The sequence below is a fragment of the Phaseolus vulgaris genome, chromosome 8 (genome assembly GCF_000499845.2).
Source record: "Phaseolus vulgaris cultivar G19833 chromosome 8, P. vulgaris v2.0, whole genome shotgun sequence".
Lineage (NCBI taxonomy): Eukaryota > Viridiplantae > Streptophyta > Magnoliopsida > Fabales > Fabaceae > Phaseolus > Phaseolus vulgaris.
Window position 1 is genome coordinate 13189097 of NC_023752.2, and position 59523 is coordinate 13248619.

Here is a 59523-nt window from a genome sequence, read left to right on the forward strand (position 1 = left end):
ACAAGTACTTGAAGAGATCCATTGTCTAAGTTATGTGGATGGATATATCACCTTAATTTTATTTGCAATTGTTGAATGTCATCAATAGAAAAATTACCATTTAGTTTATTTCATGAAGTCATTGTCCAAAACTTTGAATAACCTATACAAAATTAACATTTTGAGACAAAATGACATTAAGTGGATAACAAACACATACAATATAAATCAAATGTTAGAAGAATCGGTGTGAACTAATAATAACTAATCATCAAATGTAAAAATAATTAAAATAATAATATTAGAAATTGTGGAACGGATATAAAAAAAAGTAGATGGTATGGTTCATTTTGTATTTACACATAAACCGTATGAAACGCACATGACATTGGTTGTCTCAAGTGTACATGATGTGCTGGTAAATTTAAATTTAGTTATTGCATATCCTAGAATATTAAGTACAGATAATTTCTTTAGCAGGGAATTTCCATAATGAAGTAGGGAGTTACTTAAATAAAAACATATTAAGTAATTAAATTGAGTTAATATATAATTAATACTTAATTATGTGATTATTATTTAACGTAAGTTATTTTAAGGACCGAAGTATAAAAATGTGGAGAAGATCCCGGTGTACGAAGATAAGAACCGTGATGATGATTCGGTGGCCTAACTGATGTAACCATTATTTTACAGGTCAAACCTCGTTGCCTTAATAGTGTTGTTTTCACACGTCATTTCGGCTTCTTTCTTTCCTTTCTCATTGTCAAAATGTGCTATGCCTCCGTGACCATCCATATCAGACACCATCCACCATATCTTTTTTTATAACCATTCACAAATTCACAAAATCTTAAGCACAATTATCAACATTTCGGTTATAAATCATTCAAATTCTTTTTTATTTTTTAAGTTAAAATACAAAAAAAAAAGATAAGTACGTGTCAATTCCATACTTCATTCCTGCAATTTAAAAACTTTGCTCATAAGCTTTCTGCACGTGAACATAATACCTTACTTCGTTGAGAGTTTATTTTTTTTAATTTTTAATTTTGACCAAAAGTTGAAAAAGATTTTTCCATTTTGTAGCCTTTCTTTATTTAACAACTATTTTTAATCAATTTCACACTAATCGTCTTGTCTTCTAAAAGTGAGTTGTGTTTTTACCGCTTTTAAAAATTTACCATGCTTTTATTATTTTATTGATTTTTAAAATTATGTATAATTAAAGTTTTAGTTGTAGAAATTTTTAAAAAACTCAATGCTTAAGCAAATTTATAAAAAAAATATAACGAATTATAAATATTCTTTAATTTTTTTTAAATATGTAGTTCATTGTATGTTGTTCTCAATAACTTGGTCATTGTATATTATTTAATTGTTAACTATTTATGATTTCTACCACTGTCTTAATTTATAATTTTTTTTACTCATAATCTTAGTTTATAAATGAAATATTTAAATCCTAGTTCTTATCCCACATAAACTTAACTTTAAAGATAATTTTTAAAATAAAAAAGTTTAATTTTACAGTTAATTTTCATATAATTATTATATTATACGGTTCGATAATATCTCGTTAAAAATTATATTTTTTATTAATTTATTTCAAGATCCATCATGATTAAATTTGAGTTTACGTTTAGTGTATTACTCAGTAACTGAGATGTTTATTTGATAATTGAGATAGTCTCATCTTTATATTTAGACAATTTTATTTAATTTGAAAACCAATTACTACTAATTAAGCAATCATCTTAATAGGTTATTAATAATGCTTATCAATCTTAAATTGTCTCAAAATTGTAATTAGCAAGCATTTAAGCTTTTTACAGTGAATCCTTATAGAAAAAGACCCACGAATATAATATAAATAAAGGGATTTCTCAAGGTAACATGTTAAATTTTATGATTTTTAAACATGTCACTTGATAAGATAAGAGACTGACTACAATTGAAGACTATGAACACGCTTTAGCGTATTTTTTATGGTATCTAACCCTTTCATGATCGACACTGACTACAAGTAAAGATTGTGAACAATAAGAGATCTAAGCACGACCATATAGAAAATTAAGAAGTTCAGGCCGCACAAAACTACACAAGAGAAGTATTTAGTCCTATAAGGTAGAGGTCGACATGTAAGAACATTTTTTGGCCCCCTAACTCTCAAAGGCGAAAGGCTTGAAGAGTTTATAAGGTTTTCACATTAGGCTCTGTGTGTTAGGGATGTGAAAGGTTGCTTGATCGTAGAGTTGAACCAATATAACAGTTAAGGGGTTGCGATGATTGACTTACCTCCCTCCCCCTCATGGTTTATAAATAGTGGGCTTGTAGGCCATTTCTGTCATTTTCTTTTTCTTTTTTTGATATTGTGCCAGTTTGGGATCTTGAGTGATTTCTTAATTTAAGGTGAACTTTCTCTTTTTTTCTTTCGACACTACTTCTTCTTTGTGGTTTTCGGTGAGTCTGAGGATGTTGAGAAGAAGGTGTTTTTAGGTGACGTGGAGTTAATTAGCCTTGTAGGTGAGAGCTTTGATAGCTCGAATGAATTCCCAGTGGTTAGTAGGGGTACATTCGATGATGGGGGAGGTCGGTTCTAAAAGGGTTGAGCCGCCATTGCAGGTTGTTGAGGAAGTTAAGGAGCCTGCTGAGAATGATCTCCCTTTTGAAAAGTAATGATGACTGGGTTGACCCTTGGTGTGTGTGTATTTTTTTAAGTACATGTGATAATATTTGCTTCGGTCTTTTGTCGATAATGTATATATTCTAGAGCTTTAGATTCTAGATGAAATAATAACTCTATATCGGTGCAAGTCAACCAATAATGTATGTCATAGGTGAAAAGAGTCGCCTTTACATTTTTTTTATTTTTATCCGTGCTTAATAATGAATATACATCTTCAGTTTCCCTTAAACGAGTTCACTATGAGTGTGCTCCACATCTTGAATGTCACGTTTACTTATTTACACTTAAATAATCACACATCATTTTAAGCATTTTGGACATTGTGCTTAGTGTTGTGTTTGAGGGCAACTTCTCATGTTCTTACATCCTTATAGTACTAGACCCGAAGATTGAACATGGTGGTTACTTTTAGTCAGTCAACTGGGCGATTCAAATTGTGCGGTTTGTCCTATTCAGATATTCACAACCAAGAAGTATTGAATTTTTTTACAGACATATATATTTTGAATTCACCGGACCCGAAAGTACACTATCCATTTTGGGAACGTCCGTTGCCAAAGTCATTGAAAGAAGGGTTGTCGTTATTTTTATAACGACGATGTTTTCAGGTTTTCATTTGACTGGACTAAGGACCTGTTCGATATTGTGTCTGACAGAGGTTGTTGACAACTAGTGAGGATATAGAAACATTGTCCATTTTGGACCAACTACCTCACAAAATATTTACTAAAAAACTCAACACTTATTTATCGCCTCGCGCAACCCCATCATGTTGACGATATGTTCTTTGTCATTGAGAGAATTGTTTATCACTAAATGAAGGAATACCCATCATTTAATCGATGAATCACAACTTAAGAGAATTCTCATATTGCATGAGTGATACTTGTTTTAGTGGAGAGACATTTGAGGAATATCTCTCTTATTTGAGCGTATACTCATTGCCTACTTGTCCAAAATTTTAGAGGAGAGAGAATTGATGACTTTTACGGCAAGTGCATCGCGTTGTCAAAAGTAATAATTTGTTCCTAAGGACGGATATCGATTCCACAAGGAACAATTGAATTATCAAGTACAATACTCGTTAAATATAAAATAGAACAATAAACAGTGTGTTGAAAGTGGTTGTGTTGGCGATGATTAATAAGAAAACAGACAAACAATTAGTTGGTTCAAGTTGGAAAAATAGGGATTCAGTTTCATCTTTCTCACTCTCATGTATTTTGATTAGCATGTTAACATTAAGTTCTTTGATTGAAATTGATGCCCGAATAAAGCTCATCTTTATCGATTTCTCTCATATAAAATTATTAAGAATGTTTCCTAAATATCGATTTCTCACATACTTATAAAAACAACTTAGAGTCACACTCAGACGTTAATAACAATTAACATTTCAAGTCTATTTCTAACACTCAAATATGTTAAGTATTCTTGTTTAGGTCATAACCCTAAACATACTTTTCAGTAGGATTTAAGATTCTAGATCAAGAGTTAGAAACAAAACAACAATACCAATAATTAATTGAGAATATAATATTATATCATATTCAAAGATCACCTCAATAAATAAGAGTTTGAATAGATTACTACCAATTCCAAAGGGTAGAATTAGCCACACATCTTCTAGCACCTTTTATTCTCCCGATTTGGGTTACAAGTCACTCAATAGTGTTCTCCTCTCAATCTGACACACTATGGTTGAGCCTCTAGCCCCCTATTTAACCTAATTTACTAGAGTTAGGTGACTTCCTGCATCACGCTAATGGGCTTAGTGATAAAAACATAAAATGACCCAATTTTTCTGACGCATTCTCGCTTAAGCGAGATATAGCTCTTTCAAGAAGAGAAAGGCGTTGATTTGCGAAAAATTCACTGGAGCATTCTCGCTCAAGCGAGAATGAGCTCGCTCAAACTCCGTTGCTAAGTTGGACTTTTTTTTGCTTTTTTTGTGCGTTTTGGACCTTCCAACTTTCTCCTTTTAGCTTATCTTATTTTCTTTAGCCCAATCATCTTCATTCTTCCCTAAAAACCTGAGATTAACACCAATTTTGAAAATAAAATGCTCTTATTCAAACAAAGATAATAAAATATGTAAAAAGGTATAAATTCATAAATGATATATTATTTTATATATATTTTAACAACTAATACTCATAAGTGTCTATATTTTAATATGAAATATTACTGAAATTAGGCATTTATCACTTTCTCCAACTTAGAATCTTGCTTGTCCTCAAGAAAAGTAAATGAATATATTTGAACTTAAATATCAAAAAAATTAATTCACTAAACAAAAGATCAAATTAAAAACTTATGATGCTTTCAAATTCAAATATAGAAAAATATAGACACAATCAACTTCCAGGATCAAATCAAAACAAATAAATGACAATTCATCAAGGAATTTATTCTCATATGCTCACAATTAAGTATTTCTCTCTATTTGAACTGAATCATAATTAATCATAGTTGCTTTTCATTTTATCTTCCTATCACAAATGTATTAGAAACATGAATTTTAAGGTCTCTTCTAGGGGTGTAAGGAGGTTGGGCTTCCAAAAAATATTGATTTTTTCAGATAACAAAATGCACATCTTAAAGAAAAAGAACATGTCTACAATCCAATTTTAGAAAACATATATGTTATCTAATCACGATTTTCTTTTGAATTCACACTTTCCTCATTTTATTTATTTATTTTCACTTATTCATGATTTTCAACATGATTTTTTATCTTTTTTTTTCATCAATGGAAATATATTCTTCCTAATTTCAAGCTTTTGAACTTTCACAATTATAACTAACCATGTATATTGCATCTATGTTATCCTTCCTTAAACATGATAAAGGGTAGGAAAATATACCATCAAGGTTAGGGTGCAATAATAACCAAAAAATAAATTGGCTCAAAAGGGATATATAAAAAAATGAATTTTAATAAGATAGAGTTTGGTTATTTGGCTATGGTTTCCTAATTAACACAATGCCTCAATCATTTCATGCTCTTTTATGATGTAACAAAAAATAAAAATTAAGCAACCACAATTGTCAATTCATCAGTAAAACTCTCAAAACCTTTTAAGGTTCACACACTCACCTAGTTTAATTGGTCTCATTCCTTTTTGTTTTATCATTCTCTATCCTAATCAATCAACGTGTTAATTTTTCATGTATCACAATTTTAATTACGTTTGAATAGGGATTCAATCATTTTTTCTTTTATAACCTGTGTCTAATTCATCTCATTATTTAATATTTAAACATAAATTCTTTTTTCCATAATTCAATATTAAAATTCTAGTTCTTTTTTATTTGAGAAAAATAAACTAGAAAACAAACAAATTAAAACTGAAATTTATTCTAGAAAAATAATTCAAGACATAAAACTAACAAAATAACAAAAAGAAAAAATTTATTCAAAATACAAAATAAGCAAATAAAACAAACTAAACAAATAAGAAAATAAACAGAAAACAAAATAACTGAAAAATACAACAAATTAAAAACATTAACAGAAAAATAAAACCAAATTCAAATAACTGAAAAGAAAAGAGAATTGGAAAGATAAAACCATATTTGTGCTCAATCTCTCTTCCTAAGAAGTCATCCAGCTCTTGGTTAAAATCTTCATCTATAGGCTTGCTTCATTTGTTGGATCTACCCCCTAAATAATAGAACCTATCCCCAAGCCGAAATACATAACCTGCAAACTGATTGGGAGGCATATAGGGAGCAGGTTGCCTTTGAAAAAGGAAAGCAATTTTTTTTTGGAAATCTTACTCGCTTGTTAAAAACTTCAATTTTTTAGACTTAAAACTTGTTTGAGCGAGATTCCCTGCAAAAAACTCAAAAATTACGTCGTCAAACTAGCTCAAGGGAGATGACTCCAGAGAGCACTTCTTTTTTCATCCAACTCGCCTAAGCGAGATTTGACTCGTTTGGGCGAGAATCCCTGCAAGAAAACATGATTTTTGAAAGGTAAAATCAAAATGAAGATAGTAAAACAACATAAAACTAAAATGTGGATTGGGTTGCCTTCTAGTAAGCGCTCGTTTAACGTCATCTAGCTTAACGACTGTTTATTTCAAGGTGGACAACTCCCTTTGTTACATCCTTTTGTACAAATTCTTCCCCTGCATTAAAATATTTTAGACCATCAAAAGGATTAAAAGTTACCTCCTCATCTTGAGCTCTAAGTTGAACTTCTCCTTTATCAACATCAACTATGATTCTATCAGTATGTCAAGTATCAAGGGAACCTTATCATCTTCTTTCATGTCTATTATAACAAATTCACAAGGAATGTGAACTTATCCACCTTCACAAGAACATCTTCAACCACACCATAAGGATTTGGTTACTGTATCAGCCAAATGTAAGGTCATCTTGGTAGGTTTAATCTTCAAATGTCCTATTTTCTTCAACATTGCCAAAGGAATTAGATTTATGCTTGCCCCCAAATCCAGTAAGGCATTGTCCACAGATAAAGCACCTATAGACACAGGAAGATTAAAATTTCCTGAGTCCTTGGATTTTTTAGGCAAGCCTTTTTTGAATAATGGCACTATATCTATCCTTCAACTCTATTTTTCTCTCTTCAATATAGCTCCTATTCTTTCGAAATCTTTCAAGTGTTGAATGGTGCTTCAGATTTCCCACAAAATAATTTATGGGGAGCAAATTGTCAACAAAAAAAAAAAAATCCTTCTTTTTTTTGAAGGAGCATAAGGATATGATAATTTTTTTTCAAGAACACCTCTCTCCTTATTTTCACATTTTTTTCTTTATTTTTTCCTCCTCACTTTTTTTCTTTTCTCTCTCTTTCTCATCTTTCTTCCCCTCCGTCTCATCTTTTTCTTCTTTTTCAGTCACTACATTATTGCAATGCTCTTTTGGATTGGTTTGGCTGTTGACTAAAAACTGGCCACTTTGTCTCTCTGCAATTTGTTTGGCCATTTGTCCCATCTGGATTTTTATATTCCTAATCGTTGCCATGCTATTTTCTTGTGTGACCACAAGCTTTGCTAGAGCGTCTTCAACTTTACTTATTCTTTCAAGCATGGATGGATCCTCAACTTCAGATGAATTATTCTGATAAGTACATTGACCATTAGGATGATTACCTCCACAAAAATCATAAATAATGTGACCATTAGGATAACTATCAAAGCTTCAACCTACACAATCAATAATTGTTTAGATTACCATAACACTCATATTTTTCGATTGAGTAAGGAAATTTCACTTGCCTTAATAATGTGTTTTAACCAACATAAATTAGATATACACATGATATTAAATAATTAAATTTAAATTTATTAATGTTTTTATTTGATAATTATTATAAGTATTTTCTATAAATTTAAAGGTATAATCACCTTAATCGTCCCTATATTTAAGATCGATATTCAATTTAGTACAATGTTTTAAAAAAAATTCAATTTGGTCCTTATGGTTTTTAAAAAGTACCCAAATTGGTCCTTTTTGTTAAATCCCACCTTATGGCGTCAATTGCTGCTTATGTGGCAAAGAGAAGTGAGATTAGGTGTTGTGTGAGGTGCCAAGTGAAGTGGATTGACAAATTAGTGAAAAATCAATTGGATTAGAGTTTTTTGAATTGCAATGAGTGAGTGGGCAATTGGGGTTAGGATTTGTTAATTGCAATAGTGTGGCTGCCCACGCTCAGCACAAATTGTCTCTGCAACTTCTGGCCCTCAAATGTCAGAAGTGCACCTCCATCATCATCAGAAACATAGCAAAAAAGTTTTTCAATTGGTTAGTCTGTGGCTAGGATAAATAAGATGGTGTTTGCAGTGACAAGAGGAGGTTTTTTCTTAGGATCAACGGTAGAGACAAAAACATTTATGCTTGGTAGATTATACTTTCCAGTAGGATTGTTGGAACTTCGCACTTCAAATTTTTCCTTCAGACCATTAAGATCTGTGGAACGATTTATTGGACATAGCTTGGGAAGTTGATCCAATAGCCATGAAAAGGCAAAACATATATCAGATACCACAGACATTGCCCACAACTAGATTGCATCGCTATTTTTGTGCTTCACCCTCCATGTCAGGAACAATTGCAGGAGAACCAACCAAATGAATATGATGAGGCTAAAAAATTAGATGCAACAAAAACAACGTACTTGTTAGAAGACATATGATTGGTGTAACACACTTGATTAGCTCACATCAATCCTAACCCCAATTGCCCACTCACTCATTGCAATTCATAAAATCCTAATCCCCAATTGATTTTTCAATAATGTGTCAATTCACTCCACTTGCCACCTCACACAACACTCAATCCCACTTCTCTTTATCGCATAAGCAACATTTGACGTTGTAAGGTGAGACTTAACATAAATGACTAATTTGAGTACTTTTTAAAAAACATAGGGACCAAAATAATTTTTTTAAAAACTCACTCTACTAAATTGAATATTAACCATAAATGTAGAGACCAATAAGGTAATTATACTAAATTTAAAATATTTTAATTTAATTATTTAAAAATTATTATGAATACTTCTTTGAAAGTTTAAATTTTTGAAATCTGCTATAAATGTTTTGTCAAATTAGGAATGTGTAGAATTTATAAATAGAAAAACATTTATAACACCATAAAGAAAAAAACCTTTGCTGATAAAAAAAAACATAAAGAAAAAAACACAACATAACTAATGTATGCTGGAAATGAATTAATCATTCAAGCAATAGACACCTCTGCGCTGTGGTGCTCTTTTACGGACCATAAAGATATATAGTATAAATGATTTTCTGAAAAGTTATTTTATTTTAAACATGAAATAACCCATTTTTTGGGTTTTCACTTTGAAAATTCAAGAGTCTTTTTCAATTTCTGTATATTTAAGTTTTAAGTAATGTACTCTCTAAACCCTGACACGAATTGTCATTAATTAATTAGCTTTATTGTTATTCTTTTTCCCATTAGAAATAGTTTAGGAAAAATAATTGATATATTTAAAATGATTTATTTCTATAGAAACTTCAACGTTTAACATTGGTTATTACAGACAAGAACTTCAACTTTCTTTTGCTATGTAGTCGAAACCTTTGACACCAAATGGGAGTGAGTGAAACGTTGTTTTCAGTCTCCCTTGACCATTGCATTATCATTTTCTCCTATTTTCCCATAATCTTGAAACCAAAACCAATATTCCATTTTTTTTATCTTTAGTAAATTGAAGGAAGTTCTTTCTTTGCGATTGCTAAAACTATTATGAGTAGTTATCTACTTTACGAGAGAGACAATTGTTGAAGGACCCATTTTTTCTGATAAAAAAAAATTGTTGAAGGACCCATGATATGTATTGATTGGATTTTGCTGAGTTCTCTTATGAAATAGTTCACCTCTTGCTTCCAATTTAGGCAAATAATTATTGACATGAACCGTTTGTTTTTTTGGACACTAATATATGGTCTCTCTCTGTACACTTGGGACACACTAGTGACCCCAAAAGCATAAAAAAGGTTACTCGTGTGTATGTGAATACTTGCCAAAACTTCAAGACTAAGCATGCTATCTTTTTCCATCCAATAAAACAAAACAAGGGAAAAAAAGTGGATCAAAATGGAAATTTTATTTGACACCCAACCTAAAATATCTAGTAGTTATGTAAAATTATAGCATAGAATAGACCATGGCTTTTGATTTTATTGTTCATTGTTTAATGAGCTGTAATAGGAAAATAGATTTGCTCATCTTAACACACACACACATATATATATATATATATATATTATATTTTAAAGTCTAATTGAATTAATAATTTTTTTTAAGATAAACATATTCTCATTCTCGTGTCTATAATATAGAAGTATAAGTGGTTGTATCTAATGAGTAGAATTCTTAGGCAAGACCCATGGACTTCATTCTTTTTCTTCTTCTAGTTTTTTGTTCTTCTACATGTGTTAGTTTTCTCCTTCTTCTTCACTCTCTCCGAACTTTTCATCTCAATTATTATATTTTTCAAAATAAGATCCTACCGTGCAGTAGTTGGCAAGCATATTATCATTTCTATCAAAACAAATTTCAATTTATAGTAAGTGTATTTTTGCATTAAAAATCTTTCAATTTTGTTTTTATGTCATTATTTGAACTCAATATTGACTAGGTTAGTTGAAAAAAAGTTATATTGTGAATATCTTAAAATTATTTCAAAGATTAAAATTTTTGTGAGGTTAGCAGGTTAATATAGAAAAATCATTAAGGGTTTTGTTAAGAGATTAACCTTTTAATATAACTGACTAAAAACGATAATCCTTTTGTCTAGACTAATTAAGTTTTGTCGAGTTAAAGATAAATTTTGATAATACACATTTTGTTGACTATTCTTATCCTAGTAAGCCTTTTGAAAGTAGTTGTGTATGTTTCTCATGAGTTGCAAGTTCGTGAAAGAAATTACCTAAATCATGACTTAGAGTTGGTAAAAATGGTCTTAACGTTTTGATGTGTTAAAGTGATCATAATATGTTAAGGTAGTTTTTTTTTTATAACAAAGGCCTTAACATGTGTCAAAGAAAGTAGATGAATTTTTTTAAAATTGTCTCTTTTAGTTGATGTACTATCTAAGAAAAATAATTGTTGTTGGGGATGTCTTAAGTAGAAACAGGATTTAAATATATTATCCCTGTTGTTGGGGTAAATTTATTTGATCTTTATATATTTCATTTTCTAAAACTCTAGTAATCTGGAAACTTTTTCATAGGTGACTTACTACAGATCAACATATTTAAAATAAAGGTTTGCATATATGTTATATGTGTACGCTTTGTGAAAAACACGAGGAATCTATTCAACATTTATTTTTTGAATGTTTTTTTTTCATATGTTCTAATGTTTTGCATATTTGAAGTTGGGTTCAACATATTTTTCTTACTTCTCATTTCTCTAATAAGGATGATCTTCTTTCTTTTATTAAGAGTGATGGTAGTCCTTTAGTTAAATTGATTAAGCTTGCTATGATAACTTTTTCTATTTGGATGATATGGCGTATGAGGAATTATGCTAAATTTCAATATAAGATTGATGTTTCTAGGGCTATTTCGGTAATTCAAGATTTGTCTAGTGGGAAATTCGTCTAAATAATGATATATTGGATTTCAACATGATTAAGTTTTTTGGTATTAATACTCGTACTGGTAAAGTTCTTCGTCCTTTTCTTATTAGATGAGAATTCCCTTCAATAGGCTGGGTTAAAATTAACACTGATGAGACTGCTAGGGGATATCCTAGTCTTGCTACTTATGGAGGTATTTTTCGTGGGATTATGAGGGAGTTTATTGGTGTTTTCTCTATGTTTCTTGAAGTTCAGACTGCTATGGTTGCTGAGTTTTATGGAATTATATATGCTATGCAGGAAGCTCAAAAGATGGGGCTTAGTAATGTATGGCTTGAATGTGATTCTGCCTTGGTTTGTGCTGCATTTATTGCTAGGACTAATGTTTCGTGAATGCTTCGTAATGATGGAATACTTGTCTTAATTACTGTGGGAAATCAAGTTTAAGGTTACTCATATTTTTCGTGAAGGGAATGTGTGTGTTGATAAGTTGCTAATTTAGGATTTATTCATAGAGAATCATTTCATTGGTACAATAGGCTTCCATATAATTTGTTCTTAGAATTCTTTATGAATAAGTATAGTCTATCTATGTATCGTTTTTGTTAACATATGGGTTTTGGTCTAGTCTCCCCATATTTTTTTGTATTTTTTTTCTTTTTTTTAATAATAATTTTTTTATATGATGACAGATGATTGTTGTTACTTGAGGTGTCAGCCTACCTGAGATGCCAAGTTGCATAGTAATAACATGAAAGATTTTATATAAAAAAAAAAAAATTTTTGAATTGATGGTTAAAGAGTTAAAGTTGATTAATGACTTTAACAATTTCAATTTGAAGATTTTAGTATTTTATATCATATTAGTTATAATATATTTGTTATAACTACTCAGTTGTTGCATAGGATAAAGGAGAAGTAGTTGATAGATCCCAACTTGAAATGAGTCTTGGACTTGTTAGGTATTATCAAGTTAAGAAATTATGTTTTGAATCATATGATATTCTAAGGTTTAGAAAAAATATTAGTGTACTAGAAGATAGTGAGCTAAATGAGACGATGTTATCAAAGAGTTATGAAAGTAGACATAACTTACATCTTGGTACGATTAAGATGTATCAAGATCTTGGAAAGTCTTATTGATGGATATAATTAAGTATATGTAACCACTTGTTTAAATTTTCAAAAGACTAACATTGAACATAAAAAACTTATAGGCATAATGAGTTAGGTGGACATCCTTGTGTGGATATATGACAATATCTCAATAGTGCTGTCACCAACTTGCCATATACAATGAGGAAGCATGACACAATTTGAGTTATAGTAGGCTATGTAACAAAGACTATACATTTCCTATCTATAGATTCTATAAATTTTTTTCTCAAAGCTAACATAGATATATATCAAGAAAATCGTCAAATTACATGGTGTATCTTCCAGCATAGTACTAAATATGTATTTCACTTTTAGACATTGGAACATGCTTCAAGAAGTCTTAAGAACTATGACTTAGTTCAACACCCATAGACCAACAAACAATCATAAAGAACAATCCAATCGTTAAAAGATTTTGTTTAGAACTTTTCTATTAGACCACTTAGAGGTCTAAAGTTTGGATTAGGTAAAAAAACCAATTTTATGTGAAAGTTCACGGTCGAAAAACATATTTAACCTTTATTATTTATTATTTTTATTCATTGCTTAAGTGTTTGAATTATATTTTTAGTGTTTAGGGTTTAAGATTAAGTGTCTTGTTTAATTATATTTATTCATTATTGATATTTAATTGAAATTTTTATTATTTGTAAAATTTAATTATATATTTAATTGAAACTATTTTAGTTTGTGTTTATGTAATTTTTAGATAAATTTTGGTTTGTTTTCTTTTAAACTTTGTTAATATTAAATAGATTAATTTTTTATATGTGAGATATAATATATTAAAATGTATGTGATGAAACATAACAATTTTTTTAAAAAGAAAATATCGAATTGAGATGGTAAAGATATGTATTGATTAAGGATTTGTTTAAAAACAATAATGTTTTGAAATACTGTATAACTCATGCATATATATGTGTAGATATTTAATATATATTGTAGTATTTAAATGTAATAAATATGGATGTACAAGATGACTCAACCCATTTTTAATGTTAAATTACTAAATAGACAAATGATAAATTTGAATTGACTTAACTCAACCTAATTGAATTTAATTCGGCTGACTAAAAAAATTAAATTAAATTAATTGGAACAGGTTGGATTAGTTACGCTTTTATTATCTTCATTGTTGTCTTTATTTTATTTATTTATTATCATTACATGCTAAATAAATAAACTGTCGTTTTTCATGAATTTTTAGTTTAAAAAGGTTACAAGTATAATTGCACATTGAAACAAGTTAAAAATATAATATATCGATCTTGTATAATGTTGATACTACGAACTACCATGTTAGATGCAGATGTAAGTTGAGATAGGAAATGTATTTAGAATTGGCATTATAAAGTTTCACTGTATTTCCTAATCAATCTCATGGATTTCAAACTGTTTTCTTGTCTTTATTTTAATTTGGTAATCCATCAAGAGATTAAGAAAACTCCCCTCACATCAAAACAAACAAAGTACAACTCATTTATTTTTATTTAATATTTTATCCACATCATCAATTAAAGATAAATATATTTCATAATATATATAAATCTTATTTTATAAATCAATTTTATAAAATTGAATTAAACTTAATCTTCACTTCTTAATAGTATCAAAATTTTTTAGAGTTTATTTTAATAAAAATTTATTCAATTTATTAAATCATCCACTATCAAATATTATATAATATATAAAACTCAATTTATATATCAGTAAGATTAAGTTAAACTTAACCTTCTAATAAATAATAATCTCAAAATCATTTTTACAAACTTATCCTAATAAAACAAAATATAATTAAAACAACAATTAATTATATATAACATAAATTATCAAAGAAATATAATTTCCCCAGTTGTTTTAAAGATATTATAAAAGTTTGTTTGAATCTAGTTTTGGCTTTTGTTTGCTTGGTCATGAAACTGTTACTCTAATGGCATGCATGCCATAACATGGTTCACGATTCATGAATTTGGAAGGGTTCATTATTTTGGGTCAACAATTTGAGAAGGTCGAACTTGGGCATGCATGTGGGTAGTGTTACAAGGGTGACCCACTAACATGTTGCCACGTACCCATCTACTACGCTGGGACCCATTACGTGTCGACGAACAAATCACTCAACGTCCTCCATCACTTCACAGTTAACACCTGGCTACAGAGGATCATGCCTTTTGCATGTTACTCACGTGACTTTCTCCACCTCATATTTCCTTTCCCCAACTCCCTCTCAAGGCGCGTGATCCACACACCACCCTCTTCGTTTAGCTTGTAATTTCATTGGATAATGTACGATCCTAATGCTTGAGAACACAATTAAGATCATCTGAATGACTAAATCGTAATAGAATATCTGTCTCTAACAAATAAAAAAGAAGAAGAGAAGTTTAATAATTTGAGGGACATCTTAACAGAAAAAAGGAAAAAGTTGTTTAGATTATAGTTTGTTTTTGTTATTAAAAAATGAAAAATGAAGGCGTGAGTGGTGGTGAGTGGGATCCAGGTAGTGGGGTTCATGGTTTGTGTTGTGAGTTCTTATTCTAACAAACCAAATTGAAATGAAATGAAATGACACATCTTCTTCCCTGAAGCATGTGTGTACATGAATCATGTCTTTGCTTTGTTTTGCACTTGTATTAATAATAATATTTTCCAATTCACATTTGGTGTTTTTCATTGAGTCATTCTTAAGCCTGCTCAAATTATTCCTTCTTTCCCCACTTTTGTCCCCTATTTTTTCAACACCCACACACATTTCTCTGTTGCTTTTTCCACCTATGCGTATGGGCTTTTACGTCAAAAAAAAAAAAAAAAAAACAGAAAAAGTACTCTTCTTCACCTTGCAACAATATCTTCTGTTTTGGTCATTCACCTTCTTTTCTTTTCTTTATTCCCTCATTGCGTCAATGTCGTAGGACCCTTGCCTAAACACATTGTTTACCTCATTCCCTTCGTTAATCACAGATTGCGGCAACAACGCAACATTAATCGCTACATCAAATATTCTTAAAATATTTAATGTAATATTATATTTTATTTTGAATGCCTTCAGAAATTCTATTTAATCAAAGTTTGATGGTGATTCAGTTGTCCAAATTCTATCCATACACATGAATATCCTTGTGGGCCACCACCACTTTGTGACATGCTATGTGGGATCATATAGGTTTGTGCTCTTTTGCTCCTATCTGTGTCAATCTCATACACTCTTGTATTATGAGACTTATTTACAATTAATTATGCTAGTAAGAATTTGTTAAGTAATGTATAAATGTATTTACGTTAAGGTGGAAAGAGAAAAAAGAGAAAATTTTGTGTAATTATTTTTGGTAAAATAATTAATTGTATTTACTGATGGATGTAAAATAATTTTAAAAATAAAAAAGGGAAAAAATAATAAGAATATGAATGCATGCAGTGGATCCAGATAAGTGGAAGAGTTCAAATCCATTAAGCAAATACTCCAAAGTCCCATCACAGTATTGTGATGTAAAGAAAGATATCCTACCTTTAGTGCCTGCATGGATTTTGACATATTAATTTCTAATTCATTTAATCATCACTCTCAAGTGCCCCTCAACATTTTTTATAATATTTTGTTTATATAACGATTATTATATTTTCGTTCAAAATAAATCATTATTGGAATAGCTAAATGACAGATAAGAGTAAATATGGTAAATAACTTTGAAGAAGATTTTGATCATTTTTCATAATTTTGAGAAAATTAATCCAAGTACATAATAAATCAGGTAGAATTTTGCATTGGATATTCAATTATTTTGAACTAATGGTACAAAACAAAAAAATTTATGTGTTCGGATGTGGTATTTAAATTTGTTAACTAATTAAAGATGCATTCATGAAAACAAAAATTTGATAGCAGTAAGCATGTAATTTAATATCAACAAACTTAAGAAACACTGATTATTATTTTTCTTATAAGAAAGTATTAAAATATTGGAGAAACATTAGATGAAATAGGTAGTTCAATTTTTTTTACCAAAATTGTTTTGTTATTACAAATGGTGATGTTGTTTTTTCGTAAAGAATTTATGAGTAGTGTGGTGGGAAGATATAACTTGCAACTGTCCAAGTACACTCGAGAGGATAATTATCTGTAAAATTTAAATAACAAAAAAGGAAAATATATTAAACAATAAAATAGTACACTGCACATGCCCTATATTGTTCGAGTCAAAACCTCGTACACAAAAAATTGATTTATTTTAAGAAAACATTAAAAGAATATCTTTAATGGTAATAGTAGTATTATAATATACATATTATTTGTTTTTTTTTTAATTATTTAAGATACGGATCGTTGTAATAATGTTGTTATAATGTATTTAACAAAATATGTCATATTAATTCATTTATAAAATATGATTAAAAAGATAATGTGTAAAATAGATAAAAATTGAAAAAAAAAATCATAAAAACATAAAATAGCTGTTAAACCTAAAGAAAAAGATGGAAAAGATTATATTTATGACAACTCTTGTATATTTTGTTTATACTAATCATATCTTAATTAATTTTATATTAACTAGTTTTCTTTGATCTGACGACACTACTTAAAAAAAAGAAAAAAGAAAAATAAGAGAAATTTGATAGATGAGAATGAAATGAGAAAATTAATTGGAATTTCCAAGATTGAAGATTGTAGACACTACTCATAAAGGGTGGCCATGTCATAATGATTATTAATAGTGTGCAAAATGTATTAGCTAGTTTAGTTATTATAATTGAATGGGAATGTTTGAATTATTATGTGTTTGATAATGCATCCCACAATAAGGTTACTGCGAGTATAATTGTTGTGCATATGGAGAAAGTGTGGTGTGGGGGCATATATATAACAAGAAGTTATTCTCTCCAATGATTAGGGCGTGAAGAGCAAGTTTTTGCCACTAATACTAATATAACTTTAAACAAATTAATATTGGCACCATGTTCATTACCATTTCATATCATTTACTTATGGGGATTGGAATCAAATCATCAAGAAATCAACTTGTGTAAGCATGCAAACAATCCCACTCCTTATCCTTTTTCATTTTTCCTATTATAAAACAAATTAAATCAAAGGATATAGGGATTACTTATTTGGTATGAATAACATTTTCATTGGCAAGTTTGCTTGAGGTGGTAAAATTAGTAATAACTCACCTATATTGCTTAATTATACAAGGAATGGTTCTCATAGGTTTCATGTACAGCTATTACTCCTGTATACAAAAATTAAGAATTAATTATATTTTTAGTTTTTAAACTTTTTTTTGCATATTTTATTTTTAGTTATGGTAAAAGTAGGCAAGGTTATCCAACATGGCCTATAACTTCCAATAAGCTCTGAAGTGGAAAGTGGGATGTGGGGATAAAGTCAGATTCTGAGAGAATATTTGGGTGGATAGAAATAAACTTAGCTCTTTGTATCCTAGGTTGTTCACCCTCTAAGAGGATAAGGGATTGATGGTGAGTGAAGTGGGAGAATGGAAAGACTCGACTGGGATCTGGAAACTAAGATGGAGGAGGGCTAGGTTTGAATGGGAAATTTGAACAAGAAGCAGAAATGTTTAGGAATTTGGTTGGGGGCACGTTGAACCAGGAGGTTAAGGAATAGCTTGTGTGGGGAGGGAACACCGCATAAGAGTTCTTTGTGAAATCAGCTTACGATTGCTTAGCTAACTATCACTTAAGCTCCCATGATGGTGTGTTCAAACAACTGTGGCAAGCTAAAGGAATACCCAAAGTATTGACAACTGCCTGGAGGATCCTACTGGATAGAATCCCAACTCATATCAGCTTAATCAGGAGAGGAGTAATGGTTATAAGCTCACCCTCATGTGCTCTTTGCCAAGAAAAGGACAAGACAATGCAACATATATTTTTAGAGTGCACTATAGCTCAAAGAGCGTGGTCTCTATGCTTCAAGTGGGTAGGTATTATGTTCGTACAACACAAGGACGTGCAGTGTCACTTAGAGAGCTTCCATTTAGAAGAGTTGAGTTCAAAGCAAAACCTGATTTGGAAAGGTATGTGGGGGGTAGTGGTGTTTGCAAACACATTTGATACAAATGATGGATTTAAATGTAGGAGCATTGGACATTAATAGCCTTATACATGAAATTTTGTTTTTCTTATGATGTATATCCAACAGTGTTTACCTTTGTTGTGTCAACTCAGGGGTTTTATACCATTGTTCTTAGCAAGAATGAGGAGGGCTTGGTGGCAGAGGTGCACGTAGCATTTGAAGTGTTTATGTGGAATAGTTGCATCACGGCTTATGCTGGTTTAAGGCCAAGGAAAATGATGGAGTACATGTATGCTTACAAAACAATGCTGAGACAATTGAAGTTTCTAAAAATTCTGTTTTAGTATGCTCATTAGGTCCGTTGGATGGTGTTATGCAGGGATTTACAAAGCATACAAACCACAAATGAGAGGGAAAATGCATATATTCTTTGATGTACATTGGATTGGAGGAAGGAAGATGAAGGAGGAAACAAACGTATGATGACAAGTTTTGGGTTACTGCCATAGGAAAAGTCTTTGATCAAGGATTTGATAAGCTAATCACAAGGTGGTTTTCCTTTGCTCTGTTACCAAAAGGGAATTAGGCACTTTTTATTGTATAATTTTGCAGCAACCATGACAAACCAATTCTTGTTTTTTGATTGATTTTGTTGTTTTGAATGTATTGATTTTCATGTGGTTGTTGGTTCTTGTATAAGGGTTGGGACACCCCTGAAGTGTCTCTCTTAATTTAATTTTATTATTTGCCAATAAAAAAAAAAAGAACATGGCCTATGACCTATATAAGCCTAAGTCAATTTATACCTTTTCAGGAATATCTCAACTAAACTTTAATACAATTCTATTTAATTAAAAAATACAAAGATAATAAAATTATGCATGTAATAAATAATGAGAGTAAATAATAATAAAATTACAAAATAATAATATTATCTTTTCTCCATACTTTTTGTTTTTATTTTATTTTATGTTATTTAGATGATGCCCAACATAATACCTTTTATGTTATTTAACCACTACTAACTTAATTAAATACATTTAAACAATATTTTTTAGTATTATTGTCATATTAATGTTTTTACAATTTTATAATATATATATATATATATATATATATATATATCCTTCTCAATTATTAAAATGTTAACTCACATAAAAAAAATCAAATTTTATAAAATTATTGAGAAAATAGTTTATATTTTGTTTAATAAGCTAATTACAACCTAAGCTTTAAAATAAGTAATTTATTATCCAATATTATATGTAATATATATTAGATTATAATTATGAAAATTATAATATTAATTAATTTATTTAGGCAAATAATAAGATAAGTCTGTTGAGAGGATAATCTGTCTAAATGATCTTTTAAGTTTTTAGATGGTCTATTGAATTCATGGACGGTTTATATCATTTTAGATAGTTTGGTGACCCGAAGATTATATGCATAATATTTTTTGATAATAATAAAAAGCAAATTGAATGTTTTATTTTTGATTTGAATGATCTATTAATGTTTTGTACAACTGTACTATGTAGTAGACCAATCGAGTGTCTACAACTTTTGTTTAAGAAAAACGATATGATATATTGTCTAATGAACAAACTGAACACACCACATATTTTGTTAAAAATAATCAAATTTGAAAAATGAAATCTTCCGAATGCATATATTTACTAAATATGCATTTCATTAAAGTAATATATTATTTGGAAAAAATATTTATAAATTTGTGGAACAAAAATATATTAACGTGTCCTTAGGAAACAAAAGCATATTTTTCAGAATTATCTCGTTGAAACATATTTGATCAACTATAATTTATAATTTATAACCAATAATAAATCAATCTAGGGAGCGATTTTGCTACCCACTGAACCGAAAAGTTCCTAAATTAGGACAAGACATGTAAATACTTGAATTGTACCGAGTTACTAGAACAATTATCATTGAAGTTAGGTAAAATGAGAAAACACAAAGTAACCACAATCACAACTACATACCAAAATCACAAGAAAACTTCAGTAAAGAAAACTTTAAAATGATTAAATAATATTATCCAACAACATACCAATTTGTCCAACATTCATTATTAGTAATGCACACTCGATGAGAAAGAGGCTTCACACAGTTAGAGTAGGCAAACCTAACAATTGGGTATTTCAGCTTCCATTTACGAACTCAAGATTAAGGATTTGTGTTTTCATTTTCGAAGGATAGTTTAGGGGTTTTAGTTTTACAAATTGAAACCACAAATTTGGGGTTTCAATGTAGATTTTAATAGACACGTTAGGGATTTAGGGAACAGGAGATTATAAAATTTGAGGAACATAATTTAGAACTTGAGAACGACAATTTCAAATGAATTTCGATTTGATTTGAGAACTCTCAAGGTTTGGATTTCAATTTCAAAACTCTCCTAGTTTAGGTTTCAATTTCATATCTTTAAAACTTTGGGTTTGGATTTTCGAAGGCTTAGAGTTTGAAAAACATGTTTTAGACTAGGAAACAAGATACACTCTTGGGTGTTTGTTCTTTTGAAAACATACAAAAACATGTTTCACAAATCAAGTGTTTTTATTTATTTCTAAATTATTTTTTTCATATGAAGTAATAACTTTACCCACTATTTCATCTCTTACCACCCATTATAATGGGTAGGTAAAAACTCTTTTATATTTCCTGACCCACTTTTTATCTTATTTTCCCAATAATAATATTACTCACCAAATAGGTAATAGATAAAATAAATTTACATAAAAAATAAGAATGTAAGTAATTATGTATAGGTAAAACAATTTTTTCTTGTCATTAACTAATAAAATAAATTTACATAAAAAAGAAATTATGTACAGGTAAAACAATTTTTTCATGTCATTAACTAATAAGGTATAAGGTGATAACCAAATTAGTAACATTTCACATTCTCAATGAGAAAGTTGACCCACTAAATGTAATTATTTTTATTATAAACTTGTGTTTTTAATGTCGAACAAACTAGTATCATCTTCTAGTCTAAGACTGCAAATTAAACATTATCAATCAATTGACCTTTTTACATAATACTTAAATTTAAAATTACTAATAAAAGGTAATTATAATAAAAAAGTTAGAAGAGTATGGTGTATCTAATTAATCTAATATGAATATTGAAAATAAATTATATTAAAATGTTATTCAAGTAATATTAGGCTCTGAGAACAACCCAAGCAACCAATGATATCAAAAGTACAATTCAAAATTTATGTTGTACAATACAATCACATTGCATCAAAACTAACCCATTTAAACATTCATATGACTCACATCTCAAAAGTTTTCATACTTCATATATTCAAACAATAATAACGATATGTAGAAGAAATATTCGCTCCCTCTATCTAAATTAAAGTTTGTTTTTATCTAACAAGCTTTTGAAAGTTTTTTTCGAGAAGTCTCATAATCTGTGTAAACTCTCTAAAAAAAACATATACAAGCAAGATCTCATATTAATCCTCCATTCCTAAGAAAGAAGAAAGATACTTAAAACAATTATAAAATTGAATAAACTTACCAAAACCAAATTATTATTGATTTAATATTTTATAAACTTCACCAACTTCCATTACCTTAATCTAGTGGAAAATTAATAATTAGAATCTCTTATTTGATTGGAGAGAATGTAAAGAAAGATTGAAGATTTTAAAAATGAAGTTAGAAATAAACGAATAATATATATATATATATATATATATACATATATATATATATATATACACCTTCATTTCTTATTTACTTAAACATTTCATATTAAAATATTTTGAACTTGAAAAGAAATGACTTTAGTCATAATCCCACACTAACGTAGATATAAGAAATGCCATTTTTTTTTTAAAACTTTAATAGTCCTATTTTAAAGAATCCCATTTCAACATTCATATGACTCACATATCATAAGTTTCCATGTTTTATATATTCAAATAATAATAACGATGTGTAGAACAAATATTTATCAGATTAAAGTTTAATGTCTTAAATTAAGGATTAATTTCAAATTCAATTCAATGATTGAAACTTGTTGCAATGCTTCAGAGTTTCATAAAAAACTTGAGCCTCTAGCGAAAATAGTTAAAAGAAAATTATAGCATGACAAAAGTTAATTTATTTCAAAAAAGCTTGTGACATGTTAAAACCCTTCGAAGAAAACACAGTCTCATTATTAAACCATATTTATATTTAACTAATTTTGATTTATTCGACACGGTATAACTAAAAAATTAGGAATAAAAGTTGAATAAGATTTTCATTGGGTTTCTTTTAAATAGATATAAAGAAATTTCTTTAGCATTGAGGGTTGTGGCCTTGTATCAATCCTCTCTCCTTAGTCTCTTGTTAATTTTATATTCGTGAAAGGATGTTCATATTATTATTTTTGTAGAGCAATACCTTTGAAGAATATGACTATTTCGGATTATATGAAGAGTGAGCGAAACAGTGGTGTGATTTAGTTGGTATTATCCAAGAATTAAAAACATTTAAAACCCTAAAATACGCATCTCACATGCAGTAGAAGGTGTTAAGGAAATAATAATGGTAAGAAAGGGAAGAAGAAGTAGAAAAGAGTGCAATATAATAATATTTTGGCCATGTTTTAGAATAAAGAATTGGAGAAGGAAGAAAGTGGTAACAGCATATGAAGGAACATGTTACCTTGATTAGCGGTGGAGTATGGGTGTGGTGTCTTAATCCTGTCGTTTGCCTTTATAATCAGAAGATGCATCACTGGCAGTATCGCTGTCCATAGAAGAGTCTCAACTCAGACTCAACAAAACAGATTCTTTCTAGGGCAAAAACAATCTTTGACTATCTGTCCCCAATTAATCTCATACTTAATTAATTCACATTAACCGTTTCTCTATTTTTTATTTCTTTTTTCTCACTATTTTTATTTTTAACTAATCAAACTCTACATACACACACACGTGCTATTGGACTGCTTCAGTTCATATACCAATTAACAGACACGGATTCATCCTTATGTAGTTTTTTTTACTGAAAACGATGATGTTTGAATCCTGTTAAATTATTACAACCAGTATTTATTCCACACAAATTACCAAAGTTAAAATCACTGGTTGTTGTTGGCTATTAGAAATTGTTTTTTAATAGAGTTGAGAAATTTTGTAGGCGCGGGAAACTTTAACTTGCTTACTATTTTTTAAGGGGAACAAACATGTTCACTCTTACGCCATCACTATCACCACCAATTAACAAAGAAAAAATGGTGTCGTTCAATAAGATAGCTTTGTTCCTTCTTTTTCTTTTCTTGTCTTTAAAAAGAAAATCTTTGGTGCAAACCAGATGACAACCACGCTGAATAAAATAATGAAAATGAAAATTTTATGCTAAAGAGTCATTCTGTCTGTGTGTTTTTCCTATCTTTTCTATCCATTTTTATGACACAGAATCCTCATAATTTGCCATATTTTGTGCTTAACTAAAATGAATGAAGCACCACTAATGGCGGCAAAAAAAGTTTTTGGTGTAGGTCAGTGGTGGGGACTCGTATCTAAGTTTGTTACCAAACATTGTTTACGTTATTTATTCTGCATTTGAATATTCAATATTTCATACTTGGTTAGTTTCATTATTGTCTGTACAAATGTGCGGTTCACTGTGTAAGTGAATAAACTAAAGATAAAGGTGCCCAATTTTTTGCTTTATTTCATAAAATCCTAGTTTGAAACTGGATACATAATTTATAAAAGGTAAAAAATAAATAAGAAGAATACAAAAGAGTACATAAAACCTACCACACCCCATAGTTAGGACACCTGTTCCCTAAACTTGAGGCAACAGGTTTTGGGCTTCAGGGTTTAACTTAAAAACAACATTGGCAAGTCTGGTACAGTATAAACTAGGTTCAGGGGATTTAAAGCTTAAGTATAAAATAGTTTTCTTAAGGATAATTAATTATTTGCATTCACCCAAATTTTTTTTTCTATGTAATAAAAAAATTTAAATAATTATATAAGACTTGCTTACTTATCTAATTTGTATATTAATAATCATATTTCGTAGAAGTTCATAACAAAAATTATATAAGAAAAATAATCGGAGGTAATAAACCAACGGTATTAATTTCTTGGTTATGGTTGATGGTTGAATTGATTATTTCATTTAGTTTAACCAAATAAATTTAAGTTCTGGAAATTATAGTATGAATGATATAAATTGTTTTGGGTAACTGTTTACTATGTCATAAATTTATGATATGGTATAGTATATTTTTTTCCTGATACGCAATAAGGTAGATAGATTGTAGATGAATTAAAGAGAAATTTATTAAATAAATGCTTAGAAGATATAATCTATTTATCTTTTTAGAAATTTCCAAAACATATTATATGTGTTTAATAATAGATGTTTATGACGTCTAAAACAATCTAAACATAGAATCTTGCTGCTCTTCAAACAAAGTAAAAAATAAATTAGAAACTAAAAACTAAATTTTGAAAACTAAAAACTGTTTTAATTTTTAAGCTTTTGAAAGTTGCAACTAAACCCTTAATGGTCCCTTAGTTTATTATTTAGTTCAAATTATATGGTGGATTTGATGTTGCACTAACTAATAAATTAAAATAATATAAATAATATGTTTAAATACTTTTTCAACATTTAATATATTTTATAGTTAAAATACATTTTTTGGTAAATAAAATTTAAGATTGTTATATTATTTCATTCTCTTTTAACTTATTGTTTAAAGATAAAATATCTTATTAAAACTTGAAAAGAAAATACTATTATATTTTAACTAAAATAAATATTAAAATATAATCAACGGAGGACGCTAGAAATGTAATTAGAAATGAAAGAAAATGACTTACAATTTCAAATTCTCACTAATTTAATTTTAAGTAAATTATAAAATTTCCTTTTAAGGAAACAAGCGTTTTCTATTAGAAATATTCTTACTCAAATTAAATAACACTTTTATAGTCGATCCAATTTTTATATTGAGGTTTAAATATATTTTGTATTATATGTAAAATCAACAAGTTTTGATTTTAATTTCTAAATAATTTTTTTATTCGAATAAAATTTGAAATCACACTTTTTAGTTCTTATAATTGGATTTAATCCTTGTGATTTTTTTTTCTTTCATTTTAAAAAATAAATGACTATTTTCAGTCTCTAATATTTATCTTAAAATAAATCCGTAACAATTATTTTATAAATCTTTAAAAAAATTAATATAATATATATTAAAATTATCATATCATATTAACATGTATTTTTTCTATCAACAAATAATTAAATTAATATAGTGGAACATTTGAGATGCTCCAACCATAATCATACTAACATGTATAATTTAAAATGATATATTAGTTAATAATAATATCATATAATATCATGGATATATAAAAATGATAGTTTTCAATTTTAGGGAAATAAAAATAAAGAAAACATTTTATTAGGACCAAAAATCAAAAGTCACCCATCTGATATACAAAAACCATATTTAAGCTTTATATTATGTATTAAGAATATTTTTTTTATCAAATAAAGCTAGCATCTTATGAAGTAAGTTACAAACTAACTCTATATTAAGTATAGCATATATTAAAAAAATAGTAACTTAACGAGAATTTTTAATTACGTGGTGCAGAATATAAAACCTTATATTAGGACGCTGAAAAACAGTTGCTTCCATACTAAGTATCTTTTTTGATTGGGTTAGGACCAACCTTTTTGTAAGACCAAAAGTCAACATCTTGGAAACTATTTTAAGACCTCATTTTTTAGATTTTGGCCTCCTCATACAGATTTTATACTTCATTTTTCGGTGCACAACATTCTTATCATAATTGGGACCCCTTCCTTCACTTTCTCTCTCTTTTTATGTTAAACAATTGCATGTTCTGTGCCATTAATCTATATCTCCTTCTATCTCTACACTGTATATGAGAAATTCCACGCACCATTTTCAGAATGAGGAATCAATTCCAGCACCTAAAATGTGCATTGGTTGATGTTGAACCAACGTTGCTAACGTCAAACGCAGAGAATGGGGTTGCATCTACTTTGATAAATGGGTTATTCCTCTCAAAGATTATCAGTGATTTTAGATACAAAGTGATACCACATTATAGGTATATCGGTTAAAGATGCAAGATCTCCTCAACTCAATATCTCATCTTTCACTCACCACTGCACTTCTTTTCCCACACTTTCTTTTCATTACAATAAACTATAACATAGCTTTTAATCTTTTGCGTATAATAGTGTGGGATTTTCATATTTTCAGTTCAGATTAGGCAAATTAGATTCCAAATATAGTAATTGTGTATGATTTTAGTGAAATGACAAGTGTCACTGTGTTTTAATATCTTTTAGAAAATCTTTTAAATATTTAACGAAAAACTAATGAAAAATCGCTTAATTCGTAATCACACAATTGTAACATATTCAATCTCCATCCAATTCGATAATTAAAATTTGGAAAACAAAAGTTGCATATACGTAATACGTGATAGACCAAAATTGCATTCAAGAAAAATAAAAAAACCTCTCGAGTTTGGTCCCAGGATTGTTGGGCCAGTTATTATTTATGGCTTCTTCATCCTCCACCCCTATGTTTTTCTTCCTGCACCCTCACAATTTTTTAAATCCTAAAACTAACCTTCACCTTTTATTTGAAATTGGAATCTGGAAGTGTGCTACCACTACAAGAAAATCATCAAATATAAAATAATTTTTAGAGACCAAATTAATTAGTTGCAATAGTAACTAAATTAGAGACCATTTTAGAAACTAAAAAAAAATTGATTTCTAAATTAGTTTCTATTATTTTTAAATAGTTTCTAATTAGCTAGCAAAGTTTTAACTACCAATTATTTAGTTTCTAAATTTGGTAGCCAAAACCTTGGTTGCTTAGATACCAATTTAGAAACCATTTAATAATAATAAAAACTAATTTAGAAACCAAAAATTTATTTAGTCTCTACAATGGTCTCTAATTTAGTCATTATAACAACTAATTATTTTTTGTTTCTAAAATTAGTTTTTATTTCATGATTTTCTTGTAGTGTACGGATTCATCAATCTAGAAGTGAATCATGTTGCTTTTCGGATGAAGGGGTGTTTCGGGAGCAAAGTTTGCATAAATTGTTGATTTCCAGATTACTGAATCTAGAAGCCTAATTTCTATTACGGATTGGTGGATCTGGAATGATTTTTTTCAATTATGGATTTCTGAATCCAGAATGTTTTATTTTGAATTATGGATTGGCAGATCAGAATGATTTTTTTAATTATGAATATTGTGCATTTTTGTTTACTCATCATTCATCAAAAGAGACAACCCATATATTATAATATCAATTACTCATCAATTTACCACCTTTTCCTATTTCTTTTCTAATCTCATTTGAGAATTGGATTCCGCTGCTCAGTTCCCTCAACTGGTTTTTCCTCCTTATGTTGTACCATGTGGCTTCTATTGCGATCTCTCGTCAACGGAAATGTTTCTGGCTTGATTGAAGAAATAATGAACCAGAAACAAGTAAACAAAGTGGTGAAGGACTTTGTAACTTTTTCCCCTTAAATGGCAACATGTTTGTGCTTGTTATGGACAATGAATGGGTTCCCTTTTAACTCTAGCTTTTATTCCTTTTTCTTTTAATTTCTCACACGGTTGGATCCTTTTTTCAAAACTGGGGAGCACCAATATGGGAGGTTACCGAACGCGCCAATCCGAAATTTTATCAAAACACTAATCCAAAATTTTACCGGCATCTATAATCTAGAATGAAAAAAAATAAATACGGTTTTCTATTCCGTAAAATTATCAGATTGTATTGTGCGGAATAGTATGTATGAATGGCGGGACAGTTTTGAATAGGAATAGTTTTTGAATAGGAATAGTTTTGTCTTGACACAACATTTTGGAGGTGGAGGAAGAAAAATGTAAGGGTGGAGAAAGAAACTGCTATTATTTATTCAGCCAGCCCACTTACTCTGGCCAATATGACAATCAAGGCTGGGGGATTTCTTGTACACCTCAATGCGTTCTTTTCTTGTATTCCCACACTTTAAAAGATATTTAAATTATTCTTTAATATTTTTTATTGTTTATTTATTTATTTTCAGAATGTGAAATTTGAAGACATCCGAATTTAGAAGTTAGAATTTGTGATTGTTTTATTCTGAATTCTATAATCTGGACTACAAAATTTTGTATTCAAGAATTTCAAAAATATGAAATTTGTATTCTAGATTATACAACTTAAAATAAAATTTTTGTATTTTTTATTTTATATTTTGGAATTAAAATTTTGTATTATAAAATGTAGAATTCAGAATAAATAATTTTAGTATTTTGAAAAATATAGGGTGTAGGAAGAAATTATGGTGGTGTAGGAAGAAATTCCCCAATACTGTTGGAGAAAAAAATTATGCCAAAATTAGTTAAAAAATAATTCTTAAGTCAGAATTTTAAATACTATTTTATCATAATTATATATAAATAGTTAAAATCAAAAGTTAGTAATATACGATTTTAAAGAAATAATGTATATTTATCTTATAATTTTGATCATTAAATAAGTTCTAGCAATTTCAATTTTGTATTTCTTATAATAGCTACTAAGTGATAACTAATTTGGTTTATATGACTACCAATAAACTAATTTAATTTATATTACGAGATTTGAAATAAATGTTATTGTTTCCATTGACATATTTATTTCTACATGACTAATTTGATACATAGGCTTTAGAGACTCTGAAGAGTCGTTTTAGGAAAGAGGTCCGAACTTTCTTCAAATGACTATTATTTTTGTTTTCTAATAAAAAATATCTCTGTTTATATTAACTTCTTCGCTTATATTGAGTGACTTCTTCCTTTATATTGACTTCGGAATAAAATAGAATGGTTCAATCCATTTATAATTATTTTTAAATTTTTGTTATATTATTAAAGATAATTTAGTAGTTAAAATAAGATATATTTCTTTGAGTAAAATAATAGATATTGAAACAATATAATAAACTATTATAAAAACATAAAAAGAATCATCTAAAATTATTTTCATATTCTTAAAAAATATATTTAAGAAATAGTTTATTTTAATTTTTTAATTAATAAGATACTTTGAATTTACATGAAAATGTTAACATGAATATAAACAAATGGTGTTGGTCGTTAAAGAAAAAAAGGTAATAGAATAGTTTTGACTGTGATATCCTGCAGTTTATTTTGAAACTGCACGGGATCGTATTCCTGGGGACAATCATTATTCTGTTTGGAGTTGTCTTATTATTATTCTCAAATTCTTCATTCTTCATCTTTGGTGTTCAAACTCAGAACAAGAAAGCAGAGGAAGAAAGAAAGCATGGTAAAGGACAGGAACGTTGGTGTTGCATTGGACTTCTCCAAGAGCAGCAAGGTTGCTCTCAAATGGGCAATTGAAAACTTGGCTGATGAAGGCCACACCTTTTACATCGTCCATGTCAACCCCGATTCCTCTGATGATCGTAACCAGTTGTGGGCCAAATCTGGCTCTCGTGAGTGCCTTTTATTTTCCACTTTTCATTTGGGTTCTTTCTGATTATGTCCCATCCTCTGTTTTCCTCTGTTTTCGTTCGATCTGATTATTTGATATGGTTTGGTTCTCTTTGCAGCTCTTATTCCTTTGAATGAGTTCAGAGAGGCAGAGGTCATGAAGAACTATGGTGTACAAAGTGATGCTGAGGTCCTTGACTTGCTTGACACTGCAACCAGACAAAAGCAGGTTTTGTTATTTTTCTCTTTTTTTTCGTTCTTCTCTGTTTTGATATAGTTTTTGTATACTGTGGGTTCATACTTTAGAGTTTATACCTAGATTCTTAGCGTTTTTCTTGAGCTTATGAGTGAGTTTGTGGATTCATAGGTTAGCGTTGTTGTAAAATTGTACTGGGGTGATGTAAGAGAGAAACTTTTGGATTCCATTGAAGATCTGAAGCTGGACTCTTTGGTCATAGGAAGCAGAGGTCTCAGCACAATTCAAAGGTGCCTAAACTAGTTGTAACACATTCTTTTATTCGTTATGATTTATGAAAAATTACAAGATTATAAAAATTAAATAGCAAAAAGTGTGTTTTAGTATTTATCTAAAATATCATTCCTAGTTTTTCCATGACTTTTCACCATAAATTATAGAAACATAACCCATCTTTATGAATTGAGATATAGATGCCTTGAATATTTTTGTTTGTGGCTTTTATTTGTTAATTGTTATGATTTATTTTAGTAAAATGGTGTTAAAAACACAGGATGATATTGGGAAGTGTAAGCAACTTCGTGATGACTCATGCTCCATGCCCAGTGACCATTGTGAAGGAGTAGCAGGAAGCAGATGATAGATTTGGGAGAACATTTACCCCTTTCATGATGTTTTTCATCCATTGTACTTTGGCTATTGTGGATCATGATTATGTTTTATATATGAAGTACTGTAATATTGTAATTTTAATATTACACTGGCTACTGGAAATCACTTTTATGACTTCATATTTTATAAGAGATTGATCATTTTTTTTTATGTTACATCATTATTTTTATCAATTACTATGGGTATATACATATATTTATTAATAAGTCACAATAATAAATTTAGAAATTATTAGTAATGAAATTATTTGATTTATTACATCCAGGGATGATTAAGCATTTAAATTAATAATTTATTTCAAATGAGTGTTACAGAAAAGTTTTAAGTAGGGCTTAAACTGAAATCATGTTGGACAAATCTTTAAAGAGTTTAGGTCAAAATTGATAATTATATAGAAAGGGTTTTTCTTCGCATTTCTATAAATAAGAAGAGGGAAGGGTTTTAATGGTTAAGAAGGACACCCTTTTTCATTAGCAAGGACCAAGGTAGAGAGGAGAAGAAATAAACAAATTTAATTATATATTAATAAATTATGTGGGGATTCTTTTTTGTTTATTTTGAAGATATTTCATGATTTACCTTTTCAAAACGAATTACTTCGAATGATTAAAAGTATTTGAATTCATTTGAATTAGCCAGGAAGATAACTTATGCAGGTGAATAGGGAGACTAGTTTTCAAACCAAGAGACCACTCCATAACTTCATAAAGAACTCTTGATCAGTAGCATAAGTTGAAGTGACATGATTCACTTGTTCGTGGCAACATATCCCCAAGATTTTCTACTGTATAATACTTGAGCTAGAGTGAACACTGGAATCAACTACTTCATATTTGAAGAGCTTCTTCATGGAATTATACTCCTTTTCTGGTGCATAAAAATCCTTAAATTGACGAAGAGACAAATATTGTAGCCTAACTTAATCTTGTTGGTCCTTATTTTGATTGAATGTTTAACTGGATTGTCAACATCAGACATTGATCAGATTCCAATCTTGGTTGTGGATGTTGCTTGCGACAATCTCTTAGAAATTGCATCTACTATCGATTATAGTTTTGTAATTTCTGAAATATTCATGCAATCAAGTGTTTCAAATACCACGTTTTGGATGTAAAAACAAAATACACTTAAAGTTGTTTCAGTTTTTAGGTAAAGATTATATTGTTTTAGCTTAGATATAGATTATGAATCCGTGTTTCTCTTAATTATCACTAAACCAAACATGCCCTTGGTTTCAATATTCATGTCTGAGGAACAATAACTTTGAGATAACGAAGATACTTTATTGATTCAATGAGTAAAATATGAATACAAGAACAACCCTGGGTTGCGGAAATCCTAGATTTGAAGTTCAGGCATAATTATGAAACGCAATGGTAACTAACAGCAACAACTGAATGAGAAGTAGTCCACACAACATGAAATCTATTTTGAAGCAAAAAGGCTTTCATAGCGTCCCTTAAAAAAGCCAAAAACTGGGTCTCTGGGGGGAAGACTTTCTTTGACAATTGGATGGCTCACAAATTCTTGGCTCCACTTGTAGAGATTAGGAAATTTCTCACTTGTTAATAACTCCAACCCTCCTATTTCTTGAACCAAAGGGATCCAAAATGCTACATACACAGCAGCAATATCTACCAACCCAAGCTCCTCTCCTCCGAAGAACTTCTTGTCCCCTATCTCATTCTCAAGAAACTGCAGACTCTCAGATGCTTCCGCAACATTCTTCTCACGCTCTTTCTCATCAGCCGTGAAAACTGATTTCCACGTAGCACCCACAATCTGATTTCATAAATCGCACCATTTATTAGTCACTCCTATAAATTCATTACTACAAAACATAGAAACAAATATGGCACATAATAACCCCCCAAATCACAATCACAGATCCTTAAATGAACTTCATCAGCTCAGAGTAACTCAAATTCACAATCCCAAAAAATCAATCAACTACCATCTTAAGGATTGCTTCTCACTTATATACTGTGTTCTAGCTATGTTCCTATTACTGATAGATAAGAGATTTTCAACACCAATAATTGATATGACTGTAGATAAAGTTGATACAATCAATTGACGAAAGTTAACCAATTTGTTTTATGAAAGTTCTCTAACTTATTCGAAGATTTCACAAGATTAAGTTGATGTTTGGGGAGAAATAAGAAGAAAGGAAGAAAAGAGGAAAACATGGGTTACCTTGTCATCAATGAATTTGGACCAGAAACGAGCCAAGGCTCTCTGGTAAGGATCAGAAGGCAAGATGGGGTTGTTGTTCCAGGTCTCATCGATGTACTCAACAATCACAAGGGACTCCGCTAGGGGTTTGTCACCGTGAACAAAGACTGGAACCTTCTTGTGAACTGGGTTGTATTTGAGAAGCTGTTCACTCTTGTTGCCCAAGTTTTCTTCCACATATTTGTATTCAATTCCCTTCAACTTTAGGGCTATCTTCACCCTGCAAACAAAAGGGCTTGCAGTAGCTCCCAGAAGGGTCACCTCTTCCTGACTTGAAGCCATTGCAGCACTCTAGCAAGAACGTGGGAAAAGTTGCTAATTGTGTCTACAATTTATCACCAACTAATCTACATAAATATGGCGCATCAGAATAATCGAGAAACCAAAAAAGGTTTGATCCATGGTCAATGGCAAGTGATGTAAGCGGTTACATCATCATCAACATTGTTACGAACAAAAAAAGCACACTTTGGTATTCGTGTTCACGTGTACTTGGCAACACACACCACGTTAGATGTTAATTCTACTCAACTTTATCCACGTTCCATCGTTTTCCACGTTACAACTTGGTACACCTTTAAATTTAAAATATGTATAATTTTAATTAACAAATTGGTAGGTTTTTACGGTTTAAAAATTTATAGTTTTAATTAAAATTTAACTTTAATTAACATTATGAAAAGCTTTAATTAAACACTGTAGCAAAATTGAAAAATGGGAATTCTTAAATTTCGGTAAATGAAAATAAGAAATCGTGGAGACACGTAGCAACTACTGAATCAGATACTTCAGTCAGATAACTATGGTTTGATTGGTCATTGAGTTCGTCACAAGCTGTAAAAGTCAAGTTTGAATTCTGCAAGTACTCCTCTTTCCATGGCCACCTTCGTTGAACCTTACTGCTTAATTATTTTCATGTTTTTTTATATTTTATTATCATTTTCTTCTGTGAAATTTGTTAGAAAAAAAATCTAAATTAAAAAATGAGAAATTCATGATAGTAGTAATTAAAAGAAACAATTTTTATAATAAAAAATAACGAAATAAAATATTAGAGAGAAGAAATTATAAAAGGTGTAGGTTGAAAAGCATGTATAATAATATTGTTCTTGGAGAACACGTTCTGACATGGATAAAAGGAACTAATACACGCTAGCGCTACTATTGCAATATATAGAACAAAATACTTCCAGAATACCAATGTCAAAAGGTCTGAATAAGGAAAAACAACAATGAACTTTTTAATATAATGCATCTCTTGTCTTTTGATATAGTAACTTCAGTATTACACTGCATTGACATTTAAGAAACTCAATCTTAGTAGAAAAAGTATAAAGTAGTAATATTTGTTTCTCAATAGAGCTGAAATAATAATTTATTTAACATATTTTCGTCATACTACATCTCTAGTTAATGTAAAAATATAATCACTAGTAGATAAATTATGGGTATATCTTCATAATTTATTCAGTGTATATGTTAGGTTGGATTTCGAGAAATTTGTTAGATATAAATCAATAATTGAAAAATATATTTACCGATCAAACCACTTCATTTAAAATTTTAAAACTTTATGAACACCGATTATTTTAAAAAAAAAGTATCAATTTATCTTTGGTTATAGCAATTTGACTATCACACTGAATTGCAATTGAAGATATGGACTTTATTTAACAATGATAAATCATATAACAATTGCAATTGAAGATATGGACTTATTTAACAATGATAAATCATATAATTTTTTTTAAGAAACTCCATTTAATAATTTGAACTTTCATGATAGAGCATAAAATAATAGTTTATTTAACAAATTTTCATGATACTCCACCTCATGCTAATGGTGTAAAGAAATAACTAGTAGTTGATTAATTATGAGTATATATTTTTGTAATTAATCTACCAATACTTTTAAAATATATTCATATTTCTTTTATTCTTCTATAGTTCTATAAGGTCTTTATTAGGTTGGTTCTTATAGATTTTCTCTTTTAAATAATCATTTAAAAGAAGTCTTTAAAATCCATGTAATGAATTTCTAATAAAAACACAAGTAACAACAATTAGGACTCCAATGAGAGTAATTTTAGAAACAAATGAATATTTATAAACAAATCTACACATTCTACTTATTGGTAACCATTAACAATAAGTTTTGCCTTAACATTATTTGTAGATATATTACTTCTAATTTTTTTTCTTGAAATTCCATTTGTAGTCAATACTTTTACAACTAAAAGGCACATTAGTTAAAATTCAAGAAGTTTTATATTGAGAATCCATTTAATTATAAATAACGCTTTTTAATTTGATTAGAACCTAATTCGAATTAGTATATTTATGATAAGAAATATAAATTTATTGTAGAACACAAAACATAAAACTGAAAGATGTTCACCATTGAACATGAATTTAATTCATATGAATTAAATATGAAATCTGTATCTAATAATAAGAATAATATAACACAAGGAAGAATATAGAACAAGAATTTTTAGAAACATGTCACTTTAATACAAGATCAATTCAAAAGATTATTTAAGGGTGAAAACTTACCTCTAACAAAAAATAAATGAACATACACATAGAAATCTGAAATAGAAACATAAAGAAGAAAGACCATCGTCAATTTGATAACTCAAATGAAAGAAAATAGAAAAATGGAGAGGAAGAACTTATGGTTGGATTAAGATTTTCATGCCAATTGGAGAAGCTTTAAGAATGAAGAAGTTAGCACTTGATCCAATGATCTAACTAAGACTCAACCAAAAAATAACTCTCTCCCTTTTAAAGTACTCTAAAAATTACTTTCACTCAATTATATCAAAAGTTATTTTACAAGAAAAGAAAATATGTTGGTTATTTATAGTCTAAGCATCCAAATTTCTACACCAAAATTAAATGTATATATGCCTTGAAATTAAATGCAAATTAACGTAAGAACTTATAAGCTTTTGCTGAAATTTAAACTAGTCTAAAGATGAAGATCTGTATTTGAAAACTAAAAATGAAATTAAGGAAAACTCCACTAGTTGCATAAAAATTGAGGAGCATCCATGCTTGGTCTTTTCACACTTGTCTTGCCTTACTTGGTTCCTTAGTTTTCTTCCTTTAACTTCCCATGTGTGTTGCTTGAGACTTAGGAGGACTTGATTGAGCTTCATAGCCTTTAATTTTCTCATTCATTCTTTGTCTTCTAAAGTTCATACCTTCTAGCTGGTTGGACTTAATATGATAAATTACAATATTACTATTTACACTATAAAAGCATGTGTTTATTTAAGACTATTTAATCATTCATATTCATTATTCACCCGTCAAAATTTAACATTTTTTATTACCATTACTACTAGAAGGTAAGACACAAACTAGAAAGATCACAAATAGATTTAGCCAATTTATCCTTTTAAAGAATATTTTTTCAAAAAAATTAAATTACATAATGATATTGTTAAAAATTTCAACCACTTCATAATTTATAATTAAGAAGTAATATGTAAAGAGTAATCAATAAAAAGGCGAACCACAATTTTAAGACTAATTTTTCTTTTCTTTCTAAGAGGAATGTTAACCTTTGCAAGAATATACACACTTTGATATATTTATAATATGATTTTTTTTTCTCCATAATTCATAGGGAATTTTACAGGAACAATTATAAAGAATTCTATTTACGAATATGACATAAGAAATATGAAGCTTCAACCTGTATATTTTTACACAAACTTGACCTTAAGCTTAAGCATAACATTTATAATATCAACCAAGATTCTACTCTTCTTTTTTCAAGTATACCATTAGATCATGGAACATACAAAGGTGTTATTTGACAAATAATATAATGTATTTTAAAAAAACACTCATTTATAAAGATATGTATTTTTTATGTCTATTTAATTTTATTTTTAACTAATTTTCTAACTCTTTTTTGTATATTTTGAATTTATCAAAAAAAATAATTTTCTAATTAATTAAATACACAATAATATTTAGAGAAATCACCAATAAAAGTAATAAAGTATCTACTATTACACTCGTTACTAAACTAATTCAAGTAAATTTTTTAAGATATTTATTATAAAATTAGTAAATTTATCATACAAGACCGTGATGACTTAATATGGTAAAAAAGTTTTTGTAAATTTATATAAAAATACAATTTTAAAAATACGTATTATAAAAATTAATAAATTATTACGATCTACCTTTAGGATATTTTTTGTAAGGCATATATAAAACAAACTTATTCGCTTCAATAATGCAAGTCATTATTAAAATCGGATGGAATAAGGACTCGGTTAGTGGATCACTACTTAGATTAGTGAATTATTAGGCGCACTTGGAGTGAAAGGAAATTGCTATCAATATTTTTAGTGAAGCATATTCATTTATCACATATCATATCATTAAACTAGTATTATGTTACACTTTAATTATAATGTGTTTTGTGTTAACGATGATTTAATTTACCCTTTCAAAAAATTATTTTGTTCTTTATTTAAAGTAATTATCCCTTAATATTAACTTATTTATAATATATAATATAACAAGTAAAAATTAATTAATTAAATTTTAGCAAAAATAAATAATATTCAGATTTATGTATATATTTTTATTTTATGTAAATAATGACCACTTTAAAATTAAATATAAAAATACTATTAAACATAATTTAAATGTGTTACTTTTAAAATGTTACTTCTTATAAATATATAATTTTTGTAAACTTTTATACACGTACTATTATACATAAATCGTACTATCACTAGTGGAAAAAACTTATTTATGACACTAAATACATATTATTTTTATTGTCAAACGTTGTTCATTAAAACACGTTTAACATTTTTTAAATTAAAACGAGTATGAAATGACGATTGTGGGTGAAACTACCATTTTAGACCAAATCGATTGAGTCTAAAATGACAATTGTGGGTGGATGTCATTGGCCAGATAAGCCAATGTGAGTTACTAACAGAGGGCGCACTACAAGAAATTTAGCTGTCAACGAAAAGTGAGGGCTATAAAAAAGAAGTCACTAGCATGGATGAAGTCTACTCATGTTGGACAAAAAAATAAATATAAAATATTGTGTCTACAATGGAGACCTTTAACTCTCACTAAAAATTATTAAAATAATAATAATAAGTTAGCATTTAGAATGGAGACACAAAGTAGATGCAATGAAAAAAAATTAAGTGACAAAATAATATTGAATCTAGAATGGGGACACAAAGTGGATGCAAATTAAAAATTATTAAAATAATAATAATAAGTTAGCATCTAAAATAGGGACACAAAGTAGATGTAATAAAAAAAATAAGTTGTAGAATGATACTGCACTGAGAATGAGGTCACAAAGTGTGCAAACTAATGTTTTATTACATTTAGCGTATGCCTAGGCGACACTAAGGTGATATAGACATTTATTGTCACCTAAGCCCATGCTAAGTTATTTAATGAGAAAAAAAATAAAATATTAAAACATTTTTGTCTCACATTTTCATTTTCTCACACTTTCAATTTCTCATTTCTGTCTCACACTTTCAAACTCATAATCCTGAAATTGCTCTTAAAAACCCTACGTTTTCTTCGTTGCCATTTCGCTCTCCTTAATTTCATTTTTCGTTTTTATCTTCGTGGCCATTTTTCTCTCCTTAAGTGCATTGTACTCATTTATTTCCCAGGTAGTGTCCCCAATGGTGACAATTTACTCACATTTGTTTTCTCACGTAGTGTCCCCAATGGCGACACTAAGTTTAATTATTGTTGGAGATTCCACATTGACTAGAAATTAGGACATTTCATAGTATATAAGTGGGTGCAAACCTTACCTTATAAGTCAGTTTTATGAGGTTGAGTCAGGCTTAAAGTCTACTTCTTAATATGGTATCAGAGTCAGTTTGAGCCTATCCTAGCGATTGTTTGTTTGTTGGGCTTATCATGCCACCCGCTATCAGGCATTATCGGACCACCCATAATATATAGTCTCACGCATGAGTTGGTAGCCTCAACGTGAGGGGTGAGTGTTGGAGATCCCACATCGACTAGAGATTATGACATTTCATAGTATATAAGTGGGTGAAAATCTCACCTTATAAGCAATTTTAACGTCCACTTCTTAATAACTATTTAATTTTATATCCATTTTAGTGTCCCCCAAACCTACACTATATATATATTTCTTTATGTAGGCTTAGCCAACACTACCTTATAAATTTGTGTCCCATTGGAGGTCGTCTTTAATGCATAGCCACCAAAAGATTAGCTTCCATTTTTATTGGGACGTTAAACCCACACTAGCCCCAAGTAACGTCTCTCTTTTTCTTTTTGCGTCACTTTTAGGGACTCTACCATCATTATTTCTTGTAGTGGCAACATCTTTCCTCAGGTGGTGGCCATTGGAAAAGTCTTTCAAGAGGCCACTACCTTACATAACGTTCTCCCCCCCCCCCCCCCCCCACTGATGTAGTGAAGGTAACGGTGAAAAAAGTACGAGTTGTTGATGCTCGTGTTCCACCTACAGATGAGGTAACCACTTAGTCGAGGCATTTCAGATATTCATAGCTTGACCCAGACACCTCATTCAAATTATACCACAACCCCCGGTAATAATTTCATTTCATTATATTAATTTATATTTTTGTATTGCATCTAATTTAATACAAATGTTCTTTATTTTGTAAGAATCTCAGCACAACCAAGCTCGCAAAAGAAGTTTGAGATTCCCATTGACGATCCTATACCTTCTTTAACAACAACGACTAAATTGTTAGAATATATGGCCTTAAACGAGAGGGGGGTGAATTGTTTAAGAGGGGGTTTTGAAATCTTTTTGATCTTTAACAAAATTCTTTGTATGAATCCAGAACAGAAATCAGGTTAGCCAAGAACAAGATCAATAAAACAACAAAGCAGCAGAAAACAATCGATTGTTTCTGCAAAACAATCGGTTGTTTATACCAGTAAAACTAAAAACATAATGTAAACGAGTTTAAGGGTAAGAGAAAGATACACCAACAGTTTATATTGGTTCACTCTTAAACCAAGAGCTACATCCAGTCCCCAAAAAACCACTGGTAATCCACTAAGTAATCAAACCAGATTACAACACACAATCCACCAAAGCAGTAACCTTGAACCCTTCAAGAAACACACTCACTTTGGCAAATCACACACCAAAAGTATTGATCTTGATCCCTTCAAGAGCACACAACACTCATCGGCAACACAACACCAGAAATACAGAAGGTTGAGAAGAGATTACACTCGTTTACAGAACAATCTGAAATTAATACAAATGCAATCCTATTCCACTCTCTTAGAAAACCCAAAGCTTTGATGTGAATATTCAAATCTTGAATCAACTCTTTCACAACTGAAAAACTCAAGTATGTTTCTCTACTTTGTTTGAAAACATAAACAAGCTATTTATATTTTCCAAAGATTGGTCAAAGCATTTAATGAAGGAGCGTATTCAATTGGAAATCATTTAAAGCACATTCAACCATCAAAATAGAATTCTGTTAAGATTTTCAAAGAAACAATCGGTTGAAACCACGAAACAACCAATTGTTTGGTTTGGCTGTTAAGTCAACCAAACTTAAACAATTTTCAACCTTTTCAAAAACTCCTAAGAGTAAAACAACCAGTTTATTCGACAAAACAACATGATGTTTTTCACTTAGTTTGAAAAACACTTTATTTCAAAAATGATTTAAAACACATTAGCTTTAGATTCAACAAAGGAGTGGATTACAAATAAAACTACCCAGATCCCTCCCAAAACACAACAACAACACAGCCTTGCATCAAGCACAAAAGATTTGAATTCTTCAAAACACTTGATAACTCTTGATCAACATAAATATATTGATCTAAAACCTATCGAGATTTCGTGGGATGATACTTTTTTTGGAAGAAACACTGACATGCCCTTGTACATATAGATATCATATTTGTTAGAATTTGCAACTGGAAACTAGGAGCTCAATATAACTATAGTTCATTTTTTTATGATGTAAGTATCTTTACCTATATTAATATTTACTTTATGTTAAATTATTATTTATTATGATTTATCTAATAACTTATATGTATTTGTCTGGAGTTTCTATTAATGACGGGAATCAAGATGTCTATGGATTCTTGGATCCCTATTTGATTAATCCAATTGGAGCAACGAAAGTTGAAACTCAGTCATACATCATTAACACTCTGAGTTCAAAGGGAAAACAAATTTATCTTTTTCCTTATATTAATTAGTAAGTTCAATTATAAGTCGTCAATTATTATATTTCTTCTTTTAAATATTTATTAACTCTTTTCATGGATGATATATGGCTCATTGCCAATTACTTGTGTTATCCGTAGTTGATAACACTATTGTGTGGTTTTGTTCACTGCACAAGAAGTCATCCACACATCTGAAGCAAATAAGTGATGTGTAATTACATTATAAAATTAACTGCGTATGTTACTTAAACGTATATTAATGCGATTTTTGTATTAATCAAGGCATGACATGGATATAACATACTCAAAGGTCGAGCCAGTGCAAATTATCAAAAGCTAACATGGTTGAACCTAAAGGTTCGTAATTTTTGTCTTTCTCTTTTCATTGTTTATCAATATTAACTTTTAATTTATATTGAATTATAGTGTAATAGACAATCGGGAGGCTATGAGTGTGGCTATTACATTATGCAATGGATGGTTACCATTGTAAGACTAGGCATTAAAACAAATTGGGAGCATGTAATAATATTTAAATTATTCTTTATAATTAGTTAAAGTATATGTATCTTAACACTAATTAATGTGAACCTTATTTTGTAATGTAGTTTTTTACGGATGAGCAACCATTGTCTTTGGCCGCCATAAATTATGTGAGACATGCTTGGGCCACAGATTACCGTAATTGTCGTTTATACCTCTCGGGAGAAGGGTATAATAACCATCATTTATACCTCCATCTTTGATGGGCCAAGGGAAGGGTCTAAAACAACGGTTCTCTTGCATGTATAAAATTTGGCAGTGCATGGAAGGGTCTAAACCGGCGGTTATTACTATAATTGTCGTCTATGCATAAACACGTCGGTTCAAGAATTGTCGTCTATACCTCAAGAGAATAGACTACGTGTTTATTGATAAGTTCCTAATTTCCGTAATATTTCATATTAAAACATAGGCACTTATGAGTATTAATTGCTAATTTACATATAAAATAATCTCTAATTTATGAATTTATACCTTTTTACATTTTTTATGATCTTTAATTGAATAAGAGCATTTTATTCCTAAATTTGGTGTTAAATGTAGGTTTCTATGGAAGAATGGAGATTTGGACTAAAGAAGAATGATATATGTTAAAAGGAGAAAGCTGGAAGACCCAAAACGCACACAAGAGAGAAAAAAGTCCAACTCAGTAGCGAGAATGCGTCAAATTAATTGGGCTAATTTTATGTTTTAATGAACAAGCCCGAAGCGCAACACAAGAAGTCATCTAACCCTAGCAAATTAGGTTAGATAGGGGGCTATAAGCACAACCCTAAGGTGCTAGATTGAGAGGAAAGCACCATTGAGTGAATTCCAATTGGGAGAATGGAAGGAGCTAGAAGTATGTGTGGTTAAGTCTACCCTTTGGGATTGAGAGTAATCTGTTTAAACTCTTATGTATTGAGGTGATATTTAATTATGATATAATATTTTGTTCTTCATTGATTATTGGTATTGTTTTTTTGCTTCTAAATATTTGTGACATGTTTGAGAATCTTAAATCTGACTGGAAAGTAGTTTTAGAGTTCTGACCTAAACAACAATACTTAACATATTTGAGTGTTAGGAATAGACTTGAAATGTTAATTGCAATTAATGTTTGAGTTTGATTCTAAGTTGTTCTTATAAATATGCGAGGGATCGATATTTAGGGAATATTCTTAAGAATTGTATATGTGAGGAATCAATATAAATGACTTTTATACGAGCATCAATTTCAATCAAAGAACATAATGTTAACATGCTAATCAAAATATGAAAGAGTGAGACAGATGAAACTTAATCCCTATTTTTCCAACTTAAAGCAATCAATTCTTTGTCTGTTTTCTTATTGATCATCGCCAACATAACCATTTTCAACACACTTTTAATTGTTTTGTTTTATATTTAGTGAGTATTGTACTTGATAATTCAACTGTTCTTTGTGGGATCGATATCCGTCCTTAGGGACAAATTATTACTTTTGACAGCGCAGTGCACTTGCTGCAAAAAGTCATTATTTATATATAGCAATTTCGAGACCATTGTCTTATTGCTAAAAGAATCGTCACTAGTACTTACTTTTTTTTGCACTAGTACATTACATCAAATGACGTGATTACATAAAAAGTAATTAAAGTGAAATAAAATTAACCTTAGTAACATACGAAAAGGCCCATAAATATTCTACATAACTAATATTTATGAAATTATTTTAGAACATGAGAAAACTCATAATTCAGTTTACAGAATTTGAATTCTTTTGTTTTTTTTCTTGTAAGAAAAACATGTCATGTTGCCTAATTAATTTGATAAGGATTTGACTCCCATATTGCACAAGGCATTCTGTCTCGATATTGTTCATTGTCAGACTTTCGCGCACTGACACAAGACATTCATCAAAGCGTCACCTCAAAATCAAATATCTAGATCAAATCCAACCTTATCAATGCATATAATTCATTCCATATTACATGAGGCATTGTGCCTCAATACTGTTCATCATCATCTTTCTGCACATTGGCGCAAATCATTAATTAGAGTGTCGCCTCTAAATGAATGGTACAAATAAAGTTCATTCAGATGAAAACACATGATTCACTCTTACATTACATGAGACATTATGCCTAATACTATATAACCTAGAAGTAATAATTTGGATTAACTCTAATTTTATCAATGCAACAACTTCAAAAACGTCAAACGAGGCATTATTCACCACCATTGTTGACCATGTACTCTATTTGTAGACTCAATTATTGGATTGTATCAAATTTTTTGTCTTTATCTCTACATTTAAACTAATCTATTGTCTCGTACTACTGTCATTCAATGCTTGCAACAAGTCGGATTTTTTGAAATAATAAAACTTAGACATCTCAAGGTGGACGACTATTTGGTAACCACTTTGATTGAGAGGTGGATAATTAAGACTCATACATTCTATTTACCCTCTTCGGAGCACCACAAAACTTGAAGGTGTTTCACTTATGCTTGAGTTAAATGTTGATAAACCCAAATCATTGGTCCCATGATGGTTGATTAGAAAGAAATGTGTGATATATATTAAGGTATCGTGTTTGTTAGAGGAAAGACATTACTTGACGATAAGGTCAAACTAAAGTGGATAAGAGAGAACATGTTGCCACTACTAGAAGAACCATTTAAGGAACAACTCCACGTCTATTGTAGGGCATACATCTTAGGTGTTTTAATGTTTGACAAAGCAAACAACAAATTACATTTCATGTACAAAAACAACGAGTGGTTGTGCACCACAATTACAATCATGAGCATGACATTGCATGTCATATATCATACCTATTTTTAACCTCTAACCAACTTATCCATTTGTGTGCAAATAGAGTAGAGGTAAAGTACAAAACTTTCAAAATGTACCTTACAATGATCTAGTTGGGTATAGAGAAATGATAGATCACATTTAAGGAGACTAGGTACATAATATAACAAATTCATATCTCATGTTTTCTTTAATATTTGTCTTTAATATTAACTTTGGCTATATTTTTTTTTTTATAACAAACATCTCTTTATTGTACTTTTTATGAGCTACATATTGAGACTTAGAGAGATTAACATCGGCTGAAACCTATAGAGATGCACAATTATGGAAATCGTGCACTACAATAATTTGTTTTGCAATTGTTAAATGACAATAATTTAAGAGGGTGAAAGTCAGTTTGATCTATTATGAGAAATCCTTTCTCCACCCAAAAATTTGGAAAAACTACATAAAATTGACACGAGGGGGCATTGATGAGTAAGGTACAAATGTGCACAATGGAACAATGTGCAAAACAACAAACGTGAATTAACATTGACTAGGAATCCAATACAAGGACTATTGTTCCATATACATAAATACAAGAAAGGGTACATACCAATCCATCTATTTCTTATGTGTGTCATAACTAATCTAAGATCTAAGAAACACACATTATAAGCAAAACTCACCATCCACATTCAAAACAAGTATATACTACATTCATTCTTATTCAATTCCTCAAGAACATTTATGCCAACTCCTGAGTCACGCCTCCACCACACTCGATTATGAATGAACGGAGACATTTGTTTGTGTCAAGTTCTGATGATCTGTTGTCAAATTTATTTGTGAGAATTTTTATAACACCAACTTTGACCCTTTACTCGAGGGATTTTCATATTGAAACTGACAATTCTAGTGTTGTGTTTTCAAATTATGGAGCATACCAACATATGAGTGTGTAAAATCCAACAAGCCCTACCCAAAAAAATAACCACTGTAAATGAATGGAAATTCCCACTATAGAGACTACATATAATATAAAATTTATTTTAATTAACCAAAATATTGACTAATATCTCCAAAACTTAATTTTACAATTTATAATTCTTAATTTTTTAATCTATATTTAATATTTATAATATTATTCACATGTCATCTAAATATTTATAAAATAGTCAAATATATACATTTACAATAATAAACGTAATATTAAATTATTTAAAAATTATATTACTAAAATATAATAATATTTAAAATATTGATTTAAGTTATTGTATAATAAATTAAAATTTTGACAATCATTATTAATTTAAACTACACTTACACTTTTAATGTTAATAATTAATTCTAGTGGTTTAAATATACAATTACTTTATTATTAATAAATTTAATAGTCTTTATAAATGATTAAACTATCAAGTTTGTAATAGCTAATATAAAATCAGATAAAAAAATTCATTACTAATGTTAAGATAATGTTTCAATAAATATTAATTATTATTATGTTTCAATAAATATTAATTATTATTATTATTAATTGTAATTTTAAAATTTTAATAATACCAAACAGTTTAATTTAAGTATCAATACTAATTAATTACAAATTTTAATGTTACAAATATTTTAATTTAGTTTATATTGACATAATTATTAAAATATTATTCTGATTATTATTATTAATTATAAATTTTATTTATTTATTTTTTATTTATATAGTATTTTATTAACCTGTCATACTACATCACTATGAAATCCACACAGCTATGCGCATAATTAATCTCAATATCATCTCTCTCCTAGTATGACAGGGTTAACTCATATAACAGGTCAAGTTAGTTATCTATCAAACAACTTACCCATTCATACGAACCTCATTTGACTCTCACGACCTGAATAACTTCATCTATATGATTCCATTATCTCATTAGAGTCAGGATATCTCCTTCTAGATGAATCCCTAGTCAATGCACATCCTAAACAATCTTAACTATTTTCTTTTCTGAAAATACTATGTCTTGATTAAAATTCATATTTTGAACCTCATAATATCCAACATCAAACTATCAAATCATACCAATGCTTAGAATATCCAAAACACACAACAATTCATTAACTAATCATATAAATGTCTAATTAAAGAGATTTTCAATTAATTATACATGAAATAAAAGTTTACATACTTTATAAGAAAAACTATATAAAAATAAATAAATCAATCTTTTAAAAGCAAATAAAAAATAGATTAACATTTTAATTTATTATTATTATTATTATTATAGACTTTAGCTTGAGCTAGAATTCGCTAGCTTGAGCTAAAATCCACTAGAGAGCACCCAGAATTTTAGCTTGAGCTAAAATTCGCTAGCTTGGGCTAAAATCCTCCAGAGAGCACCCAAAATTTTAGCTTGAGACGGAATTCGCTGGCTTGAGCTAAAATCCTCCAGAGAGCACCCAAAATTTTACCTTGCTAAAATTCGCTAGCTTGGGCTAAAATTATCCAAAGAGCACCCAAAATTTTAGCTTGAGCTAGAATTCGCTAGCTTGAGCTAGAATTCGCTAGCTTAAGCTAAAATCCTCTAGAGAGCACCAAGAATTGAGCTAGAATTCACTAGCTTGCAGAGAATCATTGAGCTATTATGTCCATCTATATATATATATATATATATATATATATATATATATGATTTCTAATTCCAAAACCATTTAAATCAAACAACCAAATCTCAATCACAACACTTTTAATTTCAATCAAACTACAATCTACTAAAAACAAGGAAATCTTGCAACAAAATTTGGAATTGGTGACCACATCACACTCACATTCATTGAAAATTTTAAACTAGCTTCCCTTACCCGGACTTTAGCAGATGCTCACTAAGAAGCTTAAGGATACCCTAGATCAAAACTAATTCAAAGGAAAGAAATTTTAGAGAGAAGGTAGAGGAAAGAAAAATGAGTTTTTAGAGAGATGATGATTCTTTTAAAATGAAACCTGAATAACTAAATTTCTATTTATATAGCCTTTTCACTTTAATAATAAAATATTCAGGTGTCATTTTAATTGTACCATTTATACTCTAAAACTATTTTTGTCGTTCCTTACAATATACTTTACAAATCAATCTAATAATATTTTAATCATATTTAATTTAGTTTTTAATTTAAAATATTATTATATTATTATAATATTGTGTAAGATGTATGTTTTTATTGTATGTAGATTTTTTAATAAAGCATTGACTATACAATTTTTAATTAATGATATAAAAAAAGATATTTTTATTATTTTATATAAAATTTGAAATTTGTTCTCCATATTTTGTATTTTTTTTAATAATACTTTTTTTTATGTGATGACAAATGATTGTTATTATTTGATGTGTCAGCATAACAAGATGTTAACAGTGATGCAAATTTTTTTTATATAAATAGAATATAAAATTTGAAATAAAGAAAAAGAGTTATATTGGAGCAAAGTTCTCAAATGTATATTCTTCTTTCCAATACCGATAACGAGAACTAACAACGCAAGAATGAACTTCATAGTTTAGAAATGGTTTGACATGTTATCGAATAGGTTTACTAAATCAAACAGAATACCAATTTGAGACGAAATTGAAACAGCAATTTATTGTTGATGGAGAAGTTGTTCACACAATTATCCCTAAATCAATCTATTTTGAGGCAGTGAGGCTTTCATAGCGGCCTTTGAAGAAGGCAAACAGTGGTTCCCTTGGAGGAAGAACTTCCTTCACAACAGAGTGGTTTATCAACTCTTGGCTCCATTTGTAGAGATTAGGAAATTTCTCACTGCTCAATAACTGTAACCCTGCTATTTCCTGAACAATTGGCATCCAAAATGCTATGAACACACCTGCAATATCCACCAACCCAATCTCCTCTCCCCCAAAAAATTTCTTCTCCTTTATCTCATCCTCAAGAAACTGCAGACCCTCCAATGCTTCTTGCAAATTCTTCTCTCTCTCTTTCTCATCAACAGTGAAAGCAGATTTCCATGCAGCACCCACAACCTGATTTCACACACCAGTTACCACAAACATTTCACCTTTCAAATCATTAACATGATCGTACAAAAAATTGATACATCTGATGAATGAAGTTTCTTAGAAAAACATATGGTTGGCTGTTGATTATTGAGTTCTTAAACATATATACTCCAAGGAAAAAGGAGGAAAAGAGGAAAACATGGGTTACCTTGTCATCAATGAATTTGGACCAGAAACGAGCCAAGGCTTTCTGGTGAGGATCAGAAGGAGAGATGGGGTTGTTGTTCCAGGTCTCATCGATGTACTCAACAATGATCATAGACTCTGCTATGGGCTTCTCATTGTGAACAAAAACTGGGACCTTCTTGTGAACTGGGTTATATTTGAGAAGCTGTTCACTCTTGTTGGCCAAATTTTCTTCCACAAATTCGTATTCAATGCCCTTGAATTTGAGAGCAATACGCGCCCTACACACAAAAGGGCTTCCCAGAACTCCCAAAAGCTTTACCTCTCCCTGATTCGCAGCCATTGTTTAGAACTTCTAACCTTCACTCAATATAATTTATAACTGGTTTATTTGTTATTCTTGAGCTCTTCGTTTCCTTTTATAGACCCAACCACAGCTAATATTCAGCGCAAACCTCATCAAACACCCAAATATTATATTATACCTACATTAAAGTTACTATTTATGAAAAAATCGTAACGTGATTCATTCACAAATTGAATTCACATTTAATGTAGACCAAGCATGCAGCTGAAGAAATTGAATGGTGCAGCATGTGAATGCAGAACATTGAAGACGAGAAGGATCTAGAAAGCAACCTTCACCGTCATCAACATTCTTAGTACCCAATGTCAAAGGAAATGCGAAAGAGATTACGTAAGCCAGATACCACAAAATTTAAATATAGTCCACTCCATACGCGTTTTAAATTTTTTTTATATCCTTTGAATCATTAATTCAATATTAATTCAGTTTTCACGATTAATTCAATGCTATAAACAATCATCTTTAACTATCTCATGAAACCAAATAAATTTATGTATAATTACAATTCAATATTTTATAACATACTTCTTCTATTTCTTTATAATACTCGTGTATAGATTTTTTTACCAAAATAAATCAAATTATCTACTTTTTCTAAAATATAATTTTAAGCGAGTAAATTGTTATATTGAGTTTAGCTTTTTAAATTCAATATACGTTTATGTGTTATTATATTTTTTTTATTTGTATAACTATTTTTTCTTTGTGATTAAATTAAGATTATAATTAAAAAATGTTTTTTTTAAAATTTGAAAATAAAAAATGAAATGGAACGTTAAAGAATTAAAAAAACGGGGAGAACATGACGTAGAACAAGTCTTTAAAATCAGTCATATTTGAATTGACTTTTTGACTCTTAAAGGTTGCTTTGAAAATTAAATTGAAATAATTTAGTCATTTTTAACTTATATATATATATATATAATTATTCAGTAAAAAATAATCTTTTAAATTAAAAATTATAGGATTGTAAGTTATTTAAAAGTTTTCTTGTTTCTTTTAGAAAAAAAAATGTTCGTTTTTAAAATTATATTTCATTTAAAACTTCGCCCTTTAAAGAAATGGAAGTTTATTTATAAACTCTTTGAAATAGATTGATGGTTTCTCATATTGTTTATCACATTAATGATTTATTATATTCTTAACTTAATCTTATAATCTAGATAATTATTTCTCTTCCTGTTGACACATTGAGATTAGAAATACGAGTAAAATATTTTTCGTTCTCTTTTTCAAAATACATTTTTTATTGGTTGAAATTTATTATAAATTATATATTTTCATCAATTTGAACTTTTATTTAACATATTTTAACAATGGTAAAGAACGTGTTAAAAATGTATTAAAATATTATTGTATGGTATGGTTTAAGATTACCGTAATAACCAATTTTCATATAACACAAAATTTTTATCAGCAAAATTTCATATAAAACATAATAAATATCATCAATTATTTTTATAAATTAAAAACTGAGTTCAAATATCTCATAATGATAAGTTACAACAGCAAATATGTGATACTTGGAGACTGTTTAATAATATCTAATTTGAAAATAATGTTAAAATGGCCATTTTCTTTATAATTGAACTGATTTATTGTGGCAATGGTTGATTTTACTTGGAGGGTTGACTGGGAATCCATCACTATTTTTGTGGAAGTCAACAATCTCATCCAGCTGCTTTCTCACCATAAAACTACAAATTAATAAGAAAGGAAAAAAAATAAGGAAGATAGTTATTTATAGAACAATAAATTAATCACGATAAAATTGCTAATTTATAAAAATGGTTAATTAGTAGAGTTGGAATAATATCCTTTTTTTCTTAATTTGAGTCTGTTAATTGAAAAAAAAATGACAACTAAAAAATATAACTATATATTTTATTAAATATTTAAGAAGACAGAAAAAAAAACGAAAAATAGATTTGATGAATCTTGTATGTTAGGTGAATAATTTGCTAAATTTCAAAACTGCAAGTGTGAACTAAAATACAGCATGAAAATCTGAAAAGTTTGTGATACTCTTATTAGTTTATGATTTTGTAGTTTAGTAGTAATCACGCGTGAATGGCTGATGTGACAGGAGAATGAATGGAATTAAATATTTAAAAGTAGATTCATTCTAAATGAAATGAATGTGCAACAACGTCGTCAACATGTTCACCAAATTTCACATCCTCCTATTAATGGAGTTTTGAAAAAATAAGCTATAAAAACAAAACTTATTATGTGTAAGATATAAACCACCAAATCATACTTATCTAGAAGGGACGCTTAGTAAATTAATAAATGGAAATTATTATTTGTTTATTATAAAAAAGAAAAAGATAAAAAAAATAGTGGAGTGTGCTTTACAATTTTATTTGACCTTATGTGTGTAACAATTGAATATAATTAGGTAGATATGGTGTTTATGTATCATGTTATACTGAAAATTAATATTATTAATTTTTTTTTTTATATTAGATATTATTATACAAGTTAACATTTAGGAAGTTGATACCTCAAATAACTTCATCACATAAAAAAAAATTATTAAAAAAATAAAAAAATTATTATAATCCTTAATTTTTCCTAGAAATTTATTTAAGTTCCTAATTTTTTTTTCCATTTTAGTCCCTACGAGAATTTAATGATAATAATAATTATTTAGATGAAAAAAAGTTACTTTTTGGCACTTGAGTCAAATTCAAAAAAATCAGAAGTTTATTAGAGTTTACCTTAATTCCAATGAGTAGCGTGATAACTAAAAATATTTTTTTTAAATGACCATTTAAATTTTTTATTAAATATAAAATGTAATTATTTCAACGATACATTTTTAAACTGTCATAATTGTGTAATTTTTTCTATTTAAATAAAATATAATTAAATAAATTTTTATTTTGTAAAAGATATTTTGAATTGATAAAATCATACAATTAAAAATTAGTATATATAAATATCAAATTTTATAATTTAATTATTTCATAAATAAGATAATAACTTAATTTATTAATTAAAAGTAAGAGGGTAAGATTTCTAATGAGTGTCATTTAGTAATCAAATAGAAGGGTTAATAATGAGACTATTCCCATTTTTTTTTATAATTAGTTAAGTTTGTTTTCAAACCCTGTATAAAGGGGTTTTGCTCATTGTTGTAAATTTATTTACAAAAATATAGAAATAAAATCATATGGTTTTAGCTCTTACTTAATCAAGAGTTGTTCCTTCTTCTTCTTCAATCGCTCCAATTGTTCTCTTCAAACAAGTCATAAGAACTTTTTTCTTCTTTCTCGAATATGCACTTTTCTTCTTTCACGAATATGCCCTCTGAGTGTTGGGTATTTCACCTTTACCTTTTTTATGCCTACATGGTTTAAATTTTTTACCTTGAACTATTTTACTTCTTTGTCCTTAATTGTTCTTTACCATTTTTTATATGGTATCATAGCAGGTTAAGGTTTGTTCTGCTTCTGCTGCTATTTTTTTTTGTTCTTTATTATTTCTTGAATCTTATTTTGGGAACAATGAGATCTGATTCATCATAAATCACTTCTATTGTCGTTACAATGGATCAATGTCTGAATCTCACTAATCTTTACTATTTGTATCCAAAATTCAAGATTGGTTTTGTCTCTCCCTCTTTCAGTGAAACTAACTATTATACATGGAGTAGAAACATGAAAATGGTCATTTTATCCAAGAACAAGCTTAAATTTGTTGATGGCAACATTTCTAAAGCCAACAAGAGTGATTCTAATTTGAGACATGGTGGGAAAAATGTAATGTAATGGTTCCTTCTTGGATATCAATAACCTTAACACCACAGATTATAGAGAGTGTCGTGTATATTGACATTGCTCAAAACCTTTGGGAAGATTTGAGAGAGGAATTTTATATGGGAGATCATTTTTGGATCTCAGATTTGCTCCAAGAATTGCATTCCGAAAACACAGAGAAAGAAATGTTAATCAATTTTTTACTAATTTGAAAATTATTTGGTAAAAGCTCGAATCTCTTAAACCTATACCTAACTGTGTTTGCCATGTTCCTTGTAATTGTGCTTTGTCTAAAATCTATGCTAAGTATAGAGATTCAGAATATGTCATCTACTTCTTCCTAAAGGGTCTTTGAGGGATTTATAATACTACCCAAATTATTCTTATGGATCCTCTTCCCAATATAAACAAAGTTTTAAAATTGCTAGTTTTCCAGCAAGAAAGACAACTTACAGGTACCATTATAGAAATAAAGGTTCTCTTGGATACCAATGAAAAAATTGTCAACTAAAAACAACAAGAACATGGTTCTTGGAAACCCTAAAATCAGAATTTTTGGAAGACTCAGGGAAGGGGAAATTCATAACATAGCCAATGAAGAGGTAGAGGAAGATCAAATAATCAATTAAAGTAGTGTTCTTAGTGTCGTAGAAGAAAACATACAGTGAATGAGTGCAACTCTAAACATGGATATCCTCCATGGTACAAACAGAAGAATGAATAGTTTAACACTAATCAAGATAGAAAATGCAATCTAAATGTAAAGAATGACCCTTTACAAAACAACAACCAAGAAGAAACTGGAAGAAATTCTTCTACTACTCATCAAATGCAAAGACTCCTACAACTATTAGAATCTTCAACAACAACAAATCATGGTATCAATCAAATTCAAAGGTATAACAATGAATATGCTACAACTGAAACATAAATAAAAGGTAAGAATTCATAAATCATTGACACTAGTGCTACTAATTATGTGACTTACCTCAAAGATCAGTTTACTGTTTTTTATAAAATTAAACCTATTAATATAAAACTAACCCAAAGGGTCTCTCATTATTGCTCATTATGATGGAACTATTCAAAAATTTTAAATATTCATCTATGTTCAATGTTTTATATATTCCTGAATTTTCATTCAATATTATTTTTGTTCATAAGCTAATTAAAGATTTAAACTGCAAACTAATTTTTTCTCTTAAAAAATGTCAGATTTAGGACAACATTTCATCCAAGATGATTGGACAAGTTGATTTGTATAAAGGATTATACTATCTTCATGATTTTCACATTAGATTAAAAAATAATGGTTTTTTGCTTCACAATGTTCGTAACTGTAATGAAAACAATGTTGATATTAAGAATTACAAATCACGACATCTCAGAAGCAAAACTATTGAATACATTTGTAGGAATTTTCCCTATGTGTACTCTATTTCTAAAACTGCTTGTGATACATGTCATTTTGTCAAACAGTATAAACTCCCTTTTTAGCAAAGTAATACACGATCTTTAAATGTTTTTAATCTTATTCATTTGATATTGGGGTCCTATTGGGATTCATTCTCTTCATGGACATAAGTATTTCTTAACTATTGTTGATGATCATACTAGACACATTTGGATATTTCGCTCTTCATTAGAAGTAGAATACTGAGGCCTTGCAGCTACCAATTGTGACATTCAATGACTGAGTTTTTTCCTTGAGGATCTTCACATTACCTTTAATGGGATTGCTAGTCTATTTTGTGATAGTCAATCAACAAGACATATAACACAAAATAACAACTTCCATAATAGAACCAAAAATATAGAAATACGTGGTGAGGGGAAAGCTTCATCAGGGTCTCTTTCATTTGCTACCTATTGGCACAGAAAAATCAACTAGTTGACCTTCTTCCCAAACCTCTTAACAAAGAGATTTTTAACAAGTTTCTCTCCAAGCTTGGTGTGTAACACATACCAACATGAGAGGGATTTTGATGTTTTTTTGTTTTTCCCTCTGGCCCCTCTTATTTAATGTTTGGGCTTAGCCCTTTTTTCTTGCTAAATGTGAAAAACGTTTAAAAAGGTTAACTCAATGAAAGTCTGCATATTCAGTTTCTCTTTCTTTCTCTCTTTCTTTTTTACTATTCATCTTCTTCTATCATTTACCTTTGCACTCACGTACAGATGCAGAACGTGAAAATATTAAAAAAAAAATCAATAAATTTAAATTCTCTTATCTAAACAAAATATTTAAAATTTTAAAAAAATGAAAATGAGATCAATTTAACTTCAATGCAATAGAATGTGTTTTCTAAAATTATCTGGCTCTGTAAATATTGAAACATTAGAATTAAAAAATGTAAGGACTAAAATTGAAGAATAAAGATCTTTTTACAAACTAAAATTGAAAGGTGAAAATTTTTGTAAAGCTAAAAATTGAATTTCAAAATTTTCAAAGCACTAAAATGACATGATGTGAAAGCATCATTCGCAACACTCACAAGACCAACACGTTGTGCTGTTGTGACGTGACTTTTAATATCATCACTTAATAGACTTGGAAATTATAAAATATTGAGGAACCAAACTGTCAAAATTTTAAGGGAGTGTGAAAGTGGAATTTCAAAATAGTTGAGGGACTAAAATATTATTTAAGATATTAAAAAAAAGGGAAATTTGAGTTATTTATTATTACAAATATGACCCTTTTAACATTCTAAAAAGAATGTCTAGTTATGGATGGTCTAAAATGTTCAAACGATTTGCTAACAAAAGTCTATCTTCATATTTCTCACACTAATATTTGTTAAAATACAACACAACTTTGGGCCTAGTTTTCTTCCTAAACGGCTCTTTCTTCCTACAAGTCATGAGAATAACTCTTACACATATTTTTATAACAAAGACACTACGATTTTTTTTTTCAAATGGGAAAATTATGGAGGTGCAAGAAGAAAAAACCCTTGTAAGGCTTTTTATGAGGAGCTCTACTACTCAAAATTAGTAACCATGGTCTTTCCATCCTACATTGTCGATTGGGCTAACAAAATTTGGGCCTTCAGGCATCAACAACACAACTGTTTCTTCCTGTACTTCCATACCTTCTTCTCTCACCTCCATAAATTTTCGAATTTTTAAAAATGTCTCTCTATAATATTCTGGATTACGTATCTAAAAGTCATTTTTCAAATTGTTAATTAGGTTCCGGATTACATAATCTGGAAGCCTTTTTTCAGATGCATGATTACTTTTTGGATTACATAATCCAGAAGTCTTATTTAGCTTCCAGATTATGTAATCCAAAAATCTTTTTTCTAATGAGTTTCCAGATTACATAATTCAGAAACTATTCTATGGGGATGACACAAAAAGAATAAAAATATATTTTCATGTTGAGTATGAAAGTGGCAGAAGAAGATATGGAGGTGTAGAAAGAAAGAGTCCAACAACACACATACATAATCCAATATATTCTATCAATATAATCTGCTGATTTCTTCCTGCACCTCTATGTGTTTCTTGTTTCTTCCCGTACCCTCACATTGAAAAATTACTTAAATTATTCTTTGACAAGTTTTATTGATTTTTTTTAATTTTAAAACGTGGAATTCAAAGATTTCACAAATTAGAAAACTTATAAGTTAAAATTTATAATTTTATTTTATTTTAAATTCTACAATACATTCAGAAATATAAATTTGTATTTGAAATGTATAATCTAAAATATAAAAAATTTATTCTGAAAAATTCGAAATGGATAATTTTAGTATTTTGAAAAGTGTAAAATGCATGGAGAAATCATGAAAGTAATCAATGAAAGTTCAGGAAGAAATCCTCATGTAAGGCTGATTAGTGTCTATTTCTTTATCGATCTTTAATTTATTTTATTTATTACTTTTAATTCTTATTTTTATTTTATCTGCTTCCTGATCCGTTTGACATAAATTTTATCATCATCAATTTCTTTAGATTAGGTTGTGACTTACATTTTGGTGAATCTCTTGAATCTTCATCATAACATGAATGATCATCTAAGCTTTTAATTAAATAAGGTTAATTGTAATACCCCTCCTCTTGCCCCACACACACAAAAAAAACCTGTGAGTTAGCAACACAATTTACAGAAAATATCTTTAATAATTAACAAACCTACACATTAATAGAATAAAATCAAGTAACGTGTCAGCAGCAAAATTGCGACGATGACAACCTTTATAAGCAAAGAAAAACCACCCTATCATCAACATCTTCAATTCTACAAAGATAAATGCTAAATTTATGAGAGTTTGGTTCATAACTTTTTCTTTCATTTTCAAATTTCAAAAGATAGAAATAGTCACTTGAGCTTTAATTGTTGGTGCCTTTTTCACGCCATTGAGCTTATGTATATTTAATAGAGAACCAAAAGCAAAGTATTGGGCAGAAGAGGCAAGAAATGAGAACCCTCTTCTTCCTTTTATTCAAAACTTGAATTGAAGTGAGTTCAAGTTAAAAGAAGGAATAATCTAAATATGGTGACTTTGGGAACTTGTAAATAAAAGAAGGAAAATCAACAAAGGAAAAAGCAAGAAAGTAAATAAGGGTAGCTTTTGTGGTATCTCAAAATTCTTGAAGCTTAAGTTTTGTGGCTCCCTCTCAAGGTTTTCAAACGTTTGGTCCACATCAACGTAGTTGCTAGCCGTTGGTGGAATCTCTTTCCATTTTTCCTTTGCAAATTCTGTTGGAACAACCAGCATCATGAGGAAATCACACAATTATGAATGTTAGTTTTGATACTAGGAAAAGCCTTGGAAGGGAAGAAAGAAAACATGTAACTGAATGACAACGTTAAATCATGATTTCAAGTGTTTTGATTTGATTAGAACTCAACTACCAACTCTCTTAATAAACTTATGTCCTTTTCACTTGGATTTATGAATGATTTTTCTTAATTCAGTTTGTGCCCTTTTCTGTGTTGCATGATTTGACTTTTTCTTTTCTTTTAATAATCTTTAGAAGCACAACAAGGTATTGGTCATTCACCATAGATTTTTTTATGTTAAACAATTGTGTCAATTTCACAATCCAAATAAATAATAGTGGTAATTTGTGGCGTAACGTGAATGGCATAGAAAAAAACAAAAGATTTGCACCCAAGAGAAAAATGATGGAGATAAAAGGGAGAAAAATACAAAATAATAGTATTGTTGTATCTTGAACTACCAAGCTACCCCAACAGCCCTAAACCCTAATTAAGCATTGTTACCAACGTACCCTCTTGCTATTTTGATAATATTCCTTTTGGAACCCCCAAAATTATTAGAAGCAATTCTTTAAGGGTGTATCACTTTTGCTGAATTTCACTTTCTAATCCTTGGAATTCCCCAATGTGAGGCACTTGGAGATTCAAACTTCCCTCTCCATTGCTACCATTTACACATCATCCTTCCAATTAAGAGCCAAACAATTTCAAATTCTCCTCCTTTTTATTTTTAACTGTGCTTCAAGAGAATCCAATTTTCTTGCATATTCACACTTCATTGAACACCTCTTTTATTACCGAAACTAGTGTTAAAAGTATGATTTCAGGACACAATTTGTAGAGGGCCTTTATTGAAGGAAGGAGTGCATATTGGAGCGTAGGCATTGCAAAGTGAAGACATTTCCCTAATCTGCAATAGTAGTTACTAATTTTAAAATCAGGATGGTTAATTAACTCGTCTTGAACCCTAAATTAATTAATGTTTTAGGTTTTTTAAGGGGTAATTAATGGCTTAGTCAAGAGTTATGAACACCATGAATCACAAATTTGGTAATCATAGCGAGATCCGTGGCTTACACGATTTCCCATGACACTTTTTTATTATAACATTGACATTAATTAATACCTTTTGATTTCGGATACTTACTTTAAGCAAAAGCTTAAACGTGGAATGGTAAGGGCTCGTTTGGAATCGTTTGATTAGAGTTAATTTGCTGGGATGAATTTGTGAGTTTCTTTGGTTTGCTTGTGGTTTTGCAAGTGAAAAACCTATATAATTGATTATATTATAATTATGTTATTCAAATAATTAAT

General features: G+C 29.1%; 3 protein-coding genes across 3 annotated transcripts; 1 reads left to right on the forward strand and 2 right to left on the reverse strand.

The window, feature by feature from the left end:
* The first annotated feature begins 29835 nt into the window (after positions 1-29835).
* Positions 29836-31528, forward strand: LOC137827219 (universal stress protein PHOS32-like). Its single transcript, XM_068633476.1, has 4 exons — positions 29836-30507; positions 30625-30734; positions 30873-30991; positions 31255-31528. Exons 1-4 carry the CDS (start codon positions 30336-30338, stop codon positions 31325-31327), a joined length of 474 nt encoding a protein of 157 aa, XP_068489577.1. The 5' UTR covers positions 29836-30335; the 3' UTR covers positions 31328-31528.
* Positions 31529-32635: 1107 nt separating this feature from the next.
* Positions 32636-34117, reverse strand: LOC137827217 (probable glutathione S-transferase). The gene is made up of 2 exons (XM_068633474.1): positions 33570-34117; positions 32636-33155 (listed from the first exon to the last, which is right to left on the reverse strand). Exons 1-2 carry the CDS (start codon positions 33888-33890, stop codon positions 32799-32801), a joined length of 678 nt encoding a protein of 225 aa, XP_068489575.1. The 5' UTR covers positions 33891-34117; the 3' UTR covers positions 32636-32798.
* Positions 34118-48619: 14502 nt separating this feature from the next.
* Positions 48620-50047, reverse strand: LOC137827218 (probable glutathione S-transferase). Its single transcript, XM_068633475.1, has 2 exons — positions 49369-50047; positions 48620-49184 (listed from the first exon to the last, which is right to left on the reverse strand). The coding sequence occupies exons 1-2, from the start codon at positions 49687-49689 to the stop codon at positions 48828-48830; spliced, it is 678 nt and encodes a 225-aa protein (XP_068489576.1). The 5' UTR covers positions 49690-50047; the 3' UTR covers positions 48620-48827.
* Positions 50048-59523: the final 9476 nt, after the last annotated feature.

Excerpts from the sequence above, each read along its gene's own strand:
- LOC137827219 (XM_068633476.1), top strand. The coding sequence starts at position 30,336 with ATGGTAAAGGACAGGAACGTTGGTGTTGCATTGGACTTCTCCAAGAGC. Across the intron at positions 30,508-30,624 it reads GTGGGCCAAATCTGGCTCTC|CTCTTATTCCTTTGAATGAG; the intron begins GTGAGTGCCTTT and ends TTCTCTTTGCAG. Across the intron at positions 30,735-30,872 it reads CTGCAACCAGACAAAAGCAG|GTTAGCGTTGTTGTAAAATT; the intron begins GTTTTGTTATTT and ends GTGGATTCATAG.
- LOC137827218 (XM_068633475.1), bottom strand. The coding sequence starts at position 49,689 with ATGGCTGCGAATCAGGGAGAGGTAAAGCTTTTGGGAGTTCTGGGAAGC. Across the intron at positions 49,185-49,368 it reads CCAAATTCATTGATGACAAG|GTTGTGGGTGCTGCATGGAA; the intron begins GTAACCCATGTT and ends GTGTGAAATCAG.
- LOC137827217 (XM_068633474.1), bottom strand. The coding sequence starts at position 33,890 with ATGGCTTCAAGTCAGGAAGAGGTGACCCTTCTGGGAGCTACTGCAAGC. Across the intron at positions 33,156-33,569 it reads CCAAATTCATTGATGACAAG|ATTGTGGGTGCTACGTGGAA; the intron begins GTAACCCATGTT and ends TTATGAAATCAG.